At 32.1% G+C, this 64,367-nt stretch overlaps 4 protein-coding genes across 4 annotated transcripts; 2 read left to right on the forward strand and 2 right to left on the reverse strand.

Annotated features, from left to right (window-relative positions):
- Positions 1–21,057: 21,057 nt before the first annotated feature.
- LOC144835474 (2-oxoglutarate and iron-dependent oxygenase domain-containing protein 2-like) lies at positions 21,058–26,885 on the reverse strand. Its single transcript, XM_078690558.1, has 9 exons — positions 26,872–26,885; positions 26,683–26,704; positions 25,998–26,030; positions 25,415–25,471; positions 23,935–24,045; positions 23,555–23,654; positions 23,057–23,181; positions 22,383–22,625; positions 21,058–21,902 (listed from the first exon to the last, which is right to left on the reverse strand). The coding sequence occupies exons 1-9, from the start codon at positions 26,883–26,885 to the stop codon at positions 21,729–21,731; spliced, it is 879 nt and encodes a 292-aa protein (XP_078546684.1). The 3' UTR covers positions 21,058–21,728.
- An 8,804-nt stretch (positions 26,886–35,689) lies between these two features.
- LOC144835475 (unconventional myosin-XIX-like) lies at positions 35,690–39,505 on the forward strand. Its single transcript, XM_078690559.1, has 6 exons — positions 35,690–35,887; positions 36,369–36,459; positions 37,994–38,180; positions 38,661–38,850; positions 39,188–39,298; positions 39,485–39,505. Exons 1-6 carry the CDS (start codon positions 35,690–35,692, stop codon positions 39,503–39,505), a joined length of 798 nt encoding a protein of 265 aa, XP_078546685.1.
- Positions 39,506–41,887: 2,382 nt separating this feature from the next.
- On the forward strand, positions 41,888–43,729 carry LOC144835476 (uncharacterized). Its single transcript, XM_078690560.1, has 3 exons — positions 41,888–41,909; positions 42,173–42,315; positions 42,642–43,729. Exons 1-3 carry the CDS (start codon positions 41,888–41,890, stop codon positions 43,311–43,313), a joined length of 837 nt encoding a protein of 278 aa, XP_078546686.1. The 3' UTR covers positions 43,314–43,729.
- A 268-nt stretch (positions 43,730–43,997) lies between these two features.
- LOC144835139 (uncharacterized) lies at positions 43,998–48,396 on the reverse strand. The gene is made up of 4 exons (XM_078690193.1): positions 48,179–48,396; positions 47,372–47,695; positions 46,894–47,160; positions 43,998–46,756 (listed from the first exon to the last, which is right to left on the reverse strand). The coding sequence occupies exons 1-4, from the start codon at positions 48,327–48,329 to the stop codon at positions 46,257–46,259; spliced, it is 1,242 nt and encodes a 413-aa protein (XP_078546319.1). The 5' UTR covers positions 48,330–48,396; the 3' UTR covers positions 43,998–46,256.
- Between the last annotated feature and the right edge of the window lie 15,971 nt (positions 48,397–64,367).

Genomic DNA, 64,367 nt, shown 5'->3' on the forward strand with positions numbered 1-64,367 from the left:
GCACATACAATCGGTAGTGGAATTTTAACTTTCAAATCATTTTGCGATTGCGATCCTAATTTGAAAAAGAAACTAGTTATTATTTTAATTAGATGAGTATATTATTAGCATTTATTACAATTATAAATGCGGTTTTTCATCATCGTTATCATAATAATTATCATCATCTTTGTATTATTATCCCCCAAAAATATTAACAATTAAAAAAAATAAGATTTTGAATATTCCATATTTAGTCACTTCCGTAGAAAAAAAGAAAACAAATAATGCTTTAACTTATAAAAAGACACAATAAGCAATTAATTTAACCAAAAATCCATTGTCTGACAGGCAATTTGATGTTTTGCTTTAAATTACAGGTTTTTAGTCGTGTATCAGCTCACTGTGTCAGTTGGTTGGTCGGTCGGTCGGTTGGTCGGTAAACACTAACTTGAGTACGCGACTGCAGCCCTTTCGTATTATTTTTAAAATAGGCCTACAGTAAATATAAATGTTAACCATGCCTTGTTCACTGATTTCGAGCTCATGCCTCATGGCATGTAGAACAAACCGGAAAAGAAATTCGTTTTTGCCAGTGGCCATCCGACTCTTAAATTCTTGAACTTTGACTCTTGTTATATTTTACTGTGTATTGTGATATTTTGTAATTTTTGTAAGATCATTTTAATCCAGACCTTTTTATTTGAATTGCCCCGTGTGGGATGATTAAAGAATTTTGAATTGAATTTAAATGTTATTATCTCCTATTATGGCTACTTTTTGTTTTCATTAGATTTTACCGGTTTCAATGATTGTAATGTGTGCTTTTTGAAAATGTTTCGTTACTTGTTTTATTGTATAATTTAAAAGTTAACGCGTGATACACCTAATAATATCCTACAAAACAATTTAATTATTGATAATAAATATTCATTAACCAATTAACCAAATAAAACATTTCCACACGTGTTCTTAAATTACTTAAATCTAGCTCCTAAAAAATATCACTTAAATCTATATAAACGACGAAAATGTATATCTCACCCCATACAATATAGCGCGACCGATTCCAGGCCCTATGCCCATTCGATTAATGAATATTTATTATTTTATTTATCTCTAACACTTTAATCATGTCAATTCATAGAATTATTTTCAGCCGTTGATTTTCTTCCATTTGTCCTCATGTCAAAGGTTAGAATTGAATTGCGCCTTATAAAAAAGGGCCGAATCAAAAAGAGCCGAACGTAATTGAGAAAGGGCCGAATAAATAAGCGCCGAATGCTGAAAGAACCGAACGTAATGATAAATGGGCTGAATAGATATGTGCCGAATGCTCAAAGAGCCGAACGTAATGATAAATAGGCCGAATAGAAATGGACCGAATGCTGAAAGAGTCGAACGTAATGGTAAATGGGCCGAATACTAATACAATAGAAATGTGTTGGGTTGCTGTCAGAGGCAGCGATGGCGTTCCATAGTTATCAACTCTAATTTGCTTGAGGTTTCTGAGAAAGTAGAGTGTTTGAGATGCTTCTTGGAAGTCATAAGAGAGTTAGATTCCTATTGTAATGTGTTATCTGTTATAGCACCCAAATATTTATATTGGATGATTCTTTCAACTAATGCATTATGCAGGTATAGGCCTAAGTCTATTATCAAATTTACAAATATTTCAACTTCATTAAGATACTCATTTATATCTTGATTCCGTCACAAATAAAACCACTAATAACAGTATCGTCGGCATATTTAACAATATTGCAATGTTTACTTAAAATATTAAAACTACTAGTATAAAATTAAAATAAAATTGGAGAAATAAAGCAACCTTTTTATTCGATAGGATACCACACTCAACCATCTGCTGTCTATCAATCAAGAAACTAAGTATAAATTTGACAAGATTAGATGAAACATTAAAACGTAACAGCCTATCAATTAAAACATGAGGTAAATAGTGTTAAATGCACTGGGGAAATCGATAAAAATAGACATTTACATAACTTTGTTTGACTTTGTCAAGGCGTTGGTAAATATCATTACAAATGTTTCTTTGAGTCTTTATACATTCAATCTTTCAAAACATTAAATTAGTAAAGTACTTGTAACTGGCCTAAAATCTGTTGGTACACTGGGTCTATTTGCTTTTGGCAATGGGTTGATAATATAAATTATACGCGTGGAACATTAGGCCTACCACTAATAAAAAATAATATTAAAAATATAAGTGAAAATCAAAATTCTAATTCCTTTTTGTTTTCGATTGAATAAAAAAAATGAACGGACATAATATAACATTGTCAGGCACTGTAAAAAAATCTGCATGAATAAAAAACCCTAAATATTGTACATAATATAAAAGATTCCAACCAGGGCCAAATCGATGTGATACTGTAATGTACAACTGTACAAGGTAATTGATTTTATGTTTTCTTAGTACTATTATTATTGTAGGCATACTTTACTTCCTTATAGGCATAACAATACACTCATCAGAGCTTGTTTCATTTTTCTTTTAAGCTGCGCCTGTTTTTTTTTCTGCGAATTACTAGTATTTATAAAAAAAATAATCAGTATTAATATTGTTGAACTTTTAAAGCTGCCTTATATAAAGCTGTAAAACAAATAATATTTGGAGCATACATGTGTTTCATTTTTTCTTTTACAATTACCACACTTCCGATTTACCGGTACTAGAAAGATTTGTTTATTGGATAAAAAGATCGGTAACAATGAGAGGCCTGTTATTGTACTTTGTATAACTTCCTTATATTATTCATATTGGAGCAATAATACACTGTGCTATTTAAAACTTAAAGATAGAAAACAAGCACCACCAGTTTCTGTATCACTGTTTGTTATTCACGATTTCATTATTTTTCTCAAGGTGTGTAGGCCTAAAGCAGAACAATGAATGCTTGCTTTATCAAATTTCAGTTTGCTTGTAAGCCTTACCAGATCGATTTATTTGTTACGAAAAGATATCGATAATAATGTTCTTGTACTTTTTATAACTTTATGTTTATGAATATTGTTATTAGCAAGAATACATTGTGGTTTATATAAGTTTAAGATAGAAAAACCAGCACTACAAGTCGTATAATTTGCAGCTGTATAGCAAGAATCAATCACAACTGGATACTAGTTTTAATGTACAAAAGATTAACTTATTTAAAACAAACTGTCGCGACACAACGACATTTCTTGATTTTAAGCTAAATAGACAGGCATCATTAATTCTTCCCAACGTTTTAAAATAGCACTAAAGAGCAGAATTATTTTTATTTATTAATTACAACATAACGTACTCCTAGGTAACTAAAATATAACGAATGTCAATTCCAGGAAGGGATCTGACCCTTCTGCTAATAACAAGCACAGTCTGTAATCGTATGCGTAGAATGTCGAGTGCTCGGTGGCAACACATGGTCACGGTAAAACTGGGCATTTTGTTGATATCTTACACTGATGTAAGTACTAGGCCTACATTTAATGAATCACAATTAAGGTGATTAACCCTTTATTTCTCTAGCTAGTTAACTTGGAACACCATATTTCACACATTGTTAAAGTGTGTCTGTATTTACCTTAGCGGAGGTGTAAATTGCTAATTCGTATTTCCTATTTATTTAGCAAAAGTATTATCTTAAACGACGTTTTCTGTAGGTATAGTAAATAAAAAGAATAAGTGCTGATACTGATATTTATTTGTCCATATGAAAAACATTAAAACATAAACAAAAATACATTATGAAACTGGCGAATAATAACAATAATACAAGATACAATTTAAAACATGTACAAAATGAAATCACTCTAAAATAAATTGCATTGCCTGCCTTGTACATCCTACATAAACAAATATGCAATTTAGAGTAGTAGAACTTGATTAGTTCTTAACAAGCTTACGAATAGCCTACCCTACACTATATTCGAAATAGACTAAATTCAAGACTCAAGGGGAGTTTATTACAAGGGATGTTTTATAGGAAGAGGGGTGGGGCGGTTGCGTTTATTTAAATAACCGTAATTGGTTCTCTAGGCCTGGTGTATATATCTTCACAGATATGGATGGATTAACAATTGTAAACGCACCAGCTGACCTATAAATAAATAATAATATACATTTATAATACCTTATTATTTATTTCAAATACAGCACAAATTTATATTGACATCCGAGTTAGTGGCGCAACCAAAATAAAACAATTGAGCAAAATAATGAAAGGAAACAAAAAAACGCAACATAAAAATATATACAATATATTATTTATCCTATTGCTCTTTATTCATTAACCATCAATATAGTTGATTTTATACGATACATTCCCACTGTCCAAATCATCCTATCGCTCTTTATTCATTAACCATCAACGGACAACCTTCCGACGGAGCTATAGTTGATTTTATACGATACATTCCCACTTTCCAAATCATCCTATTGCTCTTTATTCATTAACCATCAACGGACAACCTTCCGACGGAGGTATAGTTGATTTTATACGATACATTTCCACTGTCCAAATCATCCTATCGCTCTTTATTCATTAACCATCAACGGACAACCTTCCGACGGAGCTATACTTGATTTTATACGATACACTCCCACTGTCCAAATCATCCTATCGCTCTTTATTCATTAACCATCAACCATCCCTTCTGACGGAGCTATAGTTGATTTTATACGATACATTCCCATTGTCCAAATCATCCTATCGTTCTTTATTCATTAACCATCAACGTACAACCTTCCGACGGAGGTATAGTTGATTTTATACGATACATTCCCATTGTCCAAATCATGCTATCGCTCTTTATTCATCAACCATCAACGTACAACATTCCGACGGAGGTATAGTTGATTTTATACGATACATTCCCATTGTCCAAATTAACGTACAACATTCCGACGGAGCTATAGTTGATTTTATACGATATATTCCCATTGTCCAAATTAACGTACAACATTCCGACGGAGCTATAGTTTATTTTATACGATACATTCCCATTGTCAAAATCATCCTATCGCTCTTTATTCAATAACCATCGGACAACCTTCCGACGGAGCTATAATTGATTTTATACGAGACATTCCCATTGTCCAAATCATCCTATCGCTCTTTATTCATCAACGATCAACGGACAACCTTCTGACGGAGCTATAGGGGCCTAGTTGATTTTATACGATACATTCCCATTGTCCAAATCATCCTATCGCTCTTTATTCATCAACGATCAACGGACAACCTTCCGACGGAGCTATAGTTGATTTTATACGATACATTCCCATTGTCCAAATCATCCTATCGCTCTTTTTATTCATTAACCATCAACGTACAACTTTCCGACGGAGCTATAGTTGATTTTATACGATACATTCCCATTGTCCAAATCATCCTATCGCTCTTTAATTATTATCCATCAACGGACAATCGTAATTCGACGCCTTATAGCATGGGATCGTTGAGGGATAGGTCATTCCGAGCCGTATCGGAATCGTCGCCGTGGTCGCTTATGCTTCGTATACCTTTCCGTTTCCATACCACCACTACTAGTAATATGATTAGTGTCGCACATACAATCGGTAGTGGAATTTTAACTTTCAAATCATTTTTCGATTGCGATCTTAATTTGAAAAAGAAACTAGTTATTATTTTAATTAGATGAGTATATTATTAGCATTTTATTACAATTATAATTGCGGTTTTTCATCATCGTTATCATAATAATTATCATCATCTTTGTATTATTATCCCCCAAAAATATTAACAATTAAAAAAAATAAGATTTTGAATATTCCATAATTAGTCACTTCCGTAGAAAAAAAGAAAACAAATAATGCTTTAACTTATAAAAAGACACAATAAGCAATTAATTTAACCAAAAATCCATTGTCTGACAGTCAATTTGATGTTTTGCTTTAAATTACAGGTTTTTAGTCGTGTATCAGCTCACTGTGTCAGTCGGTTGGTCGGTAAACACTAACTTGAGTACGCGACTGCAGCCATGTATATTGCCTTGTTATTTTAATAATTTCAGAGTGCGCTTTTATACTTGCCCATGCAAAGTGTATAACCACATATTAAGGCAGAAAAAGACCGTGCGGAGCACGGGTTACTGCTAGTACATATAAATACTATTGCAACAAAGTACTTCCTAGTTCTACATAGATTGGCCTTTGGTGGTCGTAAAACAGTAATGTAACGGATAAGTGCAGGGGTCTTTCATAATTTTTTTCTGCATTTTTCTTATCATTTTCAGTATTTTAACATAAAAAATCCAATGCTAAAAGATAAAATACTTAGAATTGATAAAATAGGATTAGAATAGTGTTATTTATGGAACGCCTTCACTGCCTCCGGCAGCAAACTTCAATTCTATTCGGCCCTTTTACCATTACGTTCGGCTCTTTCAGCATTCGGCACAATTCTATTCGGCCCATTTACCATTACGTTCGGCTCTTTCAGCATTCGGCGTTTTTTTATTTGGCTCTTTCTCTATTACATTCGGCTCTTTTTGATTCGGCCCTTTTTTATACGGCGCAATTAAATTCTAACCTTAGACATGGGGTCAAATGGAAGAAAATCAACGGCTAGAAATGAGTCTATGAATTGACATGATTAAAGTGTTCGAGAACTTGTAGTTTTCCCACTTTTTGGCCATTTTTTAGATAGAAAAGTTCTGATTTAGGGCCTAGGTCGCGTCTATATAATATGGAAAATAATCATAAATATTATTAAATAGTAAATTGGCACTGGTAAACAAAAATAAAAGTAAAACACACCTTCTGATTGGCTGCCACTTGGTCGCGATAAAATCAACATCCTGTATTTTCTATGGAGAGCGCCGTTAGATACGCTTTTTATCATATCGGTTGCGTTTGATATCGGTCGTGTTTTATTTTGGTCGCGTTAATTGAAAATTGGGCGCGCTAGATACGTATTTTTCGCTGTTTTTTTAGATGTTTTAAAATTAAAACGCTCATTATGATTTTAGTTAATTTTACTTATTCGTTTGAATTTAAAAATTAAAATAATACACCTCGAGCGGTATTATTTTTAAAATAGGCCTCATGGGCGTCGCTTTCGATGCCCGGCATATGTAGAACAAACCGGAAAAGAAATTCGTTTTTGCCAGTTGCCATCCGACTCTTAAATTCTTGAACTTTGACTCTTGTTATATTGTACTGTGTATTGTGATATTTTGTATATTTTGTAAGATCATTTTAATCCAGACCTTTTTATTTGAATTGCCCCGTGTGGGATGATTAAAGAATTTTGAATTGAATTTTGAATTGAATTTAAATGTTATTATCTCCTATTATGGCTACTTTTTGTTTTCATTAGATTTTACCGGTTTCAATGATTGTAATGTGTGCTTTTTGAAAATGTTTCGTTACTTGTTTTATTGTATAATTTAAAAGTTAACGCGTGATACACCTAATAATATCCTACAAAACAATTTAATTATTGATAATGAATATTCATTAACCAATTAACCAAATAAAACATTTCCACACGTGTTCTTAAATTACTTAAATCTAGCTCCTAAAAAATATCACTTAAATCTATATAAACGACGAAAATGTATATCTCACCCCATACAATATAGCGCGACCGATTTCAGGCCCTATGCCCATTCGATTAATGAATATTTATTATTTTATTTATCTCTAACACTTTAATCATGTCAATTCATAGAATTATTTTCAGCTGTTGATTTTCTTCCATTTGTCCTCATGTCAAAGGTTAGAATTGAATTGCGCCTTATAAAAAAGGGCCGAATCAAAAAGAGCCGAACGTAATTGAGAAAGGGCCGAATAAATAAGCGCCGAATGCTGAAAGAACCGAACGTAATGATAAATGGGCTGAATAGAAATGGACCGAATGCTGAAAGAGTCGAACGTAATGGTAAATGGGCCGAATACTAATACAATAGAAATGTGTTGGGTTGCTGTCAGAGGCAGCGATGGCGTTCCATAGTTATCAACTCTAATTTGCTTGAGGTTTCTGAGAAAGTAGAGTGTTTGAGATGCTTCTTGGAAGTCATAAGAGAGTTAGATTCCTATTGTAATTTGTTATCTGTTATAGTACCCAAATATTTATATTGGATGATTCTTTCAACTAATGCATTATGCAGGTATAAGTCTATTATCAAATTTACAAATATTTCAACTTCATTAAGATACTCATTTATATCTTGATTCCGTCACAAATAAAACCACTAATAACAGTATCGTCGGCATATTTAACAATATTGCAATGTTTACTTACAATATTAAAACTACTAGTATAAAATTAAAATAAAATTGGAGAAATAAAACAACCTTTTTATTCGATAGGATACCACACTCAACCATCTGCTGTCTATCAATCAAGAAACTAAGTATACATTTGACAAGATTAGATGAAACATTAAAACGTAACAGCCTATCAATCAATTAAAACATGAGGTAAATAGTGTTAAATGCACTGGGGAAATCGATAAAGATAGACATTTACATAACTTTGTTTGACTTTGTCAAGGCGTTGGTAAATATCATTACAAATGTTTCTTTGAGTCTTTATACATTCAATCTTTCAAAACATTAAATTAGTAAAGTAATTGTAACTGGCCTAAAATCTGTTGGTACACTGGGTCTATTTACTTTTGGCAATGGGTTGATAATATAAATTATACGCGTGGAACATTAGGCCTACCACTAATAAAAAATAATATTAAAAATATAAGTGAAAATCAGACATAATTGCTTATTGCACACTTTCAAAATTCTAATTCCCTTTTGTTTTCGATGGAATAAAAAAAATGAACGGACATAACATAACATTGTCAGGCACTGTAAAAAAATCTGCATGAACAAGAAACCCTAAATATTGTACATAATATAAAAGATTCCAACCAGGGCCAAATCGATGTGATACTGTAATGTACAACTGTACAAGGTAATTGATGTTATGTTTTCTTAGTACTATTATTATTGTAGGCATACTTTACTTCCTTTTAGGCATAACAATACACTCATCAGAGCTTGTTTCATTTTTCTTTTAAGCTGCGCCTGGTTTTTTTTCTGCGAATTACTAGTATTTATAAAAAAAAATTAATCAGTATTAATATTGTTGAACTTTTAAAGCTGCCTTATATAAAGCTGTAAAACAAATAATATTTGGAGCATAAATGTGTTTCATTTTTTCTTTTACAATTACCACACTTCCGATTTACCGGTACTAGAAAGATTTGTTTATTAGATAAAAAGATCGGTAACAATGAGAGGCCTGTTATTGTACTTTGTATAACTTCCTTATATTATTCATATTGGAGCAATAATACACTGTGCTATTTAAAACTTAAAGATAGAAAACAAGCACCACCAGTTTCTGTATCACTGTTTGTTATTCACGATTTCATTATTTTTCTCAAGGTGTGTAAAGCAGAACAATGAATGCTTGCTTTATCAAACTTCCAGTTTGCTTGTAAGCCTACCAGATCGACTTATTTATTAAGAAAAAATATCGATAATAATGTTCTTGTACTTTTTATAACTTTATGTTTATGAATATTGTTACTATCAAGAATACATTGTGGTTTATATAAGTTTAAGATAGAAAAACCAGCACTACAAGTTGTTGTATAATTTGCAGCTGTATAGCAAGAATCAATCACAACTGGATACTAGTTTTAATGTACAAAAGATTAACTTATTTAAAACAAACTGTCGCGACACAACGACATTTCTTGATTTTAAGCTAAATAGACAGGCATCATTAATTCTTCCCAACGTTTTAAAGTAGCACTAAAGAGCAGAATTATTTTTATTTATTAATTACAACATAACGTACTCCTAGGTAACTAAAATATAACGAATGTCAATTCCAGGAAGGGATCTGACCCTTCTGCTAATAACAAGCACAGTCTGTAATCGTATGCGTAGAATGTCGAGTGCTCGGTGGCAGCACATGGTCACGGTAAAACTGGGCATTTTGTTGATCTTACACTGATGTAAGTACTAGGCCTACATTTAATGAATCACAATTAAGGTGATTAACCCTTTATTCCTCTAGCTAGTTAACTTGGAACACCATATTTCACACATTGTTAAAGTGTGTCTGTAATTTACCTTAGCGGAGGTGTAAATTGCTAATTCGTATTTCCTATTTATTTAGCAAAAGTATTATCTTAAACGACGTTTTCTGTAGGTATAGTAAATAAAAAGAATAAGTGCTGATACTGATATTTATTTGTCCATATGAAAAACATTAAAACATAAACAAAAATACATTATGAAACTGGCGAATAATAACAATAATACAAGATACAATTTAAAACATGTACAAAATGAAATCACTCTAAAATAAATTGCATTGCCTGCCTTGTACATCCTACATAAACAAATATGCAATTTAGAGTAGTAGAACTTGATTAGTTCATAAAAAGCTTACGAATAGCCTACCCTACACTATATTCGAAATAGACTAAATTCAAGACTCAAGGGGAGTTTATTACAAGGGATGTTTTATGGGAAGAGGGGGTGGGGCGGTTGCGTTTATTTAAATAACCGTAATTGGTTCTCTAGGCCTGGTGTATATATCTTCACAGATATGGATGGATTAACAATTGTAAACGCACCAGCTGACCTATAAATAAATAATAATATACATTTATAATACCTTATTATTTATTTCAAATACAGCACTGCCAAATTTATATTGACATCCGAGTTAGTGGTGCAACCAAAATAAAACAATTGAGCAAAATAATGAAAAGAAACAAAAAAACGCAAAATAAAAATATATACAATATATTATTTATCCTATTGCTCTTTATTCATTAACCATCAACCATCCCTTCTGAGGGAGCTATAGTTGATTTTATACGATACATTCCCACTGTCCAAATCATCCTATCGCTCTTTATTCATTAACCATCAACGTACAACATTCCGACAGAGCTATAGTTGATTTTATACGATACATTCCCATTGTCCAAATCATCCTATCGCTCTTTATTCATCAACCATCAACGTACAACATTCCGACGGAGGTATAGTTGATTTTATACGATACATTCCCATTGTCCAAATCATCCTATCGCTCTTTATTCATTAACCATCAACGTACAACATTCCGACGGAGGTATAGTTGATTTTATACGATACATTCCCATTGTCCAAATCATCCTATCGCTCTTTATTCATTAACCATCAACCATCCCTTCTGACGGAGCTATAGTTGATTTTATACGATACATTCCCATTGTCCAAATCATGCTATCGTTCTTTATTCATTAACCATCAACGTACAACATTCAGACAGAGCTTAGTTGATTTTATACGATACATTCCCATTGTCCAAATCATCCTATCGCTCTTTATTCATCAACCATCAACGGACAACCTTCCGACGGAGCTATAGTTGATTTTATACGATACATTCCCATTGTCCAAATCATCCTATCGCTCTTTATTCATCAACCATCAACGTACAACATTCCGACGGAGGTATAGTTGATTTTATACGATACATTCCCATTGTCCAAATCATCCTATCGCTCTTTATTCATCAACCATCAACGTACAACATTCCGACGGAGGTATAGTTGATTTTATACGATACATTCCCATTGTCCAAATCATGCTATCGCTCTTTATTCATCAACCATCAACGTACAACATTCCGACGGAGGTATAGTTGATTTTATACGATACATTCCCATTGTCCAAATCATCCTATCGCTCTTTATTCATTAACCATCAACCATCCCTTCTGACGGAGCTATAGTTGATTTTATACGATACATTCCCATTGTCCAAATCATCCTATCGTTCTTTATTCATTAACCATCAACGTACAACATTCAGACAGAGCTTAGTTGATTTTATACGAACATTCCCATTGTCCAAATCATCCTATCGCTCTTTATTCATCAACCATCAACGGACAACCTTCCGACGGAGCTATAGTTGATTTTATACGATACATTCCCATTGTCCAAATCATCCTATCGCTCTTTATTCATCAACCATCAACGTACAACATTCCGACGGAGGTATAGTTGATTTTATACGATACATTCCCATTGTCCAAATCATCCTATCGCTCTTTATTCATCAACCATCAACGTACAACATTCCGACGGAGGTATAGTTGATTTTATACGATACATTCCCATTGTCCAAATCATGCTATCGCTCTTTATTCATCAACCATCAACGTACAACATTCCGACGGAGGTATAGTTGATTTTATACGATACATTCCCATTGTCCAAATTAACGTACAACATTCCGACGGAGCTATAGTTGATTTTATACGATACATTCCCACTGTCAAAATCATCCTATCGCTCTTTATTCATCAACCATCAACGGACAACCTTCCGACGGAGCTATAGTTGATTTTATACGATACATTCCCATTGTCCAAATCATCCTATCGCTCTTTATTCATCAACCATCAACGTACAACATTCCGACGGAGGTATAGTTGATTTTATACGATACATTCCCATTGTCCAAATCATCCTATCGCTCTTTATTCATCAACCATCAACGTACAACATTCCGACGGAGGTATAGTTGATTTTATACGATACATTCCCATTGTCCAAATCATGCTATCGCTCTTTATTCATCAACCATCAACGTACAACATTCCGACGGAGGTATAGTTGATTTTATACGATACATTCCCATTGTCCAAATTAACGTACAACATTCCGACGGAGCTATAGTTGATTTTATACGATACATTCCCACTGTCAAAATCATCCTATCGCTCTTTATTCATCAACCATCAACGGACAACCTTCCGACGGAGCTATAGTTGATTTTATACGATACATTCCCATTGTCCAAATCATCCTATCGCTCTTTATTCATCAACCATCAACGTACAACATTCCGACGGAGGTATAGTTGATTTTATACGATACATTCCCATTGTCCAAATCATCCTATCGCTCTTTATTCATCAACCATCAACGTACAACATTCCGACGGAGGTATAGTTGATTTTATACGATACATTCCCATTGTCCAAATCATGCTATCGCTCTTTATTCATCAACCATCAACGTACAACATTCCGACGGAGGTATAGTTGATTTTATACGATACATTCCCATTGTCCAAATTAACGTACAACATTCCGACGGAGCTATAGTTTATTTTATACGATACATTCCCATTGTCCAAATCATCCTATCGCTCTTTATTCATCAACGATCAACGGACAACCTTCCGACGGAGCTATAGTTGATTTTATACGATACATTCCCATTGTCCAAATCATCCTATCGCTCTTTATTCATTAACCATCAACGTACAACTTTCCGACGGAGCTATAGTTGATTTTATACGATACATTCCCATTGTCCAAATCATCCTATCGCTCTTTATTCATTAACCATCAACGTACAACATTCCGACGGAGTTATAGTTGATTTTATACGATACATTCCCATTGTCCAAATCATCCTATCGCTCTTTAATTATTAACCATCAACGGACAATCGTAATTCGACGCCTTATAGCATGGGATCGTTGAGGGATGGGTCATTCCGAGCCGTATCGGAATCGTCGCCGTGGTCGCTTATGCTTCGTATACCTTTCCGTTTCCATACCACCACTACTAGTAATATGATTAGTGTCGCACATACAATCGGTAGTGGAATTTTAACTTTCAAATCATTTTTCGATTGCGATCTTAATTTGAAAAAGAAACTAGTTATTATTTTAATTAGATGAGTATATTATTAGCATTTTATTACAATTATAATTGCGGTTTTTCATCATCGTTATCATAATAATTATCATCATCTTTGTATTATTATCCCCCAAAAATATTAACAATTAAAAAAAATAAGATTTTGAATATTCCATAATTAGTCACTTCCGTAGAAAAAAAGAAAACAAATAATGCTTTAACTTATAAAAAGACACAATAAGCAATTAATTTAACCAAAAATCCATTGTCTGACAGTCAATTTGATGTTTTGCTTTAAATTACAGGTTTTTAGTCGTGTATCAGCTCACTGTGTCAGTCGGTTGGTCGGTAAACACTAACTTGAGTACGCGACTGCAGCCATGTATATTGCCTTGTTATTTTAATAATTTCAGAGTGCGCTTTTATACTTGCAATTTCAGAGTGCGCTTTTATACTTGCCCATGCAAAGTGTATAACCACATATTAAGGCAGAAAAAGACCGTGTAGAGTAGTACATATAAATACTATTGCAACAAAGTACTTCCTAGTTCTACATAGATTGGCCTTTGGTGGTCGTAAAACAGTAATGTAACGGATAAGTGCAGGGGTCTTTCATAATTTTTTTCTGCATTTTTCTTATCATTTTCAGTATTTTAACATAAAAAATCCAATGCTAAAAGATAAAATACTTAGAATTGATAAAATAGGATTAGAATAGTGTTATTTATGGAACGCCTTCACTGCCTCCGGCAGCAAACTTCAATTCTATTCGGCCCTTTTACCATTACGTTCGGCTCTTTCAGCATTCGGCACAATTCTATTCGGCCCATTTACCATTACGTTCGGCTCTTTCAGCATTCGGCGTTTTTTTATTTGGCTCTTTCTCTATTACATTCGGCTCTTTTTGATTCGGCCCTTTTTTATACGGCGCAATTAAATTCTAACCTTAGACATGGGGTCAAATGGAAGAAAATCAACGGCTAGAAATGAGTCTATGAATTGACATGATTAAAGTGTTCGAGAACTTGTAGTTTTCCCACTTTTTGGCCATTTTTTAGATAGAAAAGTTCTGATTTAGGGCCTAGGTCGCGTCTATATAATATGGAAAATAATCATAAATATTATTAAATAGTAAATTGGTACTGGTAAACAAAAATAAAAGTAAAACACACCTTCTGATTGGCTGCCACTTGGTCGCGATAAAATCAACATCCTGTATTTTCTATGGAGAGCGCCGTTAGATACGCTTTTTATCATATCGGTTGCGTTTGATATCGGTCGTGTTTTATTTTGGTCGCGTTAATTGAAAATTGGGCGCGCTAGATACGTATTTTTCGCTGTTTTTTTAGATGTTTTAAAATTAAAACGCTCATTATGATTTTAGTTAATTTTACTTATTCGTTTGAATTTAAAAATTAAAATAATACACCTCGAGCGGTATTATTTTTAAAATAGGCCTCATGGGCGTCGCTTTCGATGCCCGGCATATGTAGAACAAACCGGAAAAGAAATTCGTTTTTGCCAGTTGCCATCCGACTCTTAAATTCTTGAACTTTGACTCTTGTTATATTGTACTGTGTATTGTGATATTTTGTATATTTTGTAAGATCATTTTAATCCAGACCTTTTTATTTGAATTGCCCCGTGTGGGATGATTAAAGAATTTTGAATTGAATTTTGAATTGAATTTAAATGTTATTATCTCCTATTATGGCTACTTTTTGTTTTCATTAGATTTTACCGGTTTCAATGATTGTAATGTGTGCTTTTTGAAAATGTTTCGTTACTTGTTTTATTGTATAATTTAAAAGTTAACGCGTGATACACCTAATAATATCCTACAAAACAATTTAATTATTGATAATGAATATTCATTAACCAATTAACCAAATAAAACATTTCCACACGTGTTCTTAAATTACTTAAATCTAGCTCCTAAAAAATATCACTTAAATCTATATAAACGACGAAAATGTATATCTCACCCCATACAATATAGCGCGACCGATTTCAGGCCCTATGCCCATTCGATTAATGAATATTTATTATTTTATTTATCTCTAACACTTTAATCATGTCAATTCATAGAATTATTTTCAGCCGTTGATTTTCTTCCATTTGTCCTCATGTCAAAGGTTAGAATTGAATTGCGCCTTATAAAAAAGGGCCGAATCAAAAAGAGCCGAACGTAATTGAGAAAGGGCCGAATAAATAAGCGCCGAATGCTGAAAGAACCGAACGTAATGATAAATGGGCTGAATAGATATGTGCCGAATGCTCAAAGAGCCGAACGTAATGATAAATAGGCCGAATAGAAATGGACCGAATGCTGAAAGAGCCGAACGTAATGGTAAATAGGCCGAATACTAATACAATAGAAATGTGTTGGGTTGCTGTCAGAGGCAGCGATGGCGTTCCATAGTTATCAACTCTAATTTGCTTGAGGTTTCTGAGAAAGTAGAGTGTTTGAGATGCTTCTTGAAAGTCATAAGAGAGTTAGATTCCTATTGTAATGTGTTATCTGTTATAGTACCCAAATATTTATATTGGACAACTAATGCATTATGCAGGTATAAGTCTATTATCAAATTTACAAATATTTCAACTTCATTAAGATACTCATTTATATCTTGATTCCGTCACAAATAAAACCACTAATAACAGTATTGTCGGCATATTTAACAATATTGCAATGTTTACTTAAAATATTAAAACTACTAGTATAAAATTCAAATAAAATTGGAGAAATAAAACAACCTTTTTATTCGATAGGATACCACACTCAACCATCTGCTGTCTATCAATCAAGAAACTAAGTATAAATTTGACAAGATTAGATGAAACATTATTACGTAACAGCCTATCAATTAAAACATGAGGTAAATAGTGTTAAATGCACTGGGGAAATCGATAAAGATAGACATTTACATAACTTTGTTTGACTTTGTCAATGCGTTGGTAAATATCATTACAAATGTTTCCTTGAGTCTTTATACATTCAATCTTTCAAAACATTAAATTAGTAAAGTAATTGTAACTGGCTTAAAATCTGTTGGTACACTGGGTCTATTTACTTTTGGCAATGGGTTGATAATATAAATTATACGCGTGGAACATTAGGCCTACCACTAATAAAAAAATAATATTAAAAATATAAGTGAAAATCAAAATTCTAATTCCCTTTTGTTTTCGATTGAAAAATCAAAATTCTAATTCCCTTTTGTTTTCGATTGAATAAAAAAAATGAACGGACATAACATAACATTGTCAGGCACTGTAAAAAAATCTGCATGAATAAAAAACCCTAAATATTGTACATAATATAAAAGATTCCAACCAGGGCCAAATCGATGTGATACTGTAATGTACAACTGTACAAGGTAATTGATTTTATGTTTTCTTAGTACTATTATTATTGTAGGCATACTTTACTTCCTTATAGGTATAACAATACACTCATCAGAGCTTGTTTCATTTTTCTTTTAAGCTGCGCCTGTTTTTTTTTCTGCGAATTACTAGTATTTATAAAAAAAATTGATCAGTATTAATATTGTTGAACTTTTAAAGCTGCCTTATATAAAGCTGTAAAACAAATAATATTTGGAGCATAAATGTGTTTCATTTTTTCTTTTAAAATTACCACACTTCCGATATACCGGTACTAGAAAGATTTGTTTATTGGAGAAGAGATCGGTAACAATAAGAGGCCTGTTATTGTACTTTGTATAACTTCCTTATATTATTCATATTGGAGCAATAATACACTGTGCTATTTAAAACTTAAAGATAGAAAACAAGCAACAGCAGTTGCTGTATCACTGTTTGTTATTCACGATTTCATTATTTTTCTCAAGGTGTGTAGGCCTAAAGCAGAACAATGAATGCTTGCTTTATCAAACTTCCGGTTTGCTTGTAAGCCTACCAGATCGACTTATTTAATAAGAAAAAATATCGATAATAATGTTCTTGTACTTTTTATAACTTTATGTTTATGAATATTGTTATTAGCAAGAATACATTGTGTTTTATATAAGTTTAAGATAGAAAAACCAGCACTACAAGTTGTAGTATAATTTGCAGCTGTATAGCAAGAATCAATCACAACTGAATACTAGTTTTAATGTACAAAAGATTAACTTATTTAAAACAAACTGTCGCGACACAACGACATTTCTTGATTTTAAGCTAAATAGACAGGCAGCATTAATTCTTCCCACTAAAGAGCAGAATTATTTTTATTCATTAATTAACGTACTCCAATAGAATGTACCCTTAGATTAGTAAAATTAATACTGAAAATCATACAATTTTAAAAGAAATGCCAGTGTTCTATCAACTATTATTAAAAGCTGTTGTGATTCTAAATAACATATTCAGTACAGAACCACACACGAAATTAAAACTCAACAATTATGAGAAAACAAGTATGTAACATTGGATGGCAAATAAATGTACTTCTGCTTCTGGTTAAATTCTGGTATCAAAACAATCAATGATATAATTGTTGATAATGAACTAATAACATATCAAAGGTTGATTCCAATGTTATGTAATAAAGAAAACGGGTTGATTGAATATTTTGCTGTTATCAATGCCATACCGCATCAATGGAAAACAATTGTTAAAACACCGAATGTTGAAAATGAAATAGATAAAACCTTTGACATGCTTACATTCTATAAACAAAATAGATCATCTATTAATAGTAAAGTCTCTATCCCAAGATCACAAGTGAAATGGGAACAGGAATTTGGTGTCGATTTAAATTGGCACGCAATATGGTGTAATAAAGTTTTAAACACCAAACATATTGTAAAAGTTGCCCAATTCAACTTTAAATTGTTACACAGAATTATAGCATGTAGGAAAAAATTAAAACTATGGAAATTAGCTGATACGGTAGTTATATATGCCAAAAATGTAAAATAGAAGTAGAAAACGAAAAACATATGCTTTATACATGTAATACAACTCAGCCAGTCTGTAGAATTCGATTCAATGATTGTTAAGGGTTTTCCTGTTAACGAAACACAACACAACTTTTCAAGTTGGACTAATATAGTTACTGGAAATACAAAGAGCAAACTCATCTGAATTAATTTCTGTTTTTTCAATATATAGATCATGTATAACATATAAAATAACGTTGAAAAACGAAAATGTACAAAAAACGATATGGAACCTATACAGAATAGAACTTGTCAGAATTTTTTCAGTAAGCTTTAATGGAAATAAAGTATATTGTCTGTATGTATACGAATATTATACTTTTAATCTGTGTATATACATTTCCATTTTATTACTTGACAGTTTTTATAGGTTTTTTATGCCCGTGTATATAGGTCTAATGTATTCTATTTGTGTAAATTTTGTATCGTTCTTGTGTGTGTATGTATATATATGTTTGATATATGTTATGTACTTCTATATATATATATATAATATACGTGTGATGTATTGATATTATATAAATATACAAATATATAAACTGAAAGACACACAAATTATGATAAATAAGTTAACAAACGTTTCATAACTAAACAACTTACTAACATATTGAATGAATAAAGGTGGTAGTTAACCACAAAAGATAAAAAAAAATGATGTAGGCCTAAGTACCAGGCCTACATTTAATGAATCACAATTAAGGTAATTAACCCTTTATTTCTCTTTATCTCTAGTTAACTTAGAACACCATATTTCACACATTGTTAAAGTGTGTCTGTATTTACCTTAGCGGTGGTGTAAATTGCTAATTCGTATTTCCTATTTATTTAGCAAAAGCATTCCCCTATTATCTTAAATGACGTTTTCTGTAGGCCTAGGCCTATAGTTAGCCTAATAAAAAAAAAAAGTGCTGATACTGCTAATATTTATTTGTCCATAATATTATGATAAACATTAAGACTCAAGGGGCGTTTATTACAAGGGATGTTTTATGGGGAGAGGGGGTGGGAGCGGTTACTTATTCAATTGGCGTTTATTTAAATAACTGTAATTGGTTATCTAGGCCTAGATATGGATGGATTAACGATTGTAAACGCACCAGCTGACCTATAAATAAATGATAATATGCATTTATAATACCTTATTATTTATTTCAAATACAACAAAATTTATATTGACATCCGAGACATATTTATTTATTTATTGGTCATCACTTTTTTATCAGTGGCACACACTGTCGTTAGTGGTGCAACCAAAATAAAACAATAAAACAACTGAGAAAAATAATGAAAGGAAAAACAAAAGCAACATAAAAATATATGCAAATAATAATTTATCCTATCGCTCTTTTATTCATTAACGAAACGGACAACCTTCTGGAGGAGCTATAGTTCATTTTATACGATACATTCCCACTGTCCAAATCATCCTATCGCATTTTATTTATTAACCATCAACGGACAACATTCTGAAGAAGGAGCTATAGTTGATTTTATACGATACATTCCCATTGTCCAAATCATCCTAGCTCTTTATTTATTAACCATCAACGGACAACCTTCTGAAGAAGGAGCTATAGTTGATTTTTTACGATACATTCCCATTGTCCAAATCATCCTATTGCTCTTTATTCATTAACCATCAATGGACAACCTTCTGAAGGAGCTATAGTTGATTTTATACGATATATTTCCATTGTCCAAATCATCATATTGCTCTTTATTCATTAACCATCAACGGACAACCTTCCGACGGAGCTATAGTTGATTTTATACAATATATTCCCATTGTCCAAATCATGCTATCGCTCTTTATTCATCAACGGACAACCTTCCGACGGAGCTATAGTTGATTTTATACGATATATTTACATTGTCCAAATCATCATATTGCTCTTTATTCATTAACCATCAACGGACAACCTTCTGAGGGAGCTATAGTTGATTTTATACGATATATATCCATTGTCCAAATCATCCTATCGCTCTTTATTCATCAACGGACAACCATCTGAAGAAGCATTGTTTGATTTTATAAGATGCATTTTTGTCATATCATTGTTTATTCATCAACCCGAAACAATATATCGATAAAAAAAACGAAATTCTAAATATTTGGAGTTTATGTTACATGATTAGTGCATGCATTAGAAAAAATTTCATTCGTTCCAATTAAAATATTTCATTATAGTATTATAGTATTATAGTATATTCCATTATAATAGTAGTATTTTCAAAATTCTTTCAGGTTGTTCAACCGTTGGCCTGTCCATCTGGTAAAGGTTTACTGAAGAACCAGCCGGAAATTGCTGACTGGATGAAACGTATAGAAGACAAATTGAATCCAGATTACGATGAATTGAATAAACCACTGAAAGCAGTTTGCCAACAATGAATTCAAACATTTTTACAACAATTTTACAATCAGTTCTTTATTTTCGTTTGTTTATTAAAACATTTTCCATCAACAATATATTAATTACTTTTTACAATTATTAAACAATAATTAAGCTTATTTTCAAGGTTTTTTTTGCACAAGTGCCACTAGTTTTCCATACCCGTCAATGTAAATCTCTTAAGTAATTTAAGTAACTTCTAAAATCTCACCTTTTTCAATAATTCTTGTTGGTCATTTAGCGCTGTAAAACATCAGTAAATAGCGCTTTATAAAAGTTTATTATTCTTTTTATTATATAATATAAAATATATTTATAAAAATATACTAATGTATATATAGTACTATAATAGTTCCCTTTGATGAAGACTATGTTTTCATATCTTCTTATAAACTTCCCATAAACTCTATCTTCTCCTAAACCTCACAGCCGACACACTTTTTCAAACAAAAAAAGAATTTCAAACCAATGTCTCTGCTACATCACAAGCTCAACCATTCTTGACATCCTTACATGTCACATAGTTAGGTCGCAGAGAGGTCATAAATACACATGTCCATTGGAAGAATCTTGTAAATATATTATTTGAGTTGTAAAATTTTTGACCTATGCATTATAAAGTACAACAAACATCGACAGTTGTATTTTCTGGTTGAGTGAATCCATCTCCGAATCCAACAGTCTTGATAAGTTCAGGTTTATTATCACACATTGGACACACTATTCCTTATTTTGGAAGATCGCATCCAAATAATTAGATTGTATCGTTCACCATCTGATATTGGAAGAGCACCGTGCATGTGTTGTCCTCGATGAATTAAACCATACGTTGGCTTGTGGCAATATTCAGTACGCTGTGGTTCTTCTATTCCTTGTTGCTGTTAAAAACAACACAAAATTAACAAACCTGCTATGTTGCTATATAAAAGACAATCATGTCACTTGTAGATTTAACAGAGGTATACAAAAGCCAAAATGGAAGCCTGATGTGCAATATTTTATATAACTAATGTTAGACTGGCTTTAGACTGCCATGAGGAAATGACATTAAGAACATCTTGTCTTGAATCATGTGTATGAACAGAAAAGTTTAGGTACTCAAAACAAGCATCTGAGGGTGGTTGGGAGAATATATACAATATGATTGTCACCAATATAGCTACATTTTTACTTTAAAAAATTGTATTCGGGTCATAATAACAAAATTGTATCGGTCATAATAAAAAAATCATATTGGTCATAAAGTATTACTTAAAATAGAATGTAAACCATTTAATTATGGTGTTCAGTGCCAAAATTATACAAATCCTTGCTTTGTTTTTTATAACCGGATACATTCAGGCATTGTTTTTACTTACATGACGCATGCCTCCAAAATACAATGAGCCCTCAGTGAAATCACTTGTAAGTGATATATTAAGAGTGACCTCTGCATTATCATAATGATAGTTAAGATCCAAATCTTCTCCAATCTTGTACTTTACAACAAAAGCTTTGTCTCCACCACAGTCTGGATACAAGAGCCTAGCGAGTGGAGTTATGTAATTCTGACGTAAAGGTGTGATGAAGTAGTCATCAAATCCCAATTCATTCATTAATACCTACAACAAAAGAAATTGAGCAATACATTTTGAGAATTTTAAGCAGGTCTATGCTTTACTAATAGTAGTGGCTTTTATTTTATTTTTATTTATTTTCAATCCTTTTACATAACAAAGAAATCAAATACATTCTTTAAAAACAAAATCAATATCAAGAAGTGATAAAATACAGTAAAAATCACAATGCTTGGTCAATTGTAGATCATGGAAGTCAATGAATTCTACTACATATTATACAAATGTGTTATAATACAATATTGTGTGTAATGCATGTGGTGGCATTTATTTGAGGAAAAAAGTAGAGGTTCCGGGCTGTTTATGAGAGGGCATTTATACCAAATGATGTTGTATGGGGGTAGGGGAGTTAATATTTGAGGTGGGGTTTTTGAGTAGTTTATGCAAAGCAGGGCATTTACAGTAGCCACACTTACACCATAATTGTTCATTGTATTTGGTCTTCCTTTTGGTAAATCTGTGTTTTCAAAATGTTCTATTTCTTCTTTAAATGAATTACAAAACTCTTCAGTAAATATTGGAAAAGAGTAAATACGCTCTCCTACATTAAAAAAAACAGTTAAATGTGAAACATAAAACGTAATTACAGTAAATATGCAAGTTTTTGAATGCCATTTTGAGTTATAGAACATCCATTGTTCACAAAATAACAATGCAAAAACATGTAATTTTGCCATTTTTTGTGTGCTTGACTTTTCCTTTAATGTGTTTGAAATATGCCTTTTCGTCAAATAGTTTTAATCATATAGGAAAGCCTGCTATTAATACTAGTGTATAGCTTTGATTTTTATCTTTTTCGATTACTGTTCCATGGCAGAATGAGCTTCACAATGTACAGTAATTGTATGGCAATCAGAGAATCCTTTACTAACTTTTTATAGAATTTGATTACAATAGGTCAACTATCAACAAACCTTTTTCAGTACTCATGAGTTTTATCAAACTTTGCATTGATGCATTTTTCTGCTTGCTATGTTCAACCAACTCCAGAAATGTTAGGCTCAGAAATGAAATCTACAACAATTTCAACGAGAAAATATAATACCATAAAGAAGAAAAACTTTCCAACAATTTTAAATATTTTTAGTCAAGATATTTAACTAAAAATATAACTAAAGGGGGAAGTTGTCCTTGTCAGTTGTAGTGAGACAAGTAGTCAAGATAAACGTTTGTTTGTTGTTTGTAATAGTTGGTCTTTACAAAATCAGACATGCATTCATAGTTGTATTCCGTCAGCAAGGTGTAGTTAACAGGTAAAATATTCTTTTCATTTTTGTACTACTTAATTCCATACCTGTAGTTTGTATATCTCTTGATTGAGTGGTGTGTAATGTTTTAAAATTGTCTCTTTTCTCTTTAAATAATCTCGGCCAAGTGATTTTCTACGTTCTACTTCTGTTTTAACCTGAAATGAATTGTTAGTGAGATAACATGTGTTTAATGGTATGAAATAAAATAAAGAAAATATAGTTTTGCATTTGAAAGTACCACTATGAGGAAAATTGTCTGCATGAGCCAAATTCTGTTTTATTCCTAGAAGAGTTTATTGACAATTCACATTTACTGATATATATTTATAATATAATAATTATCAAAACTTGTCTACGTTTCTTGTTTGTTACCATTATTCTGCTATACATATACAATTATTCTGCTACACATGTAAAATTATTCTGCTACACACAATTATTATGCTACACAAGTACTGTATTCTGCTACACAGGTACTGTATTCTGCTACACATGTACCGTATTCTGCTACACAGGTACTGTATTCTGCTACACAGGTACCGTATTCTGCTACACATGTACACTATTCTGCTACACAGGTACCGTATTCTGCTACACATGTACCATATTCTGCTACACAGGTTCCGTATTCTGCTACACAGGTACTGTATTCTGCTACGCTGGTCCGTATTCTGCTACACAGGTACTGTATTCTGCTACACAGGTACCGTATTCTGCTACACAGGTACCGTATTCTGCTACACATGTACCATACTCTGCTACACAGGTACCGTATTCTGCTACACAGGTACCGTATTCTGCTACACATGTACCGTATTCTGCTACACATGTACACTATTCTGCTCCACAGGTACCGTATTCTGCTACACATGTACCACACTCTGCTACACAGGTACCGTATTCTGCTACACATGTACCATACTCTGCTACACAGGTACCGTATTCTGCTACACATGTACCATACTCTGCTACACAGGTACCGTATTCTGCTACACATGTACCATACTCTGCTACACAGGTACCGTATTCTGCTACACATGTACCATATTCTGCTGCACAGGTACCATATTCTGCTACACAGGTACACTATTCTGCTACACAGGTACCGTATTCTGCTACACAGGTACTGTATTCTGCTACACAGGTACCGTATTCTGCTACACATGTACCATATTCTGCTGCACAGGTACCGTATTCTGCTACACATGTACCGTATTCTGCTACACATGTACCATACTCTGCTACACAGGTACCGTATTCTGCTACACATGTACACTATTCTGCTACACAGGTACCGTATTCTGCTACACATGTACCATACTCTGCTACACATGGTACCGTATTCTGCTACACATGTACCATATTCTGCTACACAGGTACCATATTCTGCTACACATGTACACTATTCTGCTACACAGGTACCGTATTCTGCTACACATGAACTGTATTTTGCTACTTGCATAGGTACCATTATCAGCCAGATAACTTAACATAATTACATAAATTAAAACATCAATTACTTACGACTCTCAGAACGTCTGTGAATCCTTCTTCATTGTCACACCCTTTGTTTTTAAGAATCTACAAAATAATACAAACAATTCACATTTTATTATTAATATTATATGTACTACAGTAGCTCCAATTTGAAGCTTGTTTCTCTCTATTTTCCATTCACATTTAAATTACATACCATATATGTACTCACTCAGTGCTTGAACGGAGCACTTATGGAAGCTACTTACTACCATCATAATGTATAATTTGTTAATTTTGACCTGTACATGTAAATTATAAAAATACTGCATACCCTAGACTAAAGGCCTAGGTCTAGGGTAGGGTTAGTTTAGACAGGCCTACTATTAACTAGGACCAGACCAGGCTCTGCTGTCTAGGCCTAGTAGCCTAAGTGTCTGGTTAGATTAGAAAGAAGATTTGGCAGCAACAGGTTTTAACGGTTCCCAAATATCAGCAAATATTTTATCCTCTATATACGTCACATGCAGTTTAAACTTAGGTAAAAATATCTTATGGGTGTAGTAACAGCTACAAACATAGAAGCTCTTTCTATCATCAAGACTCATTTTATTTTCTAGGCCTACGTAACTGTATGCTTACTGTTCTGTAGCAAGCTTGGCTTCTATCTTGTTGATTGATTGATCGCAAAAATCATAACAAAAAACATGTGTAATAGCTGTTGTTTATTTTAAGGTCACCGAGTCATAACAGAGAGGGCGGTACACAGCGGTTTTTATATTTTTTTTTAGGAGGAGCTGAGGCTACATTATAGGTGGCGCGCGGCGGTGTTTTTGAAAAAAAAAGAAAGAAACTGTTGGTTTTGGGGAAGTGAGAGGAGGCGCGCCTATCAAAATGACAACTATTTTGATGGAAAAAAGCAATAATTACATTCCAGTAGGCAAAAAATAAGTTACTAAATTAATGCAATTACTAGGCGGCGCCTAGCTAGGCTAGGTACAGGCAATGTAGGATAATGCAGGTCAGGTGCAATAAATCTAGGCTAGCCTACTAGCCTTGCCCCTACTAGGCCTAGGCCTAGGCCCCTAGTAGGCCTAGGCCTAGCCTATTAGGCCTGGGTAGGGTATTATTAGGCCTAACCTAAGTCTAGGCCGGTTATCACAGTAAACATTTTTTTTTTGCTGCCCGATCGTCTTGGGCCCAGAAAACGTGGTCCCGATCGTCTTTTTAGCGTTCGGCCCGACCCCAATCGTCTCATGCGAAATCAGAAATTAATAGTTAAAATAGTTTATAATTAGTAATAGAGTATTTATTACCAAAGAGACATTCTTTCTATGCCTACAATACAAGTGAATATACTAGAGTACATGTTTTAGGGTAGGCCTATTATAAACTGATGTGTTGATTGAGGAATGAATCTACAGTACCATAATGCACTTGTCAATTGTATGACCCACTATACGACCCCCGGGAGAGGTGCGTCATTTGTCCGACGTGTGTCATACCTTATGAATACCATGACGCACATGTGCGTCAAAAATGTGACTTACCTTTAGGTGACCATGACGCACCCATTTTGACGCACTGTGACCATGTTATTTATGATATGGTGGGTGGTAAAGTGACAGACATTGACCCACCATTGTTCATTGATGTGACGTACCATCTAGGTTTTTTGACGCACCCCTGCGTCAATAATTATTTGTAAATGACAAACCATTGACGCACCTCTCCCGGGGGTCGTATAGTGGGTTATACAATTGACAAGTGCATAACGTATTGACAAGATATAATATGGATAGAAGAATGAGTGTTATCCATTTAAGTGTAGCATGAAAGCAAACATTTTAAATTATTATAACATATTTAATTGTTAATAATGTTAATTAATACTTCAGATTACTATAACTAACAGTGGGGGAAAAAAATACCCGGAATGTCGAATAAGGAATAAGTAACCAACTTCACAACGCTTTAGGCCTAAGCTTTTTGGGCTATCCTGCAAAATCTTTTATGTATTATTTGTAATGTCAGTAATTTATGTTATCACTTTCTTTTGTATGTATTTTTTATGATGATTTTCCTAAAAAATTCAAATCAAATCAGACCGACTACACTTTTCTGCAAGCCTAGCCTGGGCCTAGTACTTAGTAGGCAGGCCTGTCTAGGCTATAATAGTAGTAGGGCCAAATAACCATTTAAATTCTCCGGGTCCTAGCTAGGCTAGGTCACAGGTGGTTATATGTTTATAAAAATTTGTTTGTACAAATTTACCATTTCGCTATTTTTTTTTCAGATTATTACTAAATCTAGGCCTAGATGCATTCCACCCCAAGTTAAAAAGAAACCAGCATGTCGTTTCAAAAAGGTAAAGGAAGATGCTGTTGATATTCTCTCTGTCATGCATAGTAGGCCTACTTTAGTAGACCTGAAGTGAACATTCTGACACAGTTATTCATTAGGGTATTAAAAACATGGAATGAAATGGTTGCCCACACATTGGCTGGTTAATTTACTAATTCCATCTGTGTAAGCCGTTCTTTAAGTCAGTAGATTGTTTAATACGTACATGTGCAACGTTTCAACTTGTTTTCAATAAGTCTTCATCTGGCAACTGACTAGATGTTAGTGGTTGCTAGGAGTACTGTAGCTTTGCTAGTTGTAGATTAGCGCCCCCTAAAAAGGCAAAGAACTTCGGAAAATCACAGACTTAGGTTACAAATAGTCATTGCCAGACTTTGAAACGTCACACACATATGTATTCATGAATGGTTTAACGTAAAGAATTATAATATATACAGAATAATTACTATTAGATCCTTCAAAATGAAGCACATCCTCTTTTCAATACATATTAATTAGGCCTCAAAGCTCCAAATAAATTCTTCAGAAAGACATGTACTGAGCGCTACAGAAAATAATTTATTCTGAAAGCTGTAACAATTACTGTTAGCAATAGTATGGTGCAATTTGTATACATGTGTATTTTAAACATTTGTTTTAAATGTTTGTCTACATTTCTGTCACTGTAATTTCAGGGGTTAATGGTGTGGATACATGATGAAAACGAGGTTTGGGTTCCAGCGTGTGTTAATTCATGTTTTAGTGATGGCAAGATTATAGTCACTAAATCTAATGGCCAGGTAAGAGGTTTGGGTTCCAGCGTGTGTTAATTCATGTTTTAGTGATGGCAAGATTATAGACACTAAATCTAATGGCCAGGTAAGAGGTTTGGGTTCCAGCGTGTGTTAATTCATGTTTTAGTGATGGCAAGATTATAGTCACTAAATCTAATGGCCAGGTAAGAGGTTTGGGTTCCAGCATGTGTTAATTCATGTTTTAGTGATGGCAAGATTATAGTCACTAAATCTAATGGCTAGGTAAGAGGTTTGGGTTCCAGCGTGTGTTAATTCATGTTTTAGTGATGGCAAGATTATAGTCACTAAATGTAATGGCTAGGTAAGAGGTTTGGGTTCCAGCGTGTGTTAATTCATGTTTTAGTGATGGCAAGATTATAGTCACTAAATCTAATGGCTAGGTAAGAGGTTTGGGTTCCAGCGTGTGTTAATTCATGTTTTAGTGATGGCAAGATTATAGTCACTAAATCTAATGGCTAGGTAAGAGGTTTGGGTTCCAGCGTGTGTTAATTCATGTTTTAGTGATGGCAAGATTATAGTCACTAAATCTAATGGCTAGGTAAGAGGTTTGGGTTCCAGCGTGTGTTAATTCATGTTTTAGTGATGGCAAGATTATAGTCACTAAATCTAATGGCTGGGTAGTAAGAGGTTTGGGTTCCAGCGTGTGTTAATTCATGTTTTAGTGATAGAAAGATTATAGTCACTAAATCTAATGGCTAGGTAAGAGGTTTGGGTTCCAGCGTGTGTGTTAATTCATGCTTTAGTGATGGCAAGATTATAGTCACTAAATCTAATGGCCAGGTAAGAGGTTTGGGTTCCAGCGTGTGTTAATTCATGTTTTAGTGATGGCAAGATTATAGACACTAAATCTAATGGCCAGGTAAGAGGTTTGGGTTCCAGCGTGTGTTAATTCATGTTTTAGTGATGGCAAGATTATAGTCACTAAATCTAATGGCCAGGTAAGAGGTTTGGGTTCCAGCATGTGTTAATTCATGTTTTAGTGATGGCAAGATTATAGTCACTAAATCTAATGGCTAGGTAAGAGGTTTGGGTTCCAGCGTGTGTTAATTCATGTTTTAGTGATGGCAAGATTATAGTCACTAAATCTAATGGCTAGGTAAGAGGTTTGGGTTCCAGCGTGTGTTAATTCATGTTTTAGTGATGGCAAGATTATAGTCACTAAATCTAATGGCTAGGTAAGAGGTTTGGGTTCCAGCGTGTGTTAATTCATGTTTTAGTGATGGCAAGATTATAGTCACTAAATGTAATGGCTAGGTAAGAGGTTTGGGTTCCAGCGTGTGTTAATTCATGTTTTAGTGATGGCAAGATTATAGTCACTAAATCTAATGGCTAGGTAAGAGGTTTGGGTTCCAGCGTGTGTTAATTCATGTTTTAGTGATGGCAAGATTATAGTCACTAAATCTAATGGCTAGGTAAGAGGTTTGGGTTCCAGCGTGTGTTAATTCATGTTTTAGTGATGGCAAGATTATAGTCACTAAATCTAATGGCTAGGTAAGAGGTTTGGGTTCCAGCGTGTGTTAATTCATGTTTTAGTGATGGCAAGATTATAGTCACTAAATCTAATGGCTGGGTAGTAAGAGGTTTGGGTTCCAGCGTGTGTTAATTCATGTTTTAGTGATAGAAAGATTATAGTCACTAAATCTAATGGCTAGGTAAGAGGTTTGGGTTCCAGCGTGTGTGTTAATTCATGTTTTAGTGATGGCAAGATTATAGTCACTAAATCTAATGGCTGGGTAGTAAGAGGTTTGGGTTCCAGCGTGTGTTAATTCATGTTTTAGTGATAGAAAGATTATAGACACTAAATCTAATGGCCAGGTAAGAGGTTTGGGTTCCAGCGTGTGTTAATTCATGCTTTAGTGATAGAAAGATTATAGACACTAAATCTAATGGCCAGGTAAGAGGTTTGGGTTCCAGCGTGTGTTAATTCATGTTTTAGTGATGGCAAGATTATAGTCACTAAATATAATGGCCAGGTAAGAGGTTTGGGTTCCAGCGTGTGTTAATTCATGTTTTAGTGATAGAAAGATTATAGTCACTAAATCTAATGGCCAGGTAAGAGGTTTGAGTTCCCGCGTGTGTTAATTCATGTTTTAGTGATGGCAAGATTATAGACACAAAATATAATTGTGAGGTAAGGAGGGGAAGGAAGCATACCATCTATGTCAACAACCCAACCTTGCTACTAAGTATTCTATATAATATATTTTAAATATTGCTTGTAACTTCATTGTCTAGGAGGTTGTGATGTGTGGTCATGCTGGCTATCCAGTGCTGTGTACTCAAACAGATTGGATCAATACAGATGATCTTGTTTTGCTTAATCCTCTCTCAGAACCTGCTGGTAAGTGAATTAATAGTAGACACATGTTTCAATGGTTGTTAATAATATACAGGTCTTCCTCCGATTAAAGACCCCTTTAATTAAAAGCTCAATCTAATTTAAATCTTTTACCATTAGCTGCTGCCTCCCTCTAATTAGAGATCAGAGACCACAATTTGGATGAATCCAACTGAACAATTTCCTTCAAATTTCCCTGCAATTAAAGACCACTTTAAAATAAAATGTTATAATTACAGTATTATACATTTTTAGAGTAGAACAGCGGACAATTTGAAGAAAATTAGACAAAATACTGGCAACACACGTTTGTTACTTAACCTAATGTTTTCTGTTCATAGTGCTGAACTGTTTACGTGAGCGGTAGTTAGCTGGTAGATACCACACTCAGGCTGGTAGATACCACACTCAGACTGGCAACACACTTGTTACTTAACCTAATGTTTTCTGTTCATAGTGCTGAACTGTTTACGTGAGCGGTAGTTAGCTGGTAGATACCACACTCAGGCTGGTAGATACCACACTCAGACTGGCAACACACGTTTGTTACTTAACATAATGTTTTCTGTTCATAGTGCTAAACTGTTTACGTGAGCGGTACTTAGCTGGTAGATACCACACTCAGGCTGGTAGATACCACACTCAGACTGGCAACACACTTGTTACTTAACCTAATGTTTTCTGTTCATAGTGCTGAACTGTTTATGTGAGCGGTACTTGGCTGGTAGATACCACACTCAGACTGGCAACACACTTGTTACTTAACCTAATGTTTTCTGTTCATAGTGCTGAACTGTTTACGTGAGCAGTAGTTAGCTGGTAGATACCACACTCAGACTGGCAACACACTTGTTACTTTGAATCCTTTCAAAGAAACTGGACATTTTGATGTTCATATGATTCATCGTTACCATAGTAATCAAAAGGTAAACAAAAATTTGCTAGTATACTATTGATTTTCAGGAAAATTGATATGTTGGTGACATCACTATTAAAATCTTGACTTCAATTTAATCTTCAAATAATATTGGGCAAAAATATTAATATGTCCTCAGTTGCACTTAGAAGTGAGAACTTAGAAATATATGCTGAGCTTCCCTGAAAAGATAATTGTTTTGCTGAATATGCCATTTTATGTCACATAATACTGTAGTTATTCACTTTTTGATCAAAAATTGGGAAAAAAACATTATTTACCTGAAAAACTGTACTTTTTTAACAGTCACATTTTCTGTCGGAAAATGGGATTTTGGTTAAATTTAACCATTAATTTTGTCTTTTTTTAAAGTAAACCACTATATTTGTTTGTTTTTTATTTCTTTAAAATGAATAACTTTATTAAAAGAGCAAAATGGCTTGATTTTATTAATCCTCATTTTCATGTTTTTGGGGAATATACATCTTTATTTTATATTATATATTTTATCAGGCACACCCACCACATGTATGTAGAGTTGCAGAAATAGCATTGTGTAATCTTACTAGAAGACTAGACAAGATTAATCAGTCAATAATTGTCAGCGGTGAAAGTGGTTCTGGAAAGGTAATTCAACAATTTCAGTTTTACGTTTCTTTTCACCAATGTAATCAGAGTCAATTTTTTACCTTTAAAACCATTTCTTTATTTTGAAATAATAGTGAGGCCCAAACTTGAAAAAAAAATAGAGAGGCTAAAAGCATGGACAAGTAATAGAGAGTGCTATAATTTGTTTTTACTGTTTCAAAGGAAACTGTTACAAAATCAGCATTTATTGAATGTCACTAAATGCTTGCCAGACGTGCAAAGAGGGAATGTTGGCAACCCATTTTCACAAAGGCAGTTTAGTCAATATTTTTTGTGAGCATACAAAAACGTTTGTTATTCTCTGTTATTTATTATTGTTTTATTACAGACATGGAATGCAAGATGTTTACTAAAATATCTGACAACGGTGGCAGTATGTAACTCTGGATATGAAAAACATTGACTCATGTGTGTAAAATTACAGTTTTTATTTCATCATAATCATAGATTTGTCTCTGTTTTGTTACTTATTTGTGATAACTTGTTGTCTTTTTTGTTCATAGTGGTTTCACGCCATCACCAGCAGATTGCATTGAACGTAGAATATTAGACTCAAATCCTATTCTTGAAGCATTTGGTAATTATTATGTTTATCTTTAATAAAGTACAGTAAGATACACATGTCATTCTCAAATGTAAAAACATCTATGTACTGTTATGGTCCTAAGAAAGATTGCTAGAAGTTGGACCTTTATTTTTGTTAAATATACAAAATCAGCATTTTTAAATCATATCAATATATCAAATTTTCTATATTCATCATCATTATCATCAACAGATAAAGAAAAAAATAGAGTAAGATTAAGAACAGTGGATAAAGAGATGAGAACCAAATAAAAATGAGCTTAATGATAGTGTACCATTAAAATTACAAGAAAACCAGGGAAGAGTTAAATTGTAATTTAACTCTTCCCTGAGAAAACTGAAATATAAAAGTCAACAAGTATCATACTGATTTAAAAATAAATAAATAAAGCTACACCTAACCTAAAATTGATTAACGCTTTATGTAAAATGAAACTTAAAATGATAATTTAAAGCAGTTTGTGTACTGATTTTACATTTTGTAATTCTAGCATAATCTTTAACCTTCAGTCATGGTGCCAAAATCCTTTAAACTCCTAATATATAGGCTAAAACCGTTGATCAGCAGTGGGGAACTTACAGTATGTTCTAAATATGAATTTGGTGAGATTTTATGCTCAAATTTAATTTTGGGCAGATTTGGTATCATTAAGACTAGTAGAATTAATTGCAATTGATGGCAATATTTGATGGCCTGTACCAGTATATATATATACAGTAATATTAATCTTTTGCCACCCAGTACCCTACACCTCCCTACAACCCCATCTCTGTTAGACAACTATTATTTTATTTTCTTAGGCAATGCTAGCACATCCAGGAATCACAATAGTAGCCGCTTTGGAAAGTACATTCAGCTACAATTCAGTCTGTAAGTTTCATACATTATTTTTATTTGTCAACGTTCAACCAACATACTGTATACAGGCCATGCATTTTGAGTTTCTACATATGCCATTTTGTGTGTCATAGCAGGGAAGAATGAAATTACACACAAGAGGAATTCTTATTTTAACTTTCCAATTTTGTTTTCAGTAATCATGTTGTTGGTGCTTCTATTCAGACATATCTTCTTGAGAAAACTAGAGTTGTTTATCAATGTGATGGTGCCAGGAATTTTCACATCTTTTACTAAGTTAGTATTAGTTATGTTTCATTTTTTTGTACCTTTAAACCAGATAACCAACTGTTTAACTTAGCTGCTGGAAACTGTGATACATTTGCATATTTTCTGCAGGTTAGAGAAAACCCTGCAATTTATTTCTGTTGCCATGTTTCTAAAGTGAGTAGGCTAATAGCAAACATATGTCAGCAATTATACCCTTTGGTTGTAATCAGGTTGTTAAAATTCTACTGATATTCACAGGGGCCTGTTCTATTATACCCTTTGGTTGTAATCAGGTTGTTAAAATTCTACTGATATTCACAGGGGCCTGTTCTATTATACCCTTTGGTTGTAATCAGGTTGTTAAAATTCTACTGATATTCACAGGGGCCTGTTCTATTATACCCTTTGGTTGTAATCAGGTTGTCCAAATTCTACTGATATTCACAGGGGCCTGTTCTATTATACCCTTTGGTTGTAATCAGGTTGTTAAAATTCTACTGATATTCACAGAGGCCTGTTCTATTATACCCTTTGGTTGTAATCAGGTTGTTAAAATTCTACTGATATTCACAGGGGCCTGTTCTATTATACCCTTTGGTTGTAATCAGGTTGTCCAAATTCTACTGATATTCACAGGGGCCTGTTCTATTATACCTTTGGTTGTAATCAGGTTGTCCAAATTCTACTGATATTCACAGGGGCCTGTTCTATTATACCCTTTGGTTGTAATCAGGTTGTTAAAATTCTACTGATATTCACAGGGGCCTGTTCTATTATACCCTTTGGTTGTAATCAGGTTGTTAAAATTCTACTGATATTCACAGGGGCCTGTTCTATTATACCCTTTGGTTGTAATCAGGTTGTCCAAATTCTACTGATATTCACAGGGGCCTGTTCTATTATACCCTTTGGTTGTAATCAGGTTGTTAAAATTCTACTGATATTCACAGGGGCCTGTTCTATTATACCCTTTGGTTGTAATCAGGTTGTTCAAATTCTACTGATATTCACAGGGGCCTGTTCTATTGTACCCTTTGGTTGTAATCAGGTTGTCCAAATTCTACTGATATTCACAGGGGCCTGTTCTATTATACCCTTTGGTTGTAATCAGGTTGTCCAAATTCTACTGATATTCACAGGGGCCTGTTTTTTTGTTTGTTCTGCGCGTTTTTGCTTTGTCCTGGTATTTAACTGACCGCACACATGTTTGAAAGTATTGAAGCGTGACGTTTTTTTTTCACAAACTTGAGGTTGCGCTAATGATAGCACCCAAAACTGTACAATGACAATACTTCTCCCATGATTTCACAAGGTTTGCGTGTGAATATGAAAACATGTAATAAGTCTGGAGATCAATGAAGGCAGATGTGAAAAGGATCTTTCTGGTACTGATATTAAACATCTTGGAACAAAATTGTCACTTTGTAATATTTTGTAGTATAGCGAAAGAAAGCACTCACTCTACTAATTTTATCAAAGCATGAAATATATTATTAGTTTATATTATTCTCATTACTGTATTATTCTTTTTAATAATATCATTAACATTTCTTCTTTCAAATTATCATAGATGCTGTTTGGCGCAAATGAAAGGGAAATGAGGAACTGGTTACTAGGAAATGTATTGAGTTCAGACAACTTAAACTATGTGTCACTAAACCGTTCAGAAGATGCATGTAATCAAAAGAATAAACAAGATTTTATAGTAACAAAGCTAGCAATGTCTAATGTTGGACTTAGCAGGTCACAGCAACAAGGATTATTTAAAGTAAGAAGCTTTTACTTAATTAGTAAGTAAGCAATGTCTAATGTTGGACTTAGCATGTCAAAGCAACAAGAATTATTTAAAGTAAGAAACTTTTACTTAATTAGAACTGGTTACTTAATAAACATTGTTTTACCAGGGAAGAGTGAAATTCTCTGGTAAAACATGGTTAAACTTAGTGGTGATATTATTAGTAGAACCTGAACCAAAGCAATGTGTTTAGATGCCTTGGTTGAACTAATCCAGCACATGTGGACAGTAAACATCAGTGAACTTTTACCTAGTTTTTACAATCATGATAGTATATTGATTCAAAACAACTTTTACAAATTTATGGTTTGCCTTTAATGAAAACCAAATGGTAGTATATAAATAAGTGTTTTACAGTAATAGACTTTGGTGTTTTTTATACATAAATCTAATAGTAATGTTATAATTCTATTTTTGAATTATTGAATTGAATTTGAAATGTGTTTATTTGTAGGTTCTAAGTGGTATACTTCATCTTGGAAATGTAGAGTTTATTAGTGATGATGATGTTACTGGACCATGTGAAATTGATTGTGAAAAACAAGGTAAATGATATAAAGGTTATGCTGTTTAATTATTTTCTGTATTATACCAATAAAAAGATTGCATACAGTATTTATAGTTTAGCTTAAAGTAGTTGCGACCTTTAAGATTGCATACAGTATTTATAGTTTAGCTTAAAGTAGTTGCGACCTTTAAGATTGCATACAGTATTTATAGTTTAGCTTAAAGTAGTTGCGACCTTTAAGATTGTATACAGTATTTATAGTTTAGCTTAAAGTAGTTGCGACCTTTAAGTTTGCATACAGTATTTATAGTTTAGCTTAAAGTAGTTGCGACCTTTAAGATTGCATACAGTATTTATAGTTTTGCTTAAAGTAGTTGCGACCTTTAAGATGGCATACAGTATTTATAGTTTAGCTTAAAGTAGTTGCGACCTTTAAGATTGCATACAGTATTTATAGTTTAGCTTAAAATAGTTGCGACCTTTAAGTTTGCATACAGTATTTATAGTTTAGCTTAAAGTAGTTGCGACCTTTAAGTTTGCATACAGTATTTATAGTTTAGCTTAAAGTAGTTGCGACCTTTAAGATTGCATACAGTATTTATAGTTTAGCTTAAAGTAGTTGCGACCTTTAAGATTGCATACAGTATTTATAGTTTAGCTTAAAGTAGTTGCGACCTTTAAGATTGCATACAGTATTTATAGTTTAGCTTAAAGTAGTTGCGACCTTTAAGTTTGCATACAGTATTTATAGTTTAGCTTAAAGTAGTTGCGATCTTTAAGATTGCATACAGTATTTATAGTTTAGCTTAAAGTAGTTGCGACCTTTAAGATTGCATACAGTATTTATAGTTTAGCTTAAAGTAGTTGCGACCTTTAAGATTGCATACAGTATTTATAGTTTAGCTTAAAGTAGTTCCGACCTTTAAGATTGCATACAGTATTTATAGTTTAGCTTAAAGTAGTTGCGACCTTTAAGATAGCATACAGTATTTATAGTTTAGCTTAAAGTAGTTGCGACCTTTAAGATAGCATACAGTATTTATAGTTTAGCTTAAAATAGTTGCGACCTTTAAGTTTGCATACAGTATTTATAGTTTAGCTTAAAGTAGTTGTGACCTTTAAGATTGCATACAGTATTTATAGTTTAGCTTAAAGTAGTTGCGACCTTTAAGATTGCATACAGCATTTATAGTTTGCTTAAAGTACCTTTAAGTTTTAATAGATTATATTTATAATAAATTGGCGTTTATTTATGATTCAAAATATTCTATCAACAGTTTATATATCTTTTTAGTATTTTTTAAATTGTTTTTATTTCTACCATAATATAATATATGAGAAATAACTAAAAACAGACATAAGGAATAGCTTAATATTCTGATAGGTTGGCCAAAAAATATATAAAAAAATATCATTAATAATTTTGTCATTTTAAAATCTTAAATAATCTTATTAATATTCTTCTCCATCTTCAAAAAATGTTGATAAAATTTTTCAGCCAAAGAAAGATTTTATAATTTACTAATTATTCAATATATCATATTGTTGTACTATTGATGTTGCTTCATCAGGAGTTGACACCTCTGTTAATGCTGCTGCACAGTTACTTGGTCTTGATGTTGATGCCTTAACTAGATGTCTAGCATTCCGACAAATCACTGCATCTCACAAGCGTAGAAAGAGTGTCTTTATGAAACCTTGCTTAAAAGATGAATGTCATACAAGGAGAGATTGTCTTGCAAAGTTACTCTATGCCAGGTATTTTACAAACATTATAAGTATAATATTTGTTTTGTAGTGAAAGGAACCTACTTACTCTTTTAAAATGATCTTGTACAGTATTTGCCTTTTTACTGACATGTTATACATTCAAAACAAACCAACAGAAGATGTTGTACATATCCAATAACTTTTATTTGCTTCCCCATATGCATGCTGGGCTGCACCAAGGTGAATTGCCCACAGCAAATCATACATACACCTTTAAACATTCACAAAAATAAAATAAACATACATTACATGCAAACTCTAATACATAGTCAATTTAATTTCATTTTTATTCTGCCTAATCTCTCTTTCTGTCATGGCCTGACTTTTTTCTGCCTAATTTCTTTCTTTGACATGTAGTTCGTATGTAACAGGAGAAAATGTTTACATGCAAACGTTTTCAACACTTTGGTTTCACACAAAAAAAAACCTAGCTTTGAAGACTGACTAAATTATATTTTAATGTTTCAGAGTTTCTGATTGGCTTGTTGGATTCATCAATGGCTGTACCATGGCCAGGAGTTGGCAGTCTTACATTGGTCTACTGGATGTCTACGGATTTGAAAGTTTTTCATTTAACAGTTTGGAGCAATTATGCATAAATTATGCAAATGAGAAGCTTCAGCAACATTTTGTGCACAACTTCCTCAAAGCAGAACAGGTATTCCAACAAACTTATTTCTATATATAGAGTATGCTAATATACAGTTGGTGCAACAGTGTTTTATTAGAGTGATAATATCAAGTTCTTTTATTAAAAAAAAAAAAAAATGAAGAAAAATAATATAGCACTTCTTTTAGTTTATATCAAACGAATCTCGTAAAAAAATATCAAAATACTAGTATAATTATAATACAATATAAAATAATTAAGATAACAATAATAATTAAAGTTTATGAGAATTATCATTCACTTTTGTTATCTAACAGTGATAATGATGAACCTTTATAAACATAATTATACTGCTGATTAAACAGCCATGTTTATATTATTCTAGGATGACTGTCAATCTGAGGAAATTCCATGGAAATTTGAAGACTTTACTGACAATAAAACATGTCTTGATATTATTGAAGGCAACATCAGTATATTTGCTCTCATGAATCAAGTAAGTGTTGCTATTCCACTGAAAATAAAATAAATAAAATAAATGTTTTGATATTGAATATTGGGGCGTCGTAGTTTGTCTTTCAATTAAAATACAAACAATAATTTGTCATAGTTTTTCGCAAGACAAACAATTATGGTTGAAAAAGACAATCTGTATTCTGTAGTTTGTACTTTTTATTGAAAGATAAACTGTGCTATAACATGAAACCATGCTGCATGTATAGTCCATGGGATTTAGCTAAAAAATGACCCTTTTCTCACACAAATTGCAAGAAAAGGTTTTTTTGATGAAATGTGTTCTTTAGACCCTACTGAACACATTTATCAACGTTAGGACATTTTTCGACAACGGGAAGTAGCCTAATTTGCATAATTAAAAATGGCCGCCATTTTTAATAACGTACTCTGTATCTTGGAAATCGCTAGTCACAGATACTTAATTATCGTGTCAAAATCGTTAGAATATATGTTTTTATATTCACTTTATTGAAAAAGTTTGTCCAAAAATGAATGGAAGTGCTATTTCTAACATTATTGACCTCTGACCTTGAATTCTCATATCTCAGCAACCACTAATCGGAGATATACAAATTAGGGCTTAAATTGTTCAGAAACTACACATTTATATCCAGTCTAATTGCATGTTTTTGCAAAAAAATGGCGGATTCTAACATTATTGACCTTTGACCTTGATTTATCATATCTTAGCAACCACTAATCTGAGAGACACACAATATGGCTCAAACTGTTCAAAAACTACATATTTATATTTAGTCTAATGGCATGTTTTTGCAAAAAATGGCCGATTCTAACATTATTGACCTTTGAACTTTGCACTACATAAAATCGCATAACTTTGAAAATATTGTACATATGAAATTATTTTTAGTGTCAAATTGTTCAGAACATATATGTTTCTATAGAGTCCAATGACACATTATGTCCAATAATGGCCTATTGTATTGTATTGTATGGATGTTCATCTTGAAAAATACCCGCATACAATAATACGAGGATGATTTGCATTTTCCTATCTCCTCCTACGATAATTGTTTTTAATGGCTGAAAACCGGTTGAGCAGCTCGAGTACAGCATCATAATGTTGAAGACAGGCCGATTTTCTTTAAAAAATACTATTTTGATAGATTTAATATACGTTTATACAAGTGTATTGATTTGCGATGAATGGAACATTCCAATCTTTGTTCCACAAGTGTCTATTCCATCAGGCGTCGTAAAGGCAAGTACTGTATACTCATAACAGAAATTCGATCCATTTTTTTTTCAATCTGTGTTGCAGAGGTTGGATATAGATTTTTTTAAACGGATAATGAGCTAGCGTTTTCAGTCGCCGTATATTTATGTACAAATCTTTATTATTGCAGTTAAACCACCCACATCATCACCCTTCCCTCACTGGCATGAGTAGTGTTGTAAAGCCAGTAGAGGATAGACCTACAGTGCATCACATGCCCTAAACGCAGAACAACTTTGGTGGGTAGGGTAGGAACCAACTTAAGTATGAATTAGCTCTAAGAAACAATTGAAAACCATTAGGCCTACTAATTAAGTTGAGTTAGATAATTTAATATTTATTGACGATTAAATCGAATTTATGATTTGCCCCGAATAGAGGTGGTTTTCACAAATTGTTTTACATTATATAAACATATACACGTCGTAGTGATGTATCGTTACATGTACTGTACTACTATTTCAATCGACTAGGACGGTGATAGTTTCAACAAAGTATTACATCGCAATGTTTTACTGTGTTTAGTGGTATATTATTTGTAAAACATAAAAACAATTAATATTTCGTTACTAAATGGATAAAGAATATATTTAAAAATTGTTCCACTTTGCACCCTTCCTCTTCCCCATACCTCAACCCTAATGTTACATATAAAACACAAATTAAGTTTGTTTAAATTTGACCTAAACAATTGTCTCATTTTGTGAAAAGTTTCTCTTTCGGAAGTAATTCCCAGGGTGCTAATTTTAGTTGAGTACATAAATCACAGTGTCTATTTATTCGTTCCTGTAAAGGACATGTATTATTGTCCTGCGGTACGTACATTTGAAATCGCCAGTTTTTTAACGCTGAAATTATTATGTATTCGAGAACCATCTGTGGGCACGACCTAGATGGTACGAGAGCGAAGCGAGCGTACCATCTAGTTAAACTAAATTTGTTTATGTACTTTAAGATGCTTAGGTTTTAGAAGCTGGAAGGTGAGAAAAGATGTAAAGAGACAATATGAGGCAGTATGTGTCATATAGTATGCTATGATGCTGAGTCACTAATTAGAATTGATATTTTGTAGGTTTTAGAAGCTGGAAGGTGAGGGAAGATGTAAAGAGACAATATGAGGCAGCACGTGTCATATAGTATGCTATGATGCTGAGTCACTAATTAGAATTGATATTTTGTAGGTTTTAGAGGCTGGAAGGTGAGAGAAGATGTAAAGAGACGACATGAGGCAGCACGTGTCGTACAGTATGCTATGATGCTTAGTCACTAATTAGAATTGATATGTTGTAGGTTTTAGAGGCTGGAAGGTGAGAGAAGATGTAAAGAGACAACATGAGGCAGCATGTGTCATACAGTATGCTATGATGCTAAGTCACTAATTAGAATTGATATGTTGTAGGTTTTAGAGGCTGGAAGGTGAGAGAAGATGTAAAGAGACGACATGAGGCAGCACGTGTCGTACAGTATGCTATGATGCTTAGTCACTAATTAGAATTGATATGTTGTAGGTTTTAGAGGCTGGAAGGTGAGAGAAGATGTAAAGAGACAACATGAGGCAGCATGTGTCATACAGTATGCTATGATGCTAAGTCACTAATTAGAATTGATATGTTGTAGGTTTTAGAGGCTGGAAGGTGAGAGAAGATGTAAAGAGACGACATGAGGCAGCACGTGTCATACAGTATGCTATGATTGGATATTCAATTCGTTTACATCAACGCAAGTTAGAGGAACAATTAAATGAAGTAGATTCAGACGAGGTAGGCCTTTACTTAAAACCCCAATTTTCAATCTTCGCTGCACCAACATACTTTACCATGTGAAGTATGTTCATTTATCACTAACACATCGCATTTACATGTACTTAACTCAATGATGTTAAATTAACACATCATCATCATCATCATGTACTACGTTATAAAACTAATAATGTTGAATAGGGTATATTTTATTTACTGAGAGATTACCTGTTCTCGGTTCCACCTTATTAAATAGGCAATCAGTTAATTTTTAACTTTTAACTATTTTTATACCAATCTAATACTTTCTTTACTTGATACAATTTATTATGAATTTATTTTACCAGTTTGCTGATTCTGATGTGCAAGAATGCAATGATGAACAATCACAACAAAACAATAGCATATTAACAGAAGGTATACTGTCAGCAGTATCATTGGATAATGAACCTCATGACAGTAACCTGTCAGTGATTAGTTCAAGCAATGGTACCAAAGAAGTTGAAGACAAGAGAGATAAGTTTACCAGTAAAGGCACCAAAGAAGTTGAAGACAAGAGAGATAAGTTTACCAGTAAAGATAGCAAAGAAGTTGAAGACAAGAGAGATAAGTTTACCAGTAAAGATAGCAAAGAATTTGATGATCAAAACAAGAGAGATGTGTATGATACTGATAAAAAGATCAATAAAATTGAAGAACGAGAAAATCTAAATAACAATTCTAGAACACAAGTTCATGAAAATGGTAACCTGAACTGTAATAGTGGTGGTAGAAGTGAGGGAAATACAATAGTCAACATTGAACTAAAGAAAGATGGGGATGAAATATCTCAAAAGAAGAGCTCAGATGAACAATGTGCTACACATAAACCAATAGCTAGTGAGCACCAGAATGGTAGACGTGTTGAAGAGGAGCCTGTAAATCAAGGAACGACTACCATCATTAACAAGTTTGTGCAAGTTGCAACAACTCCTGCAGTTGATATAGCTTTTTGGTTTGCTGTATCATGGTCCAGTTAGGCTATAACCTTTAGTCTCAAACGCTACAAAATGGTCTACTGTATGGTTCAAAGACAAATGAAGATGGATGACACAGAAAGAAAGAGTCATGTAATTTTGCTGTTTCAGATTACAGTAATAGAATTTTCAATTGTTTATATATTTGTACCATCGTATACAAACAATAACAATTCAGAGTCTTTATGGAGCTCTTTCATCTTTGATTTTGCTTTCATGCATGAGTAAACTTTATGAATATGAAATTATCCTAATATTCAATTTTATTATAAACAAATCATGTAAAACTAACAATATACTTTTAGTAAATAAAACTAATTCTCAGGAATATGATTTGTGATTTTTATGTCCCATGCATTTAGGATTTTCAGATTTCAATGTTGTGTTGTTTTTCTATAAAATTCTTTTTTACCCTATTGGTCGCGTTCAGATTTAAAAGAAAATAAACAAAAATAGAATACAAAAAAGTTAATAATATTGTATATCATTTATTAAAATTATAATAAACATTTTCAATACAAGTTGGGTAGCAATGGGTAGCATATTGTGTATGCTTTCATTTGATACCATACAGTTTGTCCATTGGCATTTTAAAGAATAATTTAACCCGAAAATGTGTTTTTTGGTCATTTTTGGGTCAAAGGTCAGTAAAAGCATTTCTGGTCATTTTTTCGCTAAAAGTTGTGTTAGACCGAATATAAATATGTATATTCTGAACAATTTGACACCTAAGGAACACTTGAATTATTTAATATTATAAATAAACCAAAATAAATTTACACTATTTAATATACTCATTTTAGTAAAAAAATAATAAAATATGCACATTTTCCATACAATTAGCTTCATAATTAAACATTTTCAATACAAGTTGGGTAGCAATGAGTAGCATATTGTGTATGCTTTCATTTGATACCATACAGTTTGTCCATTGGCATTTTAAAGAATAATTTAACCCGAAAATGTGTTTTTTGGTCACCTTGGGTCAAAGGTCAGTAAAAGCATTTTCGGTCATTTTTTCGCTAAAAGTTGTGTTAGACCGAATATAAATATGTATATTCTGAACAATTTGACACCAAAAGCATATCTGTACGACAAGTGGTTGTCGAGATATAAGAACCACACATTTTTAACCTTTGACCCCGATTTTGGGCATGTTCGTCCCGGATAGCGAATTTGGCACACATTCCATGTTGTTCGTTGGGGTCAAATTATCCTATAACAGTTGAGATATTCTCTCCTAAATTAAATGCATACAAATCTGACCCAGGTCCTAGACTAAATAGAATATGAAATATGTATTTATGAAGCAACTCTACCAATAAATGTAAATTTTTAAAGTTTCAAACGTCTTTTGTCAGGTCAATAATAAAAAAGATTTAAAAAAAGCTATACCAATGAAATAATATACAGTGGGTTTACACATATTTCTCATGTGAAATTTTAGGTAAGCCACTAACACTAGCCATAGCCACCAAAGCACAAAAGACTCAGACATTGACAATATATATACAAAAGACCCAGTTACAGAAAGTCAACAGTCAATTACTTATTGCACAGTTCATCATAATATAATTTATTTTTCCTAGAAAACATGAGTCAAGCCATGTCACGCTAATATTGGATGTGACTGACTGATTGGAGGCATCCGTATGGCCAGTAAAAATATATTTCATTTTAGTGATAAATGGGGGAAAAGGACAATTCTGTTTAGGTTTTCAGAAGCCTGTTGATCAGTCACACACACACTAGACAGCAGCTGATCATGTTTTTGGTACAGTTGAATTATCTTATTTTAAAACATGTGGTTTATAATCCCAATTGTTTATATTATTGAAGCATTATAGTACCAATAATCTTTGTAATTTATCAATTATGAGGAATAGAAATATGCCTGTAAATTTGTAATTTATATCATGCATTTGTGAATTTAGTCGTGAGGTAATTTCCCCGATTGATCGTAATCAAAACGGTACTGGGTATGGTCTACTAGTTTTTCTGCTCCCAACCAGTACATCCATTCATAGAAGCTTTGATGAAGTAAGCCTACCTGGTGGTAACCATAGAACGGTTCCGAGATAACGACTATACTTCGGCTTTAGAAGATTGAAAAAATTGTTAGAGATAGAGTAGGCCTATACGATGTTTGATTATGTGTAGATGTGTGATTTGTTCTTTTATTCAAATGATGTTATTTATTTAATACATTTTTTTATATCAATTAATGAAATTATCGTAGATTGTATATTATGCGATAAATATTATTTAATAATTTTTTGATATATTATTATTATTATTATTATTATAATATTAAAAAAAGATATTTGTTAGTATAAATTTAAAAAATATAGATATAATTTGTGTTATAGGTACTCTTGTTGTAATATTATCTATCTAAATATTATCGGTAATAATTTTACGACATTTAATAATGCCATAGCACATTTGCAATCAGATTTGATATTTTTTTTTTACTTTGACACCTTTTATCTCAAAAACGCTTCCTATCATGATCGATTACCTTCCACATTCGTAATCTACGGAAAATTCTGGTCTAGAAAAGTTGGATGGCAATTTATCCCCATTCGGGTGGTGATTCTGGTGGTATCACCAGATACAAAAATAATACAAATATAAAAATATTTTGTCATTCACTTACCTGACATCTCATATCAGGTACATGACCTATGTTCTATTACTTTGCTCTATTAAAACATAGTTTAAAGATCTTGAACTTTTAAAAACATTTTATTCCTTTATTAACTATGTATCTCCTATTATGTTAATACAAATTGTTTATTTGTTGAACTGAGTTACGGTCTACTGTTCTCAATAGACACTTTAGACTGTTTCTAGTAAGTCTACAATATCCATTCTCTCAACTGCTCTCAAGGCTTTTATTACTTCCTCTTGTTGAAATGGTGAAATTTAAACGTCTCCTCCATTTCATCTTTTTAACACCTCTTTAACCTCTTCTATTTTGGCCTCATTCAGCAACCCACGGGTTTCAAAGTCCAAAATCAAACTCCAGCTGTCTGTATACTCCTTAAAGACGGGGAAGTTGTATCGTCCATCAAGAGTTTTTATCTCTGAATCACTAAGACTTTTTCCAAGATTAAAGATCTCTCTTGTGCGTGGTGAAAATGATGCTACCTTACGCTTCTTGATATTTTTGAAAGCAGGAAGCTTTTCTTTAATGACCGACTGAAAGCCAAATTGTTCCGTTACTTTTATTGCATCATACAGGACAGAAAGATTTGTTTGACTCAATTGTTCATATGCAGTTAAAAGAGCTAACAGTTTTATTGTACTGGTAACCCTTTTCAACTCTTGAATGTCATCTACTATTTCTATGCATAGAACTTGTAGTCTGTTAAGGAGACCACGATCATCAAACCATTGTGAAAAGTCTGCAATCAACTGTTTAAAATTATCTTCCGAGAAATCTACATGGTTGAAGAAAAGCAAGTTTCCAATATTATGAAATAAATTTAGTATAATTAGCAAAATTAAATTCTTAAAAAATCTTTTTGAGACTGCATAAAATGTATTTTCTGTAAAAATGTTAAATAAAGATACCCACCTTGTCCTGATTTCTTTAGTAATTCTACAATATCCATTCTCTCAACTGCTCTTAAGGCTTTTATTACTTCCTCTCGTTGGTTCACATCTCTTCCTTGCTTACATCGCCATTGTACCAGTGATTCCATAGTTGCTTCTACAGTCTCCGCTGAAAACCTCCTCTCAGTTTGTGATAGCTCAACATCAGCAATACCAAGATTCCTACAGAAGTTATTCCAATCTGTCGTCTTCTCAGAAATTATCAGGAAGTCCAAGTCTGTTAAGCATCCTGTAAAATTTTAATTTATTATATAAAACACATTTTGGTTGTTTTTCTATAAATATTGAGGTGCTGAAATTAAGTAACATTCCTGGAATATATAATTAATAATAAACAAATAACAATCTTACTTAAAAACAAAATTAGCTTTAGCTCTAAAATTCTAAAAAAAATCATGTTTAAATATAAAAACATATAAAGAATAGTAAGCATTACCCACCTTGTCCTGATTGGTCTGTAAACATTGGAACTTCAAAACTGACATCATCTTTGTATTCCTTTCTTTTACACAGACTATCAGCTAAATCAACACGTCCTTGTTGTTTTAAAGCCTTGATCACTGTAGGTAGTTGATGTGCTTCTGCATGTTGCCAGCTATTTTTCCATTGCACCAAAACTTCCATCATGGCATCTTCTACATGTTTGTTTTCGCCTGTACTTTTACTAATGTTTTCCCATTTGAGTCCAAGTCGCACTGCTAATCTTCTCCAATTTTGCCCTAAATTGTCACAGATGAATAGCAGATCTTGATCATCAATACAAACTGTAAAATAATGAGAGAAAGAGAATGCTTTGATAAAAATAATAAAATGTATTCAATTATATCATAAAAAAGCATTTTGTTTTATAAAAAAAAATAAATCATTAGTAAACATTCTATTATAATGCCAGTCAAAAATAATTTTTTTAAATCATAATAATCCATGAGCCTAATTACTAATTATTTTCTATGATAAAGAATTACAAGATAACTAAATATAGCATAAATGATTAAATAATCTCTCTAAACTATTGAAAAAAAACCCACCAATGATGTTGATATGTTTCAAACATAGGGCTTCAAGCTTTCATAGACTGAAGTCTATACCATTCAGAATAACAGCTAGCTTGCAAAAACCATTAGTATATGTCAATGCTTTAGAATTAATTAATGGCATAATCAACTTCATGAATTATTCATGATTTCTGAAAATGATGAAAAAGTAATGATGCCAGCATTCAGGCTATACATATGAATGCAATATACCTGAATGTTTGATAATTTGTGGCAGTTCATCCTTAATGTATTTCTCAAACTGCTTAGCAATATCATTACGACCATGTTGTCTTAGTGCAGTGCATAATACTTGTTGCTGATTAAGGTCACTACCAATGCTGCTTCTCCAACGTTTCAGCATCCTTGCTGTAGCTTTATCTGCCTGCTTTTCATTATAAAAAATATTATTCACTGTAGACCATGTAAGCCCCAAACGAACACCAAATCGTCTACAGGAAAGATCCATCTCTGTAGATACACTTTCAATAGTAAGGTCATCCACACAGTCTATGATTAAAAAAAATGTTTATTCTATTTTTTTAAATTATTTTCACATGGATGTGTCTGAAAAGGTAAACAGACAAATTAATGTAATAATAAGCAATAATAAAAAAATAATAATGCAAAAATAAGGTTCAATCAAGTCTTCTTCTAATAGCTGTACTAAGGTGCAAACAATGTATATTATGATACGAAATAAGTCTGTGTCTGTGAAAGTCATACTTACCAATGTTATTCACATACCTGTCTTCAATGGACTCCTCTGGAAAAAAAAGATTAACAGAATATTTAAGCTTTCACTATGAATTGAAAATCATAAAAAATGCTTACTGTAAATCTTTTGATTTTATTTAGCTTCTAATGTGTACAGACACAACTGGATACATACATTTTCAACAAGGGTCTCAAGGCATAGTAACAAATAGAGAAATGAAATTTGCCCAAAAATACATCAATCAGTTGAAACCAGCATTTTTAAAACTATTATTAGGGCATATAATAGGACACGTATATCTGAAATTTTGGAAAGGAACAAATATTGGTAAGTATTACAGTTTTGTCAGAGAGAAAAATAACATGGATTGCAACATTATTCATTTTTCGTCAACATCCTACCTAGGCTTCATGTGATCTTAAACTTAAAAACACAAATAATAATTTACCCTTTGATAGGACATTGTCTCCAAACAGATTACGGTAACGTTTCACTTCCATTCCTCTGCTTCCACATGGCAACACATCTTTGTCAAATTTGCGTACAACATGCATATGAGTAGGTTCACCTTTTGAAGCACACACACAAGGGATGTACATCTTTACTTTAACACCATGTGCATTCTTCTCACTCAAAAAGTGTAATTCTTTTTGAAGGAAACTAAGCACCTGAAAAATATTTTTTTTAAAATAAAGTTGTAACAGTAATGCAATAACAATTAAAAAGGAACAAATTAACAGGCATATATCAGTATTTCTAATGGCTAATTGTGTAAATAGAATTATGCTTGTGAAAGATGTAAAAGCAACATAAGTTGGAGGTAATTCTAAATAAAGTGTAGAATGTTTGACACTGGCTTACCTTCTTACAGATGCTAGGTTGTGGATCATCATCTTCAGGAGAGCTGCTTCCTGATTCTGTGTTCATGATTGTCGTTCTGACAATTGTTGTCTGCAATTACAAAAAAACAAATCAATCCTTTGAACATTTTTACTCAAATCTAAAAGTCCATATTATTAGCTTTTCTATCACGCCACAAGATTTTCATCTTCATTGGATTCTGCCGTTGTCCATTATTTGTCATTATTGTTTTTTTACCTCATTGTCTTTTGGTCGAAATAATAGACTTTTGAGTAGAATTAAATAAAACTATTTATTATTATTTTACCTGGAACAAACGACGGTTGTTAATAGTAGCAACATTTAGAAGCACAAGATGATGGCCATCAACATTCAGTTTAACATGCTCATAAGACAATGTAGGCTCAACATCTTCCATTTGAAATTCCTCAATAAATTTAGTTGCAACACGTTGGAAGAGATCATCTGGAAGGTAGCCATCAAAGTCATGAAAGAGAGAAATAGCACGCTTCTCTTCATATTTAACAGCCTTTGTATCATCACGTTGGGGCTTTAGGCGAGAAAGAACATAGAACATTCGTCCAACATTCTATAGAAACAAAAATGGAAAATGAGTCCTAGATAGAATATATGAACAATTAATTGAACTAAAATTTTAAATAAAATGTAAATACCTCTTTACTCCTTTTTTCACACATTAACCCAAAGGTTTGCATGAGAGACACAAAGAAGATAATCATCTCATCTGACTCATCCTTCCAAATATGCTGCAACAGTCTTTCATCTAGTTTGCCCCCATTTAAATTTCTCCAAAGCTGTTTCAGAGATGGCTAAAAAACATAAAAGCACAAAAGTGCAACAAAGTAATTATTATTCTTCTTGTCAGTACAACCTCTCTTTTAAGAAAACCTTATTGAAGCTTACTTGTGAAATGAATGAGAGGCAGATTAACACCACGGCTAACCTCTATTAAGGGGACACTTTGTTGGGTCTTCTCTTAAACCTTATTGAAACTTACTTGTGAAATGAATGAGAGGCAGATTAACACCACAGCTAACCTCTATTAAGGAGACACTTTGTTGGGTCTTTCCTTAAACCTTATTGAAACTTACTTGTGAAATGAATGAGAGGCAGATTAACACTATGGCTAACCTCTATTAAGGAGACACTTTGTTGAGTCTTCTCTTAAACCTTATTGAAACTTACTTGTGAAATGAATGAGAGGCAGATTAACACTATGGCTAACCTCTATTAAGGAGACACTTTGTTGAGTCTTCTCTTAAACCTTATTGAAACTTACTTGTGAAATGAATGAGAGGCAGATTAACACCACGGCTAACCTCTATTAAGGGGACACTTTGTTGGGTCTTCTCTTAAACCTTATTGAAACTTACTTGTGAAATGAATGAGAGGCAGATTAACACCATAGCTAACCTCTATTAAGGGGACACTTTGTTGGGTCTTTCCTTAAACTTTATTGAAACTTACTTGTGAAATGAATGAGAGGCAGATTAACACTATGGCTAACCTCTATTAAGGGGACACTTTGTTGAGTCTTCTCTTAAACCTTATTGAAACTTACTTGTGAAATGAATGAGAGGTAGATTAACACCATGGCTAACCTCTATTAAGGGGACACTTTGTTGAGTCTTCTCTTAAACCTTATTGAAACTTAGTTGTGAAATGAATGAGAGGCAGATTAACACTATGGCTAACCTCTATTAAGGAGACACTTTGTTGAGTCTTCTCTTAAACCTTATTGAAACTTACTTGTGAAATGAATGAGAGGCAGATTAACACCATGGCTAACCTCTATTAAGGGGACACTTTGTTGAGTCTTCCCTTAAACCTTATTGAAACTTACTTGTGAAATGAATGAGAGGCAGATTAACACCATGGATAACCTCTATTAAGGGGACACTTTGCTGGGTTTTCCCTTAAACCTTATTAAAACTTACTTGTGAAATGAATGAGAGGCAGATTAACACCATGGATAACCTCTATTAAGGGGACACTTTGTTGGGTCTTCCCTTAAACCATTGAAACCTGTGTGGCAGATATTACATTTTTATAGCTAAACTCATCACACTGAAAAAAATTACCACAATGTTTACGTCTGATATTCACCAATGATTGACACCACTCAAAGAAGTAAAGTTTGCTAACCTGTATGCTGGGATCTATAACTGTGATGATTGTTTTAAACTTGTCAACTACTCCCATCAAATCTATAACAATTTTTTCTTTGAGGATCTTGTCATCTGGGTAGAACAGGATCTCACCGATGTCGTGCAAGTACTCAAGAAACAGTTTTCTGTCAGTTATCTTACAACGAGCAAGTAAATCATTAATCTAAAAGGTAAATAAATATCATAATGAAAAATGTAACGAAAAAAAAAAGTTGATTAATTACAAACTGATAAACATTTGTTGAAGATTCACCATAAACAGTCAATTAACACAGGCAGAAAAGCAGGGATTACTGTTATATTACTATCAATAACAAACTTGTATCCCACACAATTTCAAATGTAATGAGTTTTTTTTTTACTTTAAAGGCCAGGTGCGGGCAAACAATTTCTATTGATCATACATTCCAATAATTATCGATCTATATGTTTCATATTTTTTGAGATTTTATTTGTGTTACACGAGCTTGTTGAAAATAAGCACTTTCTTATCAGTGGGGGGATAGTTCAAATTACACAGTAAAATCTCTATTCTTTTGTACACAAGTTTTGTAAATAGAGAGTCATTTTAAAAAGCTATGAAAAATAAACGGTGTGGTAAAAAATGTTATCAGATGACTAAATATAGGTAATATAACTTGAAAATTACATTTCTGGTATTTTTATTCAACTTCAGATTTTTATTTTCATGCTATAGCAAAAATTATCCACCGTATATCCACCGTATATCCACCATCTTTTTTCACCGTCTAGGGAGTCACCAGACATGTTATTACACTAGGTTAACTACCTAACTACTGAAAAAAAGTCTTCCTGGTTTTTATGGAAGAATTTTGCCAAATTTTGTATTTGACCATATTAAGGGAAATTCATATTTTTTCGTCTTGATTTCTGTTACAAATATTTGATTTATGTACAATTGACCAAATATTATATTTAAAATTTATGCCTGTACCTGAGCTTTAATTAACACCATTCAATGCAACACTCAGAAAAACAGGGTTTAATGCTTTAATGTGATTTTAAGAATAAACAAATTTAATGTTATGTTATGTTATGTTAAACATTAAAAGACACATTCATCAATCAATCTGTTAAAGATATTTATTCTAACCTCAGATGTTGGTAGATATAGTTTGGCTTTTCGTAACTGTTGTATTTCCAGAAGTACTTGCAGCCATTTGATTGGCAAAGTAAGAATCATCATCTGGACTAATTTTTGTATTTGGAGAATGATTTTAGAAGCACCGCTCTTTTCAAATGGGACACTGTTTTCAATGGTAAAGAGCTCTCCTTGATACACCATGTCCTCAAATGGTTTTCCTTCCAGGGCTTTCCAAAGTATATTCTCTATTTCCTTTACCTTAAATAAATAACATCATATTGGAATTATACTTATGTCAGGGGAAGATTTAGAGTGTGCCTAGCCAACCCCAACTCCTTGTGTAAAGTGCAAAAAGTGTTTCATTTAATTTATGTTACGCATTTACTTACCCAGTGTACATTGTATAATTATACCAATATAAGAAAACAAATTCAAAATGTGTGCTAAATCATAGATATTTGTATAACCTTTAATTTGTTTTATTATATCCAAATGAAAGATAAAATTAAGTTAAGTTAATCAGTTAATCATAAGCCAGCACAGTACAGTAGTATGCTCATGACATGACGTATAATACAATCATACATGATTGCCAATGTTAGTGATGAAACTACATATTGTTTCCAATGAATTAATGACAATATACAATTTTGTACTGTTTAAAAGGAAATGTGATGACATATGTACCCTTTGTTGTCTTTCTTGTTCAGTTTTACCAAGGCTCTCATAATGTGTACCAATCAGCATTATCTTGTTATTTTGACCTTTTCTTACATTTACAAAAACTGAACGACTCCAAAACAGAATGAAGTCAAGATTTGTCATTCGATGTTCATACAGTTTTCCCTAAATAAAAAAAAATGAACAAAATTTACATTTTAAATTCTATGAATTCTAGTTTGAAACATTGTGGCAAATTATCTATTATTATTATTAGCAGCACAAATTTATATAGAAAAACAACACTATCATGGAAGTGGAAATAACAACAATCATATATCAGGCATCTGCTATTAACAACACTATCATAGAAGTGGAAATAACAACAATCATATATCAGGCATCTGCTATTAACAACACTATCATGGAAGTGGAAATAACAACAATCATATATCAGGCATCTGCTATTAACAACACTATCATGGAAGTGGAAATAACAACAATCATATATCAGGCATCTGCTATTAACAACACTATCATGGAAGTGGAAATAACAACAATCATATATCAGGCATCTGCTATTAACAACACTATCATGGAAGTGGAAATAACAACAATCATATATCAGGCATCTGCTATTAACAACACTATCATGGAAGTGGAATTAACAACAATCATATATCAGGCATCTGCTATTAACAACACTATCATGGAAGTGGAAATAACAACAATCATATATCAGGCATCTGCTATTAACAACACTATCATGGAAGTGGAAATAACAACAATCATATATCAGGCATCTGCTATTAACAACACTATCATGGAAGTGGAAATAACAACAATCATATATCAGGCATCTGCTATTAACAACACTATCATGGAAGTGGAATTAACAACAATCATATATCAGGCATCTGCTATTAACAACACTATCATGGAAGTGGAATTAACAACAATCTGCTATTAACAACACTATCATGGAAGTGGAAATAACAACAATCATATATCAGGCATCTGCTATTAACAACACTATCATGGAAGTGGAAATTACAACAATCATATATCAGGCATCTGCTATTAACAACTCTATCATGGAAGTGGAAATAACAACAATCATATATCAGGCATCTGCTATTTGCACAGTTTGTGTTAAGGTAAAGGATGACATGAAGGAAACATTTTATTTATGTACAATTACATAAACATTTGAAACTTGTAAAATCTACTTACAGTTGTTGGATCACGAACTTTAGCTGGGGCATTAAGACCTTCATTCAGGTTAAATACCACACATACAACAGCATAAGACACCATGAATATCTAGTAAACATAATCATAATAGTCAATATTACAAACTGTTTATACACATGTGTCAGTATACTGGCACAACTGATTATTTGATACTTTTGTTTTCCTCACAAAGTGCATGTTCACATTGGAAACATTTACAATCTTAATCATTGGTTTAATAAATAATGAATGTTTAATATCACATTCTTTCTTTTCTATCTCTCTCTGCTAATAATACATTATATTACATCAATTAATACTATTTTACTTAAAGTCTCCCAAAACTGGACACCCTTTGGCTGGCAAAATATGTCTGGGTTTACAGAAATTCTGATATTCCAAATGTATTTTTAAAGGTAAAACAGAATTTGGAACTTTTGACCTCAATTCTGGTTTTGGTTTAAGGTAATCAGAGACTAGAGACTAAGTTGATTGTATTCAAATTAAATGAAGAATAAAATAATTTATAATATTGTAATAATAATAATAATTGTATTTTATATCTGATACTGACATATTGTACTATATTAGATCCACATTTTTGTAATACCTTGGAGGAAGATTATAGGTTCTTAACTTCAAATCAAGTGAGCAAGCTTTTTGATTTCAGTGCTGATATTGTAACAAGGCCAAAAGACAAAGTATACATTGAAACTAACAGAAGCTCAGAAGAAGGCATGTATATTGAATATTGACGGCAAAACTAATCTCTATTAATAAAAATTAAATACACCAATAAAATTTACCCGTTGTATCACATGGTAAATTGGTTGACCACCAAAGTCCCAGATATTCATAACAAACTTGTTGCTATCCACTTTAGAGTCACCACCTTCTCTTGCAGAGCGAAGTTTGCTTACAAATTTGTTCCTGAACCCTTTAGGAATTTCTGGTTTTTCTTCATACACTGGTTCTGTTGTGATAAAACACATACAACAACTTGCATTAGGTCTCATATGTGATTACCAACTATAACTTTTTTATTTAAAGAAAAAGTATTTCCAATGCAATATTTAAGTATTCTAAACCTTATCCTTTCCAATCAATAGTTTAGTGATGAGTTTATTTAACCACATTGTACTGCAAGTTGAATAGATTACACAGCAGTGTCATACAATATACAAATATTAGTATTAACTGTCAAAGTAACTTGCAAGATAATATATGTTCATTAGCAGACACTGATGATTATGATTAAATTTCCGCTCCTTTAATCATTTCAATATTTAGCACTTTAGTCTTTATTTCTGATATCATTAATATGTATGAACAGCAAAATCAAACACATTTCAAAATAAATATTTACCCTCTTTTTGTGGGCTTGGCATTGGATTTGTTCTTTTTGATGTTTCACCAGATTTGGCTTCCTGTTTTGATGTTAATGCTTCTGTGGGGTTTTTCTCTTTCTCAGGTCTACTTTCTGAAAAATGTGTTAATATAATTAAAGATGCTACCTTGTTATAAATAGCATAATGTATTAACATTCATCATTATGCTTTATAATCAAATTAACTTGGCAAGAACAAAGTTTAGTGTAATGAATCATTTGTTGCCGATTCCAACCTGATCCAATTTGCCATCATTATTATAATATGTGTATCTTTTGCATTCTCTATTTGAATTCAAATGTCACAGAAGTAATCACAGCAAAATGTTGTATAAACCTCTCTTTTATCCACTTCTATATTAAATTTATTTTAAAAAATCTCTTTTGTACCAATTTTATATTGACTGGTATTTTGTGCCTTTTATATTTATACTTTTAAATTTATTTTACAGCAGATTACTGAATTGAATTTCATTAAAATCTTTTACCAGATTTTGTTTCCTGCTTTGATGGTCCTGCTCTTGGTGTGTATCCTTTTGTATGGCGTGGACTTTTCAACATTTGTTTAACTGTGACATCAGTGACAGCATCCTGATACATGTCTAAAGCTTTTAAATTAAAAAATGTTAATAAAATCATGTATATATTATTTTATTTCTTACACAGTTACATACCTTGAAACTATTTTTATGATGTTGTTGCAATAATTTAAAAACTAATTTATCCTCAAATTGAATTTAAATAACGTGTATGTTTATATGGTAGTGGTTTTCTCCATGCATTTATGAAATATCAAAGTGTGTGCAAGAACTAGTCACAAATTGTCAGCAAATATTAAACCTAGAGTGTCTTTTAAATTGAATTACAATGACATGATATAAGAACAACAATTATTTGGTAAAAAAAATAAAAAACAAGTTGTGACATGACAGTGCATGAGTCAGGGGTGAATTTTAAATTTGGAGTGGAGTTGTGGCTTGGTGGTTATGGTGCTTGGCTACCAATTCAAGGGTCCTGGGTTCAAGTCCTGTCATATGTCAGGATTTTTTCTAATGACAAATTACAACTCCACTCCCAAAGACTTGTAATAAGACTTTGTTTATGTAGAGCATCTTGTGTATGTTTGTCTTGTGAACATGATTGCTACCTTTAAGAAGAATAGTGAATTAATTCGCTATGGTTATCTTTGGCAATTTGCCTAAATAATTATAAAAAATAAATAAATCATCTATTTTGGTTGCAGCATGTATCTGAATAAAGTGAATACTTACAAGTATCCTGCGTTGTTTCTTTCAACATTTCTTTGTTACTGGCATCTGGTGTACACACCGTTGTTTTCACCATTGCATCTGTTATTATATGCAATGGATTAAACCTATGACAAAATGACATTATATAATTATAAAAGAATGTTTGCATTAATAATAAAACAGAAAATAATTTGATGGTATACTGCAATTACATTGTTTTTACGTTGCATTAAAATCTTATTTTAAACCCTCAACATACCAAGAACACTAAAGGGCCAAATACTTCAACAATCAAACAATAATTTTAATAGTAAATTTTAATCAACTATATTCTTACTCTTTTACATTGTGATATTTAGATTATTTATATTTAGATTATGAGGATCCCAATAAAAATAAGATATTTAAGCTATTTTGGCTAGCTATGTGTATGGGTGACCGGAATACAAGCTTTACTTTGATGGTCACTCTCATCAATATTTGCTATGTATTTTGATATTATTTTATGGTGAAATAAATTGAAACTATTCAGGAAAAATGTTTCAAATGTCTTATTCTTGTAATTATACAGTAACAACTGTATGTAACAGTGGTTAAATGTAATAGTTGTAATTGATATAAAGTATGCTTACTGTTTTCTTAAAAGAGAATTGATAGTAGAAGTTTTTCCAACATTCTCAAGTCCTACAAAAATAGTTCTTCCTTGATTAAACTCTGTTTGTCCTTCTTCAAGTGCAGTTTGAAATGCTTTCACCGCATCAGGTCCTCGTGCCAATATCTCCTCTGGAACATGCACATCTTAAAAACAAAATATAAGGTACAATAATTATTGTATAACTTCCTGATTGTTTGTATACTACTGGATAGCAATTAATACTCTTTATAAAATTGAACAGTTTAATATGCACTAAGAATGTCTTATGAATACCTCAATCATTACTTGAAATAAATTAAGGTCATAATAGCAGAGTACAAAGATTAAGGTATACTCTATATAGAATAAAATACTTCAGCAATTCGTCACAAAAAACAGATACTGATTTTCATCAAATGCAACAATTGGTTTGATAAATATGTGGTACTAATAAGGTATATGCCAACACTTAAGCTTATAAGCCGATGCTCACAAATGCGACCAAAATTTAGATGTAGACATTTCTGCATATTCAAAAGTTTTTTCATTTATTATTATAAACACACAGAATATTGTTACAAAGCCTTTAAGAACCTTATAAATTAGAGAGTTCAGTCATTCTGAAGGCTATCTTATGGTTTTATTTACTTACTTTCAATTTTATCAGCCACATCTTTTTCCTCAGCTTTCCTGAGTGCTGCAACAAGTTCTGAACGCATGGACTTCTTAGTAACCTTAGCCTGCCATGCATCCAACATGTCATAAGTCCTTCCAGAAATGTTTCTATCTGGTAGTTCAAATGAATTTATATCTTCTTGTGTCATTCCAAGATTAGCTGCTATTATTTTCCATTTATTGTTGGCGTTATTGGCAATGTATATTAATTCTTTGGTTGTAATATCTAAATAAAATAAAATATAAATATTATACTGTTTTTAAAATATTCTAATAAATCCTAAAATATTAGTATTTTGTTAGTTTGATTCCATCTACCCATCTCAATTTCTAGATCTAAATTACCCAAATGTAATTTTGTGAAATGTTGACTTTGTCTATAGTTGTTTTATAATTTGTAAATAAAATAATAGTTCAATAATGATAAACTATTTATTTTCTAAAAAAAAAATACTTTTTTATATTTCTTACGTAAAATAATATTTAAGTAACTGTTACAACCAGTTTATTTATAGATATTGTGAATACCAAAATCTCCATAACAAATAGAACATAAAAGATAGCTAATGTTATAGACCAAGATTAATTTTTTAATTCATTTTTTTATTGGAAACAATTATAGCCCTATTGTGGGGCATTGAAATTGAAGAATATTCATACCTGACGATGTCATTTCGATGTAAGGTAAAGGTCCACCTAAACAAGTAAAATGAATGTGTATATCAAGCTTTTCAGTGCAGAATTACAGATTGGAAATAATTTAGGATATAAAGGACAAACATATTTTTAAATTACCTTTGGGACCAACATGTAGATATTTATAACAGAATTAGTAGCACACAAAATAGAAGACAGGATAAAATGCACAACTGAAACCATATTACACATTGGCATGCCATGAAGTACCATACGCCTTGTGTTAGATAACAAACCTAACGCTGCGAGTCTGAACATACCCTGTACCAACTGTGTTGAGATGAGCCGCTATTTGAATCAATCTACTTTTTTTTTTATAAATCATATTTTTTAATTTGTTTGATTATATGACTGACTACAAATACTACAGGATAAAAAGTGATCATTAATTCTATTTTTAGAAGTTCATGCTTTTATTTGAGGCACAATGTGTTTTTTAACTTACCATTCAAAATTGCAAGTATTTCTGTTTTTTTCTGTTCACCATCGTATTTATCGCACACATTTTCATTATAGATATCAGATGCAGACATTCCATTCTGACAATCAAAGTGTTTGTGATTTAAAATAACAATATTAGCAATTCTAGTTATAAGCATAAGTTATGATACATCCCTCAGCTACTCTTTTAAAAAAAATTAAAAAATTCAGCTTAATTTCATAATTTGCAAGAACATACTAAACCAAAAGATAAGCCAAACTAAATAATACTAATAGGTAAAATAACCCTGGCCATTAAAAAAAATCAAATTATGACAAATATATTTCATAATAGTTATGCAAATTCCAGATATTTCAAAGGTCAATAACTTTACTATTGGCCATATCTTGGAAAAAATATGCCACTGGACTAAATCTACTTCCACTCAGTGCGATTTTATGCATTAATATCACTAAACTCATTTTCCACGATATTTTTCCCAGGGTGCCGGACACGTTAATCCAAAGCACGATGTGAAATCAGCTGAAATATAATATTTATGGGGTTTTTGGGCCAAAATCATTTCATAAGCCATATAATAACCACACATGCCATTAGATTTAAACTAATTAAATACATGCTCTGAAAATAAATCATTTTTGGTCTAAATCATGTAGCTTACTAATAGTCCAAAAGTAACCTGCAACTGAAATAAATGTTATAATGATGAGCAATTGAGAAGATAAATTTAATATCAAATGATATGTCAACTATAATTTAAAGAAATATAGAACAAATACTTAATGTAGTTTCAATATTTATATTATATGTATTTATTTATATAACGTATACTTCAGTTTACAGTAAAATATGAGACTAAAAGTAAAAATAATGGAAGCATGCTGTTTAAACAATTCAATTTAGATTTACAATTTAACAATACAATGTGAATACTGTAATGAAAAAATAAAAACGAAATGTTACCGTAATAACTATAAATATATACTATATTCATTTTAATATTTCTGTAATTAATCATTCCATCAAACAAATATACAGGAACATGTGAGGAGGTGGATGGGCAATAGACTGTTCGAGGGTCAGACAAGAAGAAAATAGCCTGTAATATTTTCAATGATAATTCTCCTGAGGACGATCAAAGCATATTGATCGAAACGTCGAGAAACTCAACAGTTTTTTTCAGAACTAATATACATGGTGTACTGCAAACTTGATATCAACAGATAATAATAAAAAAACCTTTTTGTTTCTATTTGCTATATTTTATATAACTTTAAAAAAAAAGAATAGAACTAAACTTTATTATTAAAATAATTGCATTGCAGTACTTAATAACAAACTAACCTTATTTGTCTTGCAAATGTCCATACGTCCTTCCTGTATGAAGAACACAAAGGCATTTTTGTGCTCTTCATAAGTAAGCTTTGCTCGAGCAATTATATGCAGAGCGTTGTCTCCATTCTTGAAAAAAGTGAAAAAAAAAACAAAGTGCACAAGCTGTACTAATACTGTGAATATTATATTTTGATTGTACATACAACCCTTTAGTAAAAACTCTCCAATTTCATTTACGAAACATGGATGATTTATAAATAATATAATCAAAACCTACTGAATGTTTACCATTACTTATCTATCATTTGATTGATTATATTGATTGATTATATTTACTGAATACAAAAAGAGCATATTTATTTAGCAAGATATCTGGAGAGAAAAAACCTTTTCATTTAAAGGACATATTTCTTTAGTGAAATTTCAATATACTTTGCAGACGATAAAAATGGTATACTTGGATATCAGTTATACTACTTTATGATTGATTCAGATTCAGATTCAGATTCAGATTCAGATTCGATTTATTAAGTCATTCATACATAGTATAATGATAATTGTTTTCTTGGCAGAAAAACACAAGCAAAACAATACATACATAATATTTACATTCGTGATCAACTTGGAACTAACAACAACAACAACAAATGATCAAAAAAAAAATACAACAGACCTAATGACCTATCTTTGAAACTCACTGTTGTATAGTCTAATAGCGCTAGGTAAGAATGAAAATTTATGTCTATTGTTTCAGCTTAGAATTTTATTCATTATAATGCTATACAAAAGCTTCTTGTCAGCTTTTTAAACTATTTTACATCAAATCTTTTTGAATCAAAAGATAAAATATTTGGTTTTATCTCAATATCTCTATGGTTTTATATACTTTTGCTTTAAGATTCTATAAATAGGTTGGTGAATTTACAGTGGAATCAATAATACCTACAATAATATCATGGCACCAGCCAGGTACAGATATAGGAACTCTTTGCATAGAGTGTGGTACACAAATAGAATGCACTAATTTGAGGATAACAAATATAGGCCTAAAGAACATTTAACATTCAGGATTGAATGGTGGTAGCTGATCAACTTGGATTATAATATGGTTAAAAAAAAATCCAGATTATTCTGTCCTAGTGATGGAGCGAAAGGGTGAGGGGGTAGGTGCAGCAAATAGTATAATCCTCACAGTATTGTGTAATACCTGCATACACTGTGATATTTACAATATGATGCAATAATACATGCATAATTATATGAAATTACTAGATAGACTGTGTATACAACTTACATTGTTTTGCTGGTTCACATTACAACCAGCATCAACTAATACCATACAGCATGCAGTTTGACCATAGGATGCAGCTAACAAGAGTGGTGAATATCCATTCTAAAAAAATAGATTATAATATGTCATACAACTATAACAAACCTCTTTAGCAATGCACAGTAGAAGCATGACCATTAATAATTGTGGTGTAATTAAAAATATTTTTCAGTATATATATATTGTTAGATTATTTAATTCAATCATGATCATAATAAAAAGTTTACACAGTGAAGATATACTATTGAATATTTTGAATGTTAAATGTTCTTTAGGCCTATATTTATTATTTTTTCAAAAATAAACATCAATATTTTAATTATTTATTGTGCAAACATGATGTTTTTCACCGCTATTATATTGTAACTATCTATATATTTCGGTATTAATATGTTATAAGTAGTAGTATAAATAATCAAAACACATATATACCATTGTAAAACTTTTGATGAAGTTTTATAAATTGCACTAAATGAATCAATGGTTAAAAATGTCTAATAATGGTATTTCAACTAAGTATTAAATAGGCTGTGTACATCATAAGTTAACAGTTTTTAGTCTCATTGAGTTTTATAGCTCCATGATTTGGTAGACTGCAATTGTATTTTAAGAACAGCACTTAAAATTAATATAATATAATATAAATACAATTGAAAGATTTTAATGTAAATGATTTTAATTAAGATAATTTACATTGGCAAATCTCACTCTGAATACATTTAACCATTTCACATTAAACATTAGTGTGGTAAAAGACCTACTTGACAAACAATACATTATATGGACACATTTAATATTAAAAACTCATTATAATCCAGCATTTGAACAGAGAAATATTATTGAGAAAGGTTTTCATTTAATTTTCTCCCTGTCACCTTATTCAAGCTGTGACAATTGTATTTATCATGGCTCTGCACAACCATTAACAAACATAAGAATGGTTGTCAATATTATTAATAAAGGACAAAATAAAATCTGATCCCATCACAATGCACTTTTATATGATGATCTAGCGAACTCAAGTAGAATAATATAGGTGGCTTCTTGTGTCTTGTGCCTTGTGTTGGAAGGCATTGGATAATAAGACACAAAAAGGTGTACAAGGGTGTCTTTAGCTGTGCTTGATAGGCTGCACTATCATAGACGGGTAGATGTTATTGTGTATTAAATAGTTTAAAAAAGAGATGATAGCATTCGGTTTATTCTATTAAAAAAAGTGGTAGGTTATATAGGTTATACGATAATGTTACTATTGTAGTTTTAATGGAATGAAACTATGTTATGGAATAAATCTACAAAGGCATAGTATTATGCGCTGTTTAAACACTGTATTCATGTTGGATAAGGTATTCAGATTAAGGTGTATGTATATATTCAGATGGTAGTGTAAATCCCATATTATTTTTGTTTAAGCAATTTAATAATTATAGAAACTACTAATTCATTTTGTTTCAGTTTTGTTCAGAAATATATGTTTGATGTTCTTCTGAATTTAGTTTTGTGAGCATAAAATAATATCATGACTTGTTTTTGTATGCAATGTGTGACAATGCTCTATTAACACATGTACCCAATTAATGAAAAGGGCGTTGCAAACTACAGAAAGCCACTAATCTCTTTTCTGTATTGACATCATGCTCTTATACTCTTTCATGGTTTTATACTTTATGCACTTTGTCATTCTCTTATACACGATGTTAAATGCACCAGGGTTCTAGCACTGTCTTTTTTTTCTCTTTTGTGGCTTTAACCAGCACTTTTGTTCATTCATTCAATGACATGATTAATACAAATTAATCAGTAATATGTAATACAGTAGTTGTCATAAATCTACAATATTCATAATCTATTTGATCATTGTTATCCAATATAATCCTAATTTTTCTG

Source organism: Antedon bifida, chromosome 2 (assembly GCF_963402885.1).
Source record: "Antedon bifida chromosome 2, ecAntBifi1.1, whole genome shotgun sequence".
NCBI lineage: Eukaryota > Metazoa > Echinodermata > Crinoidea > Comatulida > Antedonidae > Antedon > Antedon bifida.

Excerpts from the sequence above, each read along its gene's own strand:
- LOC144835474 (XM_078690558.1), bottom strand. Across the intron at positions 24,046-25,414 it reads TCACAGACGTTCTGAGAGTC|GTTAAAACAGAAGTAGAACG; the intron begins GTAAGTAATTGA and ends AATTCATTTCAG. Across the intron at positions 22,626-23,056 it reads ATACAATGAACAATTATGGT|GTATTAATGAATGAATTGGG; the intron begins GTAAGTGTGGCT and ends CTTTTGTTGTAG.
- LOC144835475 (XM_078690559.1), top strand. The coding sequence starts at position 35,690 with ATGCTGTTTGGCGCAAATGAAAGGGAAATGAGGAACTGGTTACTAGGA. Across the intron at positions 36,460-37,993 it reads AATTGATTGTGAAAAACAAG|GAGTTGACACCTCTGTTAAT; the intron begins GTAAATGATATA and ends TTGCTTCATCAG. Across the intron at positions 38,851-39,187 it reads ACTTCCTCAAAGCAGAACAG|GATGACTGTCAATCTGAGGA; the intron begins GTATTCCAACAA and ends ATATTATTCTAG.
- LOC144835476 (XM_078690560.1), top strand. The coding sequence starts at position 41,888 with ATGAGGCAGCATGTGTCATACA. Across the intron at positions 41,910-42,172 it reads GAGGCAGCATGTGTCATACA|GTTTTAGAGGCTGGAAGGTG; the intron begins GTATGCTATGAT and ends GATATGTTGTAG. Across the intron at positions 42,316-42,641 it reads ATGAAGTAGATTCAGACGAG|TTTGCTGATTCTGATGTGCA; the intron begins GTAGGCCTTTAC and ends TTATTTTACCAG.
- LOC144835139 (XM_078690193.1), bottom strand. The coding sequence starts at position 48,329 with ATGCTGAAACGTTGGAGAAGCAGCATTGGTAGTGACCTTAATCAGCAA. Across the intron at positions 47,696-48,178 it reads ACAAATTATCAAACATTCAG|TTTGTATTGATGATCAAGAT; the intron begins GTATATTGCATT and ends ATTATTTTACAG. Across the intron at positions 47,161-47,371 it reads TACAGACCAATCAGGACAAG|GATGCTTAACAGACTTGGAC; the intron begins GTGGGTAATGCT and ends AAAATTTTACAG.